The 72,089-nt window shown below is 43.7% G+C and overlaps 1 pseudogene; it reads right to left on the minus strand.

The window, feature by feature from the left end:
- Positions 1–8,615: 8,615 nt before the first annotated feature.
- On the minus strand, positions 8,616–58,916 carry LOC142461546 (large ribosomal subunit protein mL39 pseudogene; annotated as a pseudogene).
- Between the last annotated feature and the right edge of the window lie 13,173 nt (positions 58,917–72,089).

Below are 72,089 nucleotides of genomic sequence, written 5' to 3' on the forward strand. Positions count from 1 at the left end.
CATGACTGATGGAACTTCCTCCCACCTACCTTAGTGCCTCACAAGGCCTAAGGCAGCTCAGCCAACAGTTGTCAACGTTCCAAGATGCTTCAGGAACCTCTGCCCAACCTCTGCAACACCAAAGCAGGCAAATCACCAGTCTCTGGGGCACTCCCCTGAGAGGGAAGCCACAGGAAGATAAAGTGGTAGGTTAATTCCATAGTGAAATTAACTGTAGGCAGTTCGAAGAAGCATTCCTACAAGTCTCCCAGAGAGAGCCAGTGCTCTTTGACTCCCTGGAAAATGGCATCTGGCTCTTCTAAAACAATGCAACACAAACAACCATCAGCCCTAACGACCTCAACAAAAAAACAGGAGAGACAAAAGGCAGTGGCAGAAGATGTCCTGAACTTAACGACATGCATAGAAGAAGCAGACATTGAGCTGCCACAGAAAGAAATTTTCAGAATGCTGCTTGGAGTCATACAGGATATGAGGGAAACTATACAGAAAAAGGATGAAATGATAGAGGAGATAAAGTCCATACACCAAAGGGAAATACAAGAGCTTAGGGAGGAGATAACAAAAACCAGTAGCAGACACATGGACCTTGAGAATTGACTGGAGGAATCAGAGAACCGCATCAATGACTTGGAAGACAGCCAAAAAGACTAACAAACGCAAACAAAAATCTAATAAGATCTTCAGAGAAGCTGAAGAAAACCTAAGAGCTATGTCTGATGCTATGAAGAGGAACAACATTAGAATTATTGGATTACTGGAGGAAGACACAACAAAGAAGTCATCTGCAACAATAGTAAGAGAATTCTTGGAGGAAAACTTCCCCAGCTTAATGAAGCTGAAAGAACACCAGCTAGATTGAATCCCAAGAAAAAGTCACCAAGGCACATAATAGTTAAACTATCCAACTTTGAGGAAAAGGAGAAAATTATGAGAGCAGCTAGGGAAAAACAAGCAGTCACATGTAAAGTTTCCCAAATAAGAATATGCTCAGACCTATCAGAAGAAACTATGAAGAAGTGGAGAGAGTGGAGTAACATATTCCAAAAATTGAAGGAAAACAACGCAAACCCAAGGATCAAGATAGTGTAGAATCAAGAGTCTTCCCAGACAAGGAAAAACTCAAAGAATACGTTAGAAGAAACCCAGCTCTACAAAATATCCTTGCCGACCCAGTATGGGCAAAAGAACAACACTCACCAAGCATAAATAAGAAACCACAACATAGAACAACCTCACCCAGAGGGCAACAAAGAGAAAACAGACCCCAATATAGCATTGGCTTAAGGATAGAAAGAAGTCAAGAATGACACACACACACACACACACACACACACACACACTCACATGCACAACACACTAATAAGAAAGGAAGGTAGGAAAACCCCAACACAAAAGGTATAAGATGAAATCACAGAGTCTGGAGATTGAGATAATAACCCTGAATATCTACTATACACATCGGATAAGACCACAGAAGAGGAGATAAAAAATGTGGTATGCTTCAAAATAGCCAGACACAAATGGGAATATCTAGGGAATATAGCTGACTAAAAAAAAAACAAAAAACACCAAAAGATCTATTTGGTGAAAACTACAGAACAGTATTACAAGAAACCAAGAGTGAAAAAAAAAAAATAATAAAATAAATAAAAAAGAAACCAAGAGTGACTCAACAAATGAAAGAATATCCCATGCTCATGGATTGGAAGACACAATATAGTAAAGATGTCAGTTCTGCCTAAAGCACTGTGTAAGTTTAAAGCAATACTGACACAATTACCCTCATCTTTCCTCAAAGAAATGGAAAAACTGATGACCAACTTCATACGGAGAGGGAAGAAGCCCAGAAGTAGCAGAGAACTCCTCAAGAAGAAGGACACCGTGGGAGGGCTTGCTTTACCTGACTTTAGCACATACTATACAACCACCATTGTCAAAACCGCATGGTATTGGTACAATGACAGATACTCAGACCAATGGAAAAGAACTGAAAACCCACAAATAAAATCATCAGCATACAGACAACTGATTTTTGATAAGGGCCCCAAAACTACCCAATGTGAAGCAGATGCCCTCTTTAACAAATGGTGCTGGAAAAAACTGAATATCTACCAGCTGAAAGATGAAGCAAGACCATTATCTCACTCCATGCGCAAGAATACACTCAAGGTGGATCACAGACCTTGAGGTAAAACCCCAAACTATTAGGGCCATCAATGATGGAATTGGGACCAACTTGAGAACTTTGGCACAGGGAAAACATAGGCTATCAGAAATAGGGAAGGACACAAACACAGAGGAGGCACAAATTGACAGATGGAATATATTGAAGATAAAACACCTGCATAGAATTCACGCAGAGAGTAATAAGAGAGTCCACGGACTGGGAAAATAGCTTTAGCAATGACACATGAGACAAAGGCCTTATTACTAAAATCTACAACACTCTGCTAGCTTCCAGAAAGAAAAAAGCAAATTGCCCACTAAGGAGGTGGGCAAAGGACCTGAACAGAAATTTCACAGGGGCAGAAATCTGAATGGTCAACAAACATATGTGAAAATATTCCCGATTGTTAGCGATTACGAGAAATGCAAATTAAAACAACAATGAGGTACCACCTAACACCTTCAGAGATAGCCCAATTCAAAAAATCAGAAAGAAACAAGTGTCGGAAGGAGACAGGAACTCTCATCCACTGCTGGTGGACATGTAAGTATGAACAGCCACTATGAAAATCGATCTGGCGCTATCTAAAACAGATGGAAATCGAGTTACCATACGACCCAGCAACCCCCTCCTGAGCATATACCCAGAAGAGGCAAGAAACAAAACAAGACCAAACATCTGTGCTCCAGTGTTCATTGCGGCACAGTTCACAATTGCAAGGAGTTGGAAACAACCCAAATTTCCTTCAACTGACGAGTGGATTAGAAAGCTGTGGTACATGCATACAATGGAGTACTATGTATCACTAAAAAAAAAAGATGAATGTATGAAGCACATCGCTGCATAGGAAGAACTGGAAGAAATCATGCTAAGCGAAGTAAGCCAAGCACAAAGGGACAAGTACAATATGAGTCCACTGAGGTAAGCTTAAAACAATGCAAAAGGGGCATAGGGCAAAAGCTACAGTATACAAACATTCCTAGGGTGAGGACCAGGTAGTATGGCAGGGACGGCACCGAATATAGGGATACATATGGTAGCCAACTAAAAAGGAGGTTGGGAAAGGGGAAAAATAAAAAAAAATAATAAAAGAGAAATGGGTAGAGGGGGTACAGGGCACTTACCCACCCAAGGGGAGAGTATTGTTCATATCTCCACAGGGACAGAGGGACCAGATTTCAACCCAGTGCTCTAAGATGTGGATGCAATATGCTGTCGTGGAGTAGAGAACCAGTGGAGAGGTCTGAGGGGCCGGCCCTTATCCCAAATACATGGACAATTGTCCCTCCTCCCAGAATAATTTATTTCAGAGGACAGCACTGAATCTGCAGCTCTCGGAGAGGGACATAACTGATTGGAGCACACAGGAGCAGGTGGAGGGGGAGGAGCAGAGAGTGGAGCACATCCTGGCCCAGCAGGCCTTGAGGACGATGTTCCAGCTCAGAGTAGCCAGTCCACAGAGAAGACCACATGACCGGCCCCACAATGAGGCATGACGACCCTCACTGACTCATAGCCCTACAAGGGACAACACTGGAGACACAGTGTGGGAATTGCGTCCAATCTAATCCCGCCACACCGAGGCAAAACACTTAGGGGGTGCAACAGAACAGCCAGGGAATGGAACAACGAGGTTCCCAGGGAATGCCGAAGGTGGACTTTGGGACCAGGGCTTGGTGCCCCAACAGACTGGACTGGAAAACACTCCTAAAGGCCAATAAACAGTCCTTGAACTAACTACAAGCTTTTCTTTCTTGTTGTGTTCTGTTTTTTGTCATTGGTTTGTTGTATATTGTTTCTTGATTTTGCTCTGTCTTGTTTTTGTGCATGTTATTATCTCCGCAGGTCTGTCTAAATAAGATAGGCTGGATGAACAATTTGGAGGAGAAAACAACAGGACCGACAGTTCCAGAGGAATATTGGAGAGTGGGGGGGTGGGAGGAAAGGTAGTGGTGTTAACAAACCCAGGGACAAAGGAACAACAAGTGATACAAATCGGTGGTGAGGAGGGTGTAGAAGGCCTGGTAGGGCGTGATCAAGGGTAATGTAACCAAGAGGAATTACTGAAACCCAAATGAAGATGGAGCATGATAGTGGGACAAGAGGAAAGTGAAGGAAATAGAGGAAAGAGCTAGGAGGTAAAGGGCATTTATAGAGGTCTAAATAGAGGCATGTACATATGCAAATATATTTATATATGAGGTTGGGGAAATAGATCTATGTGCATATATTTATAGGTTTAGTATTAAGGTAGCAGATGGACATTAGGCCTACATTCAAGTACTCCCTCATTGCAAGAATATTTTGTTCTATTAAACTGGCATTCTATGATGCTCACCACCCCAACACGATCGCTGAAAACAAAGTAGTGCCTAAGCAAATGTGGCAAAGAAAGAGGATGGTGCCCGGCTATCAAAAGATATAGCATTTGGGGTCTTAAAGACTTGAAGGTAAACAAGTGGCCTTCTGCTCAGAAGCAACAAATCCCACATGGAAGAAACACACCAGCCTGTGAGATCAGGAGGTGTCGAAGGGATCAGGTATCAGGCAACATCAGAACAAAAAATTATATCATTGTCAATGAGGAGGGGGAGTGTGGAGTGGAGACCCAAAGCCCATTTGTAGGCCACTGGACATCCCCTTACAGAAAGGTCTTGGGGAAGAGACGAGCTATTCAGGGTCTAATGTAGCAATAATGAAACACACAACTTTTCTTTAGTTCCTAAATGCTTCCTCCCCACCCACTATCATGATGCCAATTCTACTTTACAAATCTGGCTATACCAGAGGGTGTACACTGGTACAGATGGGAACTGGAAACACAGGGAATCCAGGGTAGATGATCCCTTCAGGACCAGTGGTGTGAGTGGCAATACTGGGAGGTTCGAGGAGGGGGAACTGATGACAATACTGGGTGGGTTGGAAAGGGGGAACTGATAACAAGGATCTACATGTGACCTCCTCCTTGGGGGACAGATAACCCAAAAGTAGGTGAAGGGAGATGTCAGATAGTCCAAGATATGACAAAATAATAATTTATAAAATTATCAAGGGTTCCTGAGAGAGGGGAGAGTAGGGAGGGGGGCCAAAAAATGAGGAGCTGATACCAGGAGCTTAAGTAGAGAGCAAATGTTTTGAGAATGATGAGGGCAATGAATGTACAAATGTGCTCTACACAATTCATGTATGTATGGCTTGTGATGAGTTGTATGAGCACCTCATAAAATGATTTTTTAAAGTACTTTTGCATGTCCAAGGAAATACAGGTAAACATCTTTCTGGGTATTTTGTACTTTTAGCCAACATCCTATCTGACATCAACAATGATATTCCTTGCCCGCATGGGACCCAGCTTGAACGTCTGGCACATCCCTGTCTGTGTTCTGCTGTAATTGTTTTTGTATTATCTTCAGCAAAAAGATGAGATAGAGACCAGGAAACAACAATGTGTGTGTGTGTGTGTGTGTGTATTGTTGAATGGAAAACTAATTTGCTCTATAAACTTTCAGGCAGAACACACACACACGCTAGATAGACTTTGAGTTGACGCTCATTACAGAGGAACCACTCAGATAGAGATGGTGAGAACGGCTGCACAACTCGAGAGATGTCATGCATTTGCCACTAGATGTACTTACAGAAACAGCTGGATTGTGTGTGTTTTGCTGTGTGTATTCTCAAAAACAAACTCAATTAAAATTTAAACCAAAAAAAACCTACCTCCAAAAACTGCTGTAAGGGTTAATTGAGATGATGGATCTGAAGTATACGACACAGCACTTGGCACACAGTAGGTGCCTTTTTCTTCTTCATAACTTTATAAAGATCTGGAAGGAAAGTAATTTGAAACAAAGCTGGGCAAAAAGACTTGATGTATTGATTGACCTCTATCTTATTTTCTATCTTTTCACGTGACCTAGAACAGCAAAGCATATGGCGAGCAAGCAAAATTAGCATTCTCATTGACATCACACTATCTAAATTAAACACGCCTTTTTAAAGATAAAAATACATTTCTTTTCCTTAAAATAATACCAGGTTTGACAGATTGAACTACACACAAAAGAATAAATTTCTCAATATTGCAAAACACACCACAAATAAATAGAGGGATTTGGGGACAAGGGGAACTAGTGAATTCCCTTTATTGCAAAATGGCACTAGAAGCAAATAGAATGAGTAGGGAAAATAAATATTAGATTAGAGGAAATTTTTTCAAAAAACAAAAGGTTACTATAAAATGTGACCCTGAGACATAAATAGAAATGAGACAGAGAACCTACTAGAAAATGGCAAAGGACACAAACAATAGAAATGAACTATTAATGGCCGAAAAGCTTATGACAAGATGCTTATTAAACTCCTAAGTAGTCCGGGAAGTACACACTTAAAAAGTGCCATTTTTTCCTCATAGACTGGGAAACACTTAAGCAATCAGTAACATATGGGAAGTATTAGTGAGTCCCCAAATTGTTACAACCTTTCAGAAAATAATCTCGCAATGTTTCCTGAGATGTAAAGCATGCATTCTTCTTAACTCGGGACTTCCACTTCTAGGAGTCTATCTAGGTGGGTAAGAAGGTTCACGGAAGCACTTTTTATAGCAGCTAAGAGCAAAAACTGGACGTGCACTAAACACCCATCAGTGGGAGAGGCTGTATATGTACACCACAGAACACTGTTGCTGTTCGGTGCCATGTAGGCAGCTCGGACCCATCGCGAGCCTGCGCACAACAGAATGAAACACCGCACGGTCCTGCGCCATCCTCACAATTGTTCCTGTGCCTGAGCCCATGGTGCAGCCACCGGGCCAGTCTATTTCACTGAGGGCCTTCCTCTTTATCGCTGCCCTTACACTTTCCCCAAACCGACATCCTTGTCCAGAGACTGGTCTCTCCTGACAATAAATCCAAAGTATATAAAATGAAGTCTTGCTGTCCTTGCCTCTAAGGAGCACTCTGGTCTTACTTCTTCCAACACACATTGGTTTGTCCTTTTTTTTTTTTCAATGGAAATCAGTCACTGTTTTATTAAGACACCAGATTACAAACATAATCATGGCAGATACCTTAGTTCATCCTGCTAATAAGCCTGTTGCTCTGGTCTTCCCTGTTGCCAGCATCTCCACCTTCTACGAAATGGGGGGGTCTTTTTCTTCATCCCACCTCGTGGAGAAGATCACGTGAAGGGCCACAGGAAGTTATTTGCATCTTTGAAGCATTTCCCAACAGCACAGATCTCATGAATCCGCTCCTCCACACAGATGGTGTCATATTGACCAAGAGCCGTGTAGTCAGAGGGTTGTCTGTCAGGGCAATACGCTTCTTACTGATTTTGCCATCACCACGCTTGTACATGAGTCCATTCACCGAAGGCTTGGGTACCCCATGCAATGTATGGTTCCACAGTCCTCAGCATGTTAATTGAAGCCTTGGTAAGCGTAACAAAGGTGCCATTGAAAATCTGGCCAAGGCGAAGAAGCTGCAACACTTTTCTAACCTTTGGGCTCACACCATTGAGACCTCTGATCCGGAGAACAAACGCCAGCGTGCACTCTCCAGGCACACAGAAGTTGCCAGCTTTTCTTGCCATCCAAGTCATTCGGATTTCAGTTCTGTCCATCTGCCTGTAGTCCTTGTGGTCGTGCTCAGCTTTCTCATAGATCAGCCTCCTCCTTGTCTTTTGAAGCATCTTTGGGGCAAACTTCTTTCTTAGGTGCTTGATCTTTAGCTCTGCGAAATTCCTTCGCTTTTTCTAAAGGGTCTCTGGAACAGCAGGGACCTTCTCCGCGACAGCTTCCATAATTCCCGAGGTCAAAAAAAAAGGAAGGCTGGTTTGTCCTGTTAGTAGTCCATGGCCCTTTGATAGTCTTCTCCAGCCCCCAATTCAAATGCATCGATTCTTGTATGGTCTTTCTTGTTCAATGTCCAACTTTCATATGCATATGCTACAGTGGGGAATACCAGGGCTTGGGTCAGGCGCACCGTAGTCCTCAGAGTAACAGCCTTGCTCTTCAGTACTCTAAAGAGGTCTTGGGCAGCAGATGGACCTAATGCAATATATCTTTTGATCTCTTGACTGCTGCTTCTATGAGCATTGTTTATGGAGCCAAGTAGGGAAAAATCCTTGCCAAGTCCAACTTTCCTTCCTTTATCATGCTGTTACCTACTGGTCACATGGTGAGGATGCTGATCTTCTTTACATTCAGTTGCAATCCACACTGAAGGCTACAATCCTCGATCTTCATCAGCAAGGGCTTCAAGTCCTCCTCACTTTGAGCAAGCAAGGTCGTGTCACTTGCATAGAGCAGGTTTTTAATCAGCCTTCCTTCAATCCTGATGCCACATTCTTCTTTATACAGTCCAGCTTCTCTGGCGATTTGTTCCGCATATGAATTGAATACATATGGTGAGAGGCTACAACCCTGTCACTCACTTTCCTGATTTTAAACCGTGCAGTGTGCCCGTGTTCCATTTGCACCCTCCTCCTCCTCCTCCTCCTTCTTTTGCATTAAAAACTTTAATTTTAATGTACTATACGTATTTATGTAAATTGCAGGTAGATCACTTTCCTCTGTAGGCTTGGTCTGATCTCCAGTTACCAATTTCGGAGATCTTTCCAAGCACTGGTCCCAGATTGTAAAGTGTGCGCTTCAGTGAGTAGGTAAAGAGAGAGACCCTGGGACCTTCGTACAAGACCTGACTGTGTGGCTTGAAGATTGCGAGGTGCTGACACTTCATACCGGAAACAGATACTTGTTCTTAGAATAAGAGGGCCCTCGCTCACATCAATGAACTCACCAAATCTGTGTAACTTGACTATTCTCTCGGGGTTCTGAGATGCTTTCTCTTCTATGAAACCTATTTTGTACTTGTTGTGCCGAAATATTTCTAATGCTACTTTTGCATCAGCTTCCAATGTTTCAAGGGGAAGATCGTTGTTGGCATCCATTCATGGAGTTTCTGGTCCAAAACTACATCCTAGCAGAAGGCTCCCGGATTACAGGCACGTCTGGAGCTCTGACCAGACTGACCACAAACTCCTCTAAATGTCTGCTCCATTACACAGCTCATTGGCATGGCACAAGAGCGCCAATAAGCCTTATTCGCTTCTGTTGGATCCCCATCTTGGAAAGTTAGAATTTTAATTTCATAGGATTTGGTCAAAGGCTTATATGGGTCCAAGGCTGTCCGTCCACAGAGCCAACATGGACTTTTTGCAGTGCCACGCACTCAAGTGCAGAGCACAGCCATAAAGGGTGGACAGGTCCCTATTTGTCACGAAGACAGTGCCAGGGTCCATTCCCCACTTGCTTAACTTCAACCTTCTCGATTCGCGGAGTTACTGATAACTGTCTGCTTTTCTCTTTGCTGAACAGTGAATTTCACATTTCTGTCAAATCGCTTGGTGACAGCTGAGAAGCTGGTGATGTTGCTATAAATCTCCATCCGGCTTCACTGCGATGGGCGGCCGCCAAAGTTGCAGACCTTGCCCGGACGCCCCCGCACAACTGCTTCTTGATCCGTGTACAAGTTCTGCATGAGCACAATGAGGTGTTCTGGAATCTCCATTCTTTTCAAGGTGATCCACAGTTTGTTATGGTCCATAATGTTTAAGGTGGTTAACTTATTGTGCCAACCTGGCTGATAAACACATGTGGGGTTAATTGACAGGCGGAGGGATAAATGGCTCAGTGAGCCTCGCCTATCGAGTTCTCCCTTCACTTGCTTTCTGATGGTGGGACCAGGGTGCAGCTGCCTTAGCCAGTTCCCTGCTTTAGCTTGAAAGGCTCACTTCCTGCAAGACATCCCTGAGAAGCCACATGAACCTACCCCGATGCAGCCCTGGGTGCTGGAGCACCTGTGTGGAGACCCCTGCCAGCGCTGAGATGCTTACACATTCACTGACTCGGCTTTCCTCCTGCAGTCAGCATCATTGCATCTGTTTTGAGAGATGGAGGAAGACTTTGTGGATTAATATTGGGCATAAGGAGTAATGTTGGACTTGTGGGCTTGGGCAGCATTGGGTTGGGATGCTTTCTTAATGCGCACATAACATTTATATAAAACTCTGTCTTATACGTGAGTTTCTGTGGATTTGTTTCTCTAAAATCCCCAGACTAGCAGTGTCGAATGCCTTTGCAGAGTCAATGAAACACTAATAAACATTTTTCTGGTATTCTTTGCTTTAAGCCAAGATCCATCTGACATCAGTAGTGATATCTCTTGTTCCATGTCCTCTTCTGAATCCAGATCCTAGAGCAGCGGTTCTCAACCTGTGGGTCTCGACCCCTTTGAGGGTCAAATGACCCTTTCACAGGGCTCGCCCGATTCATAACAGTAGTAAAATTACAGTTATGAAGTATCAATGAAAATAATATTATGGTTAGGTCACCACCACATGAGCAACTGTATGAAAGGGCATTAGGAAGATTGAGAACCACTGTCCTATAGGATTCCTATGATCCTATAGGACAAAATAGAACCATCCCTTTGGGATTCTGAGGCTGTAAAACTTTAAAGGAGCAGACAGCCTCGTCTTTCTCCTGAAGATTTGGCTGGTGGGCTCGAACTACTCTCTGTGGGGTAAGTAGCCCAACACATAACCCACTACACCACCAAGGCTCCTTAGGATGTACAAGGGGGCTTCCAAAAGTTGATGGAAAACATTCCGTTACCTTTCTATTCCTTTCTTCCACTTTTGAAAGTCCCCTCATATTAGATGTACAGTATATATTATGTGCATTAATATGTAAAATGGGAGGGACAATATGCATATGCATTTGCTTAATTTAACACAGCTCTGGGGGACATGCTCGCATGATAAAACTGGTTGCTGCTGGGGGTGATCACCAGATGGTTGGAGGTGAAAGGCAGGAAAGAAGCTCTTTTTTTTTTCTTATCATTTTATTGGGACTCATACAACTCTTATCGCAATCCATACATACATCAATTGTGTAAAGCACATCTGTACATTCTTTGCCCTCATCACTTAAGCCCTTTGCATCAGGTCCTCTTTTTTTCCCCCTCCTTCCCTGATCTCTCCTTCATTTTTGAATCCTTTTTACCACTGGAATTTTGAACCCTGTGAGTGCATTCTTACTAAGAGTTTAGATTAAGCCAATATGGTGGTGGTTCGATTAGTAAGCATGGTGGTGGTTGTTTGGTGCTGCTGAGTTTGCTCTGACTCCCATGCACTACACAGGTCCTTGACATCCCCCGGGCATGGCCTTGTCTTTCCATGTGAACTTGAAAAGATGCACACTATGCGCTGTTGAATAAAAGAACTCGTGTCCAAATCAAGAAAAATCTGGACCAGGCACACATATATTTCTTTAGACATTTAACCAAAAAATATTGTCCATACACATGACCACACACAACTTTTGAAATACAGAAATGGTGTTTTAAAGCATAAGTTACCATGGCTTTTTGGTTGTTTGTTTTAGCGGCAATGCTCAATTCACGGGGGCATGTCATGAGCATTAAAAGAGGTCTCTGCAGGAACTCTCATCCACTGCTGGTGGGCCTGTAAGTATGTACAGCCACTATGGAAATCAATCTGGTGATACCTAAAACAGATGGAAATCGAGTTACCATATGACCCAGCAATCCCCCTACTGGGCATAGACCCAGAAGAGGCAAGAAACAAACCAAGGCCAGACATCTGTGCTCCAATGTTCATTGCGGCACAGTTCACAACTGCAAGGAGCTGGAAGCAACCCAAATTTCCATCAACTGACGATTGGATTAAAAAACTGTGGTATATACATGCAATGGAGTACTACGCATCACTAAAAAGCAGTGATGAACGTATGAGGCACATAGCGGCATGGGAAGAACTGGAGGAAATCATGCTAAGCGAAGTAAGTCAGGCACAAAAGGACAAGTACAACATGAGCCCGCAGAGGTAAGTATTAAAAAAAAATGCGAAAGGGGCATAGGGGAAAAGCTACTGTATACAAACAATTTGGGGGTGAAGACTGTGTAGTATGGCAGAGACCAGATCAAAACCAGGGATGCACATGGTAGACAATGGTGGAGGAGGTGGGGAAAGGAAAACAAAAGGATGAATATAAGGAAGAAAAGGGGAGCAGGGGCATGGGGCATTAATCCACCCAAGGGGAGGGTATTGTTTATATCTCCACAGGGAAAGTGGGACCAGACTTTAACCCAGTGCCGCAAGGTGTGAATGCAATATCCCGGTGTGGAGTAGGGAATCAGTGGAGAGGTCTGGGAGGCTGGCCCCAGCACCAAAAATTAAGTGGATTCCTGCCCCCCCCCCCCATAAGAATTTGTTTCAAAGGACGACATTGATTCTGCAGCTCCGGGAGACATTGATTCTGGAACTCCGGGACATATCTGATCAGAGCACACGGGAGCAGATGAAGGGGGAGGAGGAGAGAATGGATCACAGCCTGGCCCACCAGGCCGTGAGGATGATGTTCCTGATTAGAGCAGCCAGTCCACAGAGAGAACAACATGGCTGGCCCCACTATGAGACATGATGCCTTTCAGTGACCAAGGGCGATACAGGGGACAGCACCGGAAACACAGTGTGTGAATTGCACCTGACTGATCCCACCACACCGAGGCAAGCACTGGGGGAGTGCAGCGGAACAGCAAGGGAATGGAGTGGCAAGGTCCCCAGGGAATGCTGAAAGTGGACTTTGGGGCCAGGGCGTGGTGCCCCAACAGACTGGACTGGGGAACACTCCTAAGGGCCAACAAACGATCCTTGAACTAACTGCAAACTTTTGTTTTGTTTTGTTCTTTGTCAGTGGTTTGTTTTTGTTGTTTTGTTGTCTGGTTGTATACTGTTGCTTTGTTTTCCTCTGTCTTATTTTCGTGCATGTTATTGTCTCCACAGGTCTGTCTGAATAGGACAGGCTAGATGAACTATCTGGAGGAAAAACAATGGAACCGACAGTTCTGGGGGGACTTGGGATAGAGGGAGGTGTGGGGGGTGGGCGGTAAGGAAGTGGTGTTAACAAATACAGGGACAAGGGAACAACATGGGACCCAAAATGGTGGTGAGAGGGGAGTGGCAGACCTGGTAGGGAATGGTCAAGGGTAAGGTTACGTAAAGAAGAGGTATAGCTGTAACCCAGGTGGGGACAGAGCATGGCAGTAGGGCAGGAGGAAAGTCAAGGGAGATGGAGGAAAGAGCTAGAAGTCAAAGGGCATTTATAGAGGTCTAGACAAAGACATGTACGTGCAAATATATATTTGAGGATGGGGAAATAGATCTCTGTGTCTATATTTATAGGTTTAGTATTAAGGTGGCGGAAGGACCTTGGGCCTCTACTCAAACACTCCCTCAATGCTTTCTTTTTTTTAATTGGCACTCTACGATGCTCACCCTCCCGACACAACTGCTGAAGCCAAAGTGGGTGAACAGTAAATGTGGTGAAGAAAGCTGATGGTGCCCGGCTATCAAAAGAGATAGTGTCTGGAGTCTTAAAGGCTTGAAGATAAACAAGCGGCCATCTAGCTCAGAAGCAACAAAGCCCACATGGAAGAACATACCAGCCTGTGTGATCGAGTGGTCCTGAAGGGATCAGTTATCAGGCATCAAAGAACAAAAAATCATATCATTGGCTACACACCTCCATGATATGATCACCGAAGACAAACAGGTGCATAGGCAAATGTGGCGAAGAAAGCTGATGGTGCCCAGCTATTGAAAGAGATAGTGTCTGGGGTCTTAAAGGCTTGAAGGTGAACAAGCGGCCATCTAGCTCAGAAGTAACAAAGCCCACATGGAAGAAGCACACCAGCCTGTGCAATCACGAGGTGCCAAAGGGACCAGGTATAAGGCATCATGCAAAAAAAATGTATATAAGTGTATGTGTGTGTGTGTGTGTGTGTGTGTGTGTGTGTGTGTGTGTGTATACACCATAGTGAATGAAGAGGGAAGTGCAGAGTGGAGACCCAAAGCCCATTTGTCAGCCACTGGAGATCCCCTCATAGACGGGTTTAGGAGAGGAGATGGGTCAGTCAGGGTGCGATGTAGTACCGATGAAGAACACAGCTTTCCCCCAGATCCTGGATGCTTCCTCCTCCCAACTACCATGATCCTAATTCTACCTTGCAGGGCTGGATAGGGCAGAGGTTGTACACTGGTACATATGAGGGCTGGAGGCACAGGGAATCCAGGGTGGATGATACCTTCAGGACCAGGGGTGTGAGGGGCGATGCTGGGAGAGTGGAGGGTGAGTGGGTTGGAAAGGGGGAACCGATTGCAGGGATCCACGTGTGACCTCCTCCCTGGGAGATGGATGGCAGAGAAGGGGGGGAAGGGAGACTCCGGATAGGGCAAGATATGACAAAATAACAATCTGTAAATTATCAAGGGCTCATGAGGGAAGGGGGAGCAGGGAGGGAGGGGAAAAAAAGAGGACCTGATGCAAAGGACTTAAGTGGAGAGCATAATGCTTTGAAAATAATTAGGGCAAAGAATGTATGGATGTGCTTTATACAATTGATGTATGTATATGTATGGATTGTGATAAGAGTTGTATGAGTCCCTAATAAAATGTTTTTTTTTAAAAAGAGGTCTCTGAGCCTCTGCGGTTCAATGGAAGATAGTGACGACTAACAGAATGCTAGGACTCTGGTCTGGAAGATTTCCATGAAAACACTTGGTGTCTTGGCTCTGGTGGGAAGAGATGTCCTGATTCTTGGAAACTTTAGGCGTTGAATTTTCAAATCCAAAAGAGTTGAGTGTGATCAAGTTTCTGTCCTGTGAAGATGTGGTAAGAGGAAATGGTCCTACTGGTGAGCCCGCCACAGTGATGGGTGTGATACCTAAGCCACTGTCCTGTGGAAGGTGGCACCATGGGGTTACAGTGACACTGAGGACCCTATGTTTTTACAGCAATTACTGGGTCTGACTGGAGTGTGACCTCGGCGATGAGGAATGTGTGGGTGTGTACAGTGAAGGTGTCTAGAGGTGCCTCTTCAAAGGACAACACACCTGGTGCTCCAGGCAGACACACCGCAGTCTGTCTGCCATTTTGAAGTCCCCAAGTGGAAGGAGGGGACTGTTTTAGAAAAGGCTCCGAGGCTCAATTATAAAAATAACCCTCCAAGTCCCTTGTGGGATAAAAGTAGCCTCCCTCTCCTGGTCCTCACACCTCAAGTGAGATTAGACAAGCACAATCATTAATTATTTCAGAAATAACCAAGGCGATACTTACCACCCCAACTGCTGAGGCTGCAAATGCCCAGTTGGCTTTAATTATTTTTCAGGGAAATCATTGTATTCATCAATCACAGACCCATCTGTTGAGTGGGAATGGTACCCAGTTCTGGCCCTGGAGGGCGTGTCTCTGAGTGATGGAAATGGGGGAGGAGAAGGTTGTGTGTGAAGTGTCTGATTTAGGGAAACCATATGAGCACACTGGTCCTTCCTTTGAGTCACTGACGAGATGCGGGGTCTATGACGGGTGGGTAAGGAGTCTGGGTTTGCCTTGAGGCTTCTCACTTATTACCCACGTACCCTTGGGCAAGGCCCTACGCTCGTGTCTGATCCCTCGTCCTTGGCTGTTGCTGACTCACAGAAGCCCTGTGTACAGTAGCGCAGGTGCTAATCTGCCAGGGGGCTGTGCTGCGGTGGCTCGTGCTTTCCTGTGGTGCTGGAAGCTGTGCCATCGGTAGTTCAGACGCCACCAGATTCCACGGGAGCTTCCAGACTACGACAAACTAGGACAGCACCCCTGAAATAGCAGCAACAGAAGGAGGCTCAGGAATCTAAGAAGGAACTGGACTGCAGGTCTAGCTGCTTCCATAAACCAATACTTCCTTAGCCATTGACTAGAAGTAGAGTGTGCCTGGCTACCATGACTAAATATTTCCATCAGGAAATCCATAGATGTGTCACAATCAAAAGAGAATGGAGCCCTGGCGGTGCAGTGGTTACACAATAGGCTGAAATCTGAAAGGTCAGAAGTTCAAAGCCACCAGCCGTTCCATGGGAGAAAGACCATGGGCTTTCTACTCCCAGAAACAGATACAGTCCCAGAAACCCACAGGGGGGTTGCTATGAGTCATTATCAACTCAATGGCAGTGAGAGGTGAGTGAGATCAAAAGAGGTAGAATGTGAAACAGAATTTCAAATTCTTCCAGAATCCAGACTTACTGCATCAATGAGACTGGAGTAAGCCCGGAATCTACTGCACTGACAAAATCTTCAAACCACAAGCAAAAATTACTCCCTGAAGACATCTTTAACTAAAGAAATGTCTGAATAAATTAGTAAAAAAAATTTTGTCCTGAGCATTGTGCTCGTTTAAAAATTATCTAAATGAGATCAAATTGTGTATGTTGTTAGGTTCAATCGAGTCCATTCTGACTCACAGCGACCCTGTTATGCATGACAGAAGGAAATGCTGCCTGGTCCCCCACCATCCTCACAATTGTTCTTATGTTTTGTTTTTAATCGTTTTATTAGGGGCTCATACAACTCTTATCACAATCCATACATACATCAATTGTGTAAAGCACATTTGTACATTCATTGCCCTCATCATTTTCAAAACATTTGCTCTTCACTTAAGCCCCTGGCATCAGCTCCTCATTTTCCCCCTCCCTCCCCGTTCCCCCCTCTCTCATGAACCCTAGATATCTTATAAATTATTATTATTCTGTCATATCTTACACTTTCTGACATCTCCCTTCACCCATTTTTCTGTTGTCCATCCCCCAGGGAGGAGGTTATATGTAGATCCTTGTAATCAGTTCCCCCTTTCCAATCCACCCTCTCTCCACCCTCCCAGTATCGCCACTCTCACCACTAGTCCTGAAGGGATCATCTGCCCTGCATTTCCTGTGTTTCCAGTTCCTATCTGTACCAGTGTAGATCCTCTGGTCTAGCCAGATTTGGAAGATAGAATTGGGATCATGATAGTGGCGCGGGGAGGAAGCATTTAGGAACTAGAAGAAAGATTATGTTTCATCATTGCTATACTGCACTCTGACTGGCTCTTCTCCTCCCTGCAACCCTTCCGTAAGGGGATGTCCAATTGCCTACAGATGGGCTTTGAATCTCCACTCCAAACTCCCCCTCATTCACAGTGATATGATGTTTTGTTCTGATGATGCTTGATACCTGATCCTTTCAGCACCTCGTGGTCACGCAGGCTGGTGTGCTTCTTCCATGTGGCTTTATTGTTTCTGAGCTAGATGGCCGCTTGTTTACCTTCAAACTGTTAAGACCCCAGATGCTATAACTTTTGATAGTCAGGCACCATCAGCTTTCTTCACCACATTTGCTTATGCACCCGCTTTGTTTTCAGCAATTTTGTCAGGAAGGTGAGCATCATAGAATGCCAGTTTAATAGAACAAAGTGTTCTTGCATTGAGGGGGTACTTTAGTGGAGGCCCAATATCCATCTGCTACCTTAATACTTGCGATAGTTTATTGTGCCAGTCTGGCCGATAAACATAAGTGGGATTAATTGAAGGGCGGAGAGATAAATGGCTCGGTGAGCCTCGCTTTTCTTGTCTCTCGCTCTTTAATTATCAGACCAGCGTGCAGCTGCCTTGCTTGTTCTGTGCCTCAATTTAAAGGGCACACTACCTGTGGGACGCCTAGCCTGTGGACTGTGTCGCTGTAAGTTGAGGTCCCTTTAAACCCATGATTAGAATCTACATCTCTGGAGCTGAGGACCGACAGTTGGTGACCTGCCTTCCTGTTTGCTGCCTGAGTCTATATAGCCTAGCTCTCTCTACAGAGGAGGAACTGGCGGCCCTCAAGACTTAAAGGACTGCTAGTGTATCACAACTCTCTCAGGGGAGTGAGTTGCACTGAGCCATTTGTATTGCTTTATAATTTAACTGTTCATTTCTTGTATTATATATCTACCTTTATAAATATATATAGAAAATTACTAGCAATCTGGTTTTGTCTCTCTAGAGAACCCTCTCTAACACAATACTAAACATATAAATATATGCACATAGATCTATTTCCACATCCTCATAAAAAAATATATTTCCATATGTACATGCCTTTATTTAGACCTCTATAAATGCCCTCTTTCCTCTATTTCTTTTCTTTTCTTTTTTTTAAATTTTTTTATTTTAACAATTTATTGGGGCTGATACAATTCTTTTCACAGTTCATACATATACATACATCAATTGTATAAAGCACATCTCTACAGTCTTTGCCCTAATCATTTTTTTCTCTTTTCTTCTTTTACATTTTATTAGGGACTCAAACAACTCTTACCACAATCCATACATATACATACATCAATTGTATAAAGCACATCCATACATTCCCTGCCCCAATCATTCTCAAGGCATTTGCTCTCCACTTAAGCCCCTTGCATCAGGTCCTCTTTTTTTTCCCCCCCTCCTTCCCCATTCCCCCCTCCCTCATATGCCCTTGGTAATTTATACCTCGTTATTTGGTCATATCTTGCCCTATCCGGAGTCTCCCTTCCCCCCTTCTCTGCTGTCCCTCTCCCAGGGAAGAGGTCACATGTGGATCCTTGTAATCAGTTCCCCCTTTCCAACCCACTCACCCTCCACTCTCCCAGCATCGTCCCTCACACCCTTGGTCCTGAAGGTATCATCCACCCTGGATTCCCTGTACCTCCAGCCCTCATATGTACCAGTGTACAGCCTCTGTCCTATCCAGGCCTGCAAGGTAGACTTTGGATCATGGTAGTTGGGGGGAGGAAGCATCCAGGATCTGGGGGAAAGCTGTGTTCTTCATCGGTACTACCTCGCACCCTAATTAACCCATCTCCTCTCCTAAACCCCTCTATGAGGGGATCTCCATTGGCTGACACTTGGGCCTTGGGTCTCCACTCTGCACTTCCCCCTTTATTTAATATGATATATATACATATATACACATACATATATACATATACACATATATACACATACATACACACACTTATATCTTTTTTTTTGCATGATGCCTTATATCTGGTCCCTTGGGCACCTCGTGATCGCACTGGCCGGTGTGCTTCTTCCATGTGGGCTTATTTGCTTCTGAGCTAGATGGCCGCTTGTTCACCTTCAAGCCTTTAAGACCCCAGACACTATCTCTTTTGATATCCGGGCACCATCAGCTTTCTTCACCACATTTGCTTATGCACCCATTTGTCTTCAGCGATCCTATCATGGAGGTGTGCAGTCAATGATATGATTTTTTGTTCTTTGATGCCTGGTAACTGATCCCTTTGGGACCACTCGATCACGCAGGCTGGTGTGTTCTTCCATGTGGACTTTGTTGCTTCTGAGCTAGATGGCCGCTTGTTTATCTTCAAGCCTTTAAGACCCCAGTCACTATCTCTTTTGATAGCCGGGCACCATCAGCTCTCTTCACCACATTTACTTGTTCAATCTTTTTTTTTTAATTTTAACAATTTATTAGGGGCTCATACAATTCTTGTCACAGTTCATACATATACATACATCAATTGTATAAAGCACATCTGTACAGTTTCTTTGCCCTAATCATTTTTTTCTCCTCTTTTCTTCTTTTACATTTTATTAGGGACTCAAACAACTCTTACCACAATCCATACATATACATACATCAATTGTATAAAGCACATCCATACATTCCCTGCCCCAATCATTCTCAAGGCATTTACTCTCCACTTAAGCCCCTTGCATCAGGTCCTCTTTTTTTTTCCCCCTCCCTCCCCTTTTCCCCCTCCCTCATGTGCCCTTGGTAATTTATACCTCGTTATTTTGTCATATCTTGCCCTATCCGGAGACTCTCTTCCCCCCTTCTCTGCTGTCCCTCTCCCAGGGAAGAGGTCACATGTGGATCCTTGTAATCAGTTCCCCCTTTCCAACCCACTTACCCTCCACTCTCCCAGCATCGTCCCTCACACCCTTGGTCCTGAAGGTATCATCCACCCTGGATTCCCTGTACCTCCAGCCCTCATATGTACCAGTGTACAGCCTCTGTCCTATCCAGGCCTGCAAGGTAGAATTTGGATCATGGTAGTTGGGGGGAGGAAGCATCCAGGATCTGGGGGAAAGCTGTGTTCTTCATCGGTACTACCTCGCACCCTAATTAACCCATCTCCTCTCCTAAATGCCTCTATGAGGGGATCTCCATTGGCCGACACTTGGGCCTTGGGTCTCCACTCTGCACTTCCCCCTTCATTTAATATGGTATATATATACATATACACATATATACACATACATACACACACTTATATCTTTTTTTTGCATGATGCCTTATACCTGGTCCCTTTGGCACCTCGTGATTGCACAGGCTGGTGTGCTTCTTCCATGTGGGCTTTGTTACTTCTGAGCTAGATGGCCGCTTGTTCACCTTCAAGCCTTTAAGACCCCAGACACTATCTCTTTTGATAGCCGGGCACCATCAGCTTTCTTCACCACATTTGCTTAAGCACCCATTTGTCTTTAGCGATCCTATCATGGAGGTGTGCAGTCAATGATATGATTTTTTGTTCTTTGATGCCTGGTAACTGATCCCTTTGGGACCACTCGATCACACAGGCTGGTGTGTTCTTCCATGTGGACTTTGTTGCTTCTGAGCTAGATGGCCGCTTGTTTATCTTCAAGCCTTTAAGACCCCAGTCACTATCTGTTTTGATAGCCGGGCACCATCAGCTTTCTTCACCACATTTGCTTATGCACCCATTTGTCTTCAGCGATCCTATCATGGAGGTGTGCAGTCAATGATATGATTTTTTGTTCTTTGATGCCTGGTAACTGATCCCTTTGGGACCACTCGATCACGCAGGCTGGTGTGTTCTTCCATGTGGACTTTGTTGCTTCTGAGCTAGATGGCCGCTTGTTTATCTTCAAGCCTTTAAGACCCCAGTCACTATCTCTTTTGATAGCCGGGCACCATCAGCTCTCTTCACCACATTTACTTGTTCAATCTTTTTTTTTTAATTTTAACAATTTATTAGGGGCTCATACAATTCTTGTCACAGTTCATACATATACATACATCAATTGTATAAAGCACATCTGTACAGTTTCTTTGCCCTAATCATTTTTTTCTCCTCTTTTCTTCTTTTACATTTTATTAGGGACTCAAACAACTCTTACCACAATCCATACATATACATACATCAATTGTATAAAGCACATCCATACATTCCCTGCCCCAATCATTCTCAAGGCATTTACTCTCCACTTAAGCCCCTTGCATCAGGTCCTCTTTTTTTTTCCCCCTCCCTCCCCTTTCCCCCCTCCCTCATGTGCCCTTGGTAATTTATACCTCGTTATTTTGTTATATCTTGCCCTATCCGGAGTCTCTCTTCCCCCCTTCTCTGCTGTCCCTCTCCCAGGGAAGAGGTCACATGTGGATCCTTGTAATCAGTTCCCCCTTTCCAACCCACTTACCCTCCACTCTCCCAGCATCGTCCCTCACACCCTTGGTCCTGAAGGTATCATCCACCCTGGATTCCCTGTACCTCCAGCCCTCATATGTACCAGTGTACAGCCTCTGTCCTATCCAGGCCTGCAAGGTAGAATTTGGATCATGGTAGTTGGGGGGAGGAAGCATCCAGGATCTGGGGGAAAGCTGTGCTCTTCATCGGTACTACCTCGCACCCTAATTAACCCATCTCCTCTCCTAAATGCCTCTATGAGGGGATCTCCATTGGCCGACACTTGGGCCTTGGGTCTCCACTCTGCACTTCCCCCTTCATTTAATATGGTATATATATACATATACACATATATACACATACATACACACACTTATATCTTTTTTTTGCATGATGCCTTATACCTGGTCCCTTTGGCACCTCGTGATTGCACAGGCTGGTGTGCTTCTTCCATGTGGGCTTTGTTACTTCTGGGCTAGATGGCCGCTTGTTCACCTTCAAGCCTTTAAGACCCCAGACACTATCTCTTTTGATAGCCGGGCACCATCAGCTTTCTTCACCACATTTGCTTAAGCACCCATTTGTCTTTAGCGATCCTATCATGGAGGTGTGCAGTCAATGATATGATTTTTTGTTCTTTGATGCCTGGTAACTGATCCCTTTGGGACCACTCGATCACACAGGCTGGTGTGTTCTTCCATGTGGACTTTGTTGCTTCTGAGCTAGATGGCCGCTTGTTTATCTTCAAGCCTTTAAGACCCCAGTCACTATCTGTTTTGATAGCCGGGCACCATCAGCTTTCTTCACCACATTTACTTGTTCACCCCCTTTGGCTCCAGCCGTTGTGTCGGGAGAGTGAGCATCATAGAGTTCCAATTTAGTAAAAGAAAGTATTCTTGCATTGAGGGAGTGTTTGAGTAGAGGCCCAAGGTCCTTCCGCCACTTTAATACTTGACCTATAAATATAGACACATAGATCTATTTCCCCATCTTCCTATATATATTTGCATGTACATGTCTTTGTCTAGACCTCCATGAATGCCCTTTGACTCCTAGCTCTTTCCTCCATCTCCCTTGACTTTCCTCCTGCCCTACTACCATGCTTCATCGCCACCTGGGCTAGAGTATACCTCTTCTCTAAGCAACCTTACCCTTGATCATTTCCCACCATGCCTGCCACTCCCCCTTCTCTACCATTTGGGGTCCCATGTTTTTCCCTTGTGCCTGTGTTTGTTAACACCACTTCCTTACCCCCCCCCTACCCCCCACCCCAAGTCCCCCCGGAACTGTCGGTCCCGTTGTTTTTCCTCCAGATAGTTCATCCAGCCTGTCCTATTCAGACAGACCTGTGGAGTCACTAACATGCACGAAAACAAGACAGCGGAAAACAAAGCAACAGTATACAACCAGACAACAAAACAACAACAACAAACCACTGACAAAGAACAGAACAAAACAGTTCACAAGAGAAAAGCTTGTAGTTAGTTCAGGGATCGTTTGCTGGCCCTTAGGAGCGTTTTCCAGTCCAGTCTGTTGGGGCACCACGCCCTGGCCCCAAAGTCCACTTTCAGCATTCCCTGGGGACCTTGCCACTCCATTCCCTTGCTGTTCCGCTGCACTCCCCCAGTGATTTGCCTCGGTGTGGTGGGATCAGGTCAGGTGCAATTCCCACACTGTGTCTCCGGTGCTGTCCCCTGTATCGCCCTTAGTCACTGAGGGGCCTCTATTTCTTTTGACAGTCCTCTTGTCTCACTATCATGCTCAGTCTTCATTAGGGTTTCAGTTATTCCTCTCGGTAATATTACCCTTGATCACGCCCTATGAGGCCACCTACACCTTCCTCACCACTGATTTGGATCACTTGTTGTTCTCTTGCCCCTGGGTTTGTTAACACCACTACCTTTTCCCCTACCTCCCCCTCTCCCATATCCCCCAGGAACTGTCAGTCCTGTTGATTTCTCCTCCAGATTATTCATCTAGCCTATTTTATTTAGACAAACATGCGGAGATAATAACATGCACAAAAACAAGACAAAGCAAAACCAAGCAACAAAAGAAAACAAAACAACAACAATAAGCCAATGACAAAACAAAACAACAAGAAAGAAAAGCTTGTAGTTAGTTCAAGGACTGTTTGTTGGCCTCTAGGAGTGTTTTCCAGTCGAGTCTGTTGGGGAACCAAGTCCTGGCCCCAAAGTCTATTTTTGGTTTTCCCTGGGGACTTCGTTGCTCTGCTCCCCTTGATGTTCTGTTCCACATCCTTAGTGTTTTGCCTCAGTGTGATTGGATCCGATCAGGCGGAATTCCCACACTGTGTCTCCAGTGTTGTCCCTTGTAGGGCTATGGGTCATTGATGGATGTCATGTGTCATAGTGGAGCCGGCCATGTGGTCTTCTCTGTGGACTGGCTGCTCTGAGTGGGAATATCATCCTCACAACCTGGTGGGCCAGGATTTGCTCCACTCTCTCTTCCTTCCCCTTCATCTGCTCCCATGTGTTCTGACCAGACATGTCCTCTCCCGGAGCTGCAGATTCAGTGCTGTCCTCTGAAATAAATTCTTCTGGGAGGAAATTGTTCTTATGTTTGATCCCATTGTTGCAATCACTATGTCAGTCTGTCTCATTGGGGGTCTTCCTTTTTTTATTTTTCCATTGCCCCCCTACTTTACAAAGAACGCTGTCTTTTTCCTGGAACCAGTCCCTTCTCCTAACATGTCCAAAATACGTGAGACCAAGTCCATAGTAACCCTAAAGCCTAGATGAGAAGTTTAGGGTTCGTGAATCTAAGTCAATGATGAAACAATGTGGATGTAGATAGTGAGAGTGATAACACGACATGAATAATGTCATCAATGTTATTGTAGTAGATATGCAGAACTGGTGAATGGGTGTATGTGCTGTATGTAAATTTTTACCAATTTTTTCAAAAACAACCAAACCATAGGAACCCACAGTTCTACACATGGGGTCGCTGTGGATTAGAATTGACTTAACAGCACCTTTGTTGTTGTTTTTAAATAACAAAACTACCATAGGTTATTTACAAATCTCTCTGTTTTTCATATAATTTTTGTAGATGGCAGGAATTATGTTTCTTATGCCTTGCACATAATAAATTTTAAAGTTTTAAAATAAGATAATTTAATTAAAGTTGACTTGAATTCAAAAGGATGTGAATAGTATTCCACTTCTTGATTCATACTTCGGGCCTCTGGTACTCATGTTCTGAATGAGTGACCGAATGATCGTTCATTTTAGGATCAAGCTTCTCATGCCGAACTGCACATCACTGGACTTTTACTCTTTAGCACGTGGAGTTTGTCCCTTTCTGATGACTTATTTCACTCAGCCAGAATGCTCCTTCATGCCCGGGAATGGGAGGCTTCATCTCCAGTACTTTATACACACGATCGGGAGACATCATGTGTGGTAAAGTAGAAGGACAGAGGAAAGAGGAAGGCCGTCAGCATGATGGAGTGACCCAGTGACTGCACAAGGGAAGATGGTGCAGAAGTGGGCAGTGTTTCCTTCATCTCATGGAGGGTCACTTTGGGGCAGAGCCCTCTTGATGGTACTTGGGAATGAGGCAAGGATGACTCAACACTGAAAAGGGCATCCATGTAATCCAGCACATCAACAAAACAGAGGGAAAAACCACGTTGTCGTATAAATTAATTGGAGAAAATGAATTTGACAAAATTCAATATTCTTTCATGATAAAAGAAGCACACAACAGAAGAGGAATAGACAGGAAGTTTCTCGATACAATAAGGGGCATATATCTCAAACTGACAGCTGACATCACTCTCGTTGGAGAGAAGGTGAAAGCGTTCCCCTCGCAAAGGGACAGCAGACAAGCATGTCCTTTATCACCTTCCTATTTAATATTGTGCTGGAAGTCTTAACCAGAGCTACAAGGCAAGAAAGGGAAATCGAAGGCCTCCAAAATGACATAGAAGAAGAAAAACTTTCTGCATTGGCACACTTAAATTATTTTATACATAGAAACTCTCAAAAATTCAGCAAGAAAATTGTTGGAACTTATTGAAAGACTCAGTCAAGTGGAAAGGTTTAATAAGATCAGCACACAACTATCGCATTCCTTTATGCTAGCTAACACAGAGAGCTCTGAAAAGGAGATCCAGAAAATTATACCTTTACAGCGTTGTTGTGTTAGGTGCCTATCCTAGTTACATAATCTGGTGTCAATTTGAGATGATTATGAGTCAAGGGGTGGAGTCTGGTCTGTCAATCAAGATATAACCAATGAGATCTCTTGGGTGAGCATGGCCTTCTCCTAAGAATTCTGGGAACTCCCAGATTTCCTTCTTGGAGGCGGGAGACACTATGTCTCTCTGGGCTAACTCCCTGGGAGACTTGGCAGCTGAGAAGACACACGAACCTATGCTAGTGTCCTGAGCTGGAGAAGCCACATGGACCTACCCTGATGCAGCCAGAGCCCCGGACCTGGAGAACCACACACAGACCCCTGCCAGTGTTGAGATGCTTACAACACCACTGGATCCAAAGACTTTCTACCCACTGACCTGTGATCGCCCTGCACTCGGCGTCATTGCATGTGTTTCGTGAGTCTGAAGAGGACTGTATAGATTAGTATCGGACATATGGACCAATATCGGGTTTAAGGGCTTGATCTGGACTGGGCTGGGATGTTTTCTCAATATTAAATTGCTCTTGTATATAAACCTCTTTCTTATATACATATGCATGTTTATGAATTTGTTTCTCTGGTTGACCTAGACTAACACAGTGCCACCATGGAGTCTACTCTGACGCACAGCGACTGCACAAGAAGGAGACACTGCGAGCCCTGCGCCTTCCCCACCATTGTTCTTATGCTTGAGCCACTGTTGCAGCACTGAGTCCATCTGTCTCATGGAAGGTCTTCCTCTGTCCCCTCCACTTACCAAGCGTGCTGTCCTTCTGCAGGGACTGTTGTCTCCTGACAACACATCAAAAATGTGTAAGATGAAGTCTTGCCCTCCTTGTGTCCAAGGAGAACTCTGGCCATACTTCTTTCAAGACAGACTTGTTTGGCCTTTTAGCAGCACGTGGTATGTTCAATAGTCTTCTCCAGCACCACAATTCAAACGCATTGATTCTTCTGTGGACTTCCTTACTCAATGTCCAACCTCACATGCATAGGAGGCAACTGAAAGTATTATGACTCGGGTCAGGCACACCTTAGCGCTTAAAATAGCATCCTTGTGCAAATTTTCCTAGTGCAACCGTCTTTTGATCTCTTTTTCCCCCTAGTTTTATATGATTTGTTAATTTTTTACATATGTATTCAATTCTGATTCATTCACAATAGCAAATAAATGGAAACAACTGAGGCATCCACAACAATATATATAAGGACAAGTCATAAAGTATTGTTATCAAATCATAAAAACCTGTATTTTAAAAATCAGAATATGAAGCTGGTCTTTGTCAATATACCTTCCATCTAAACCTGCCTACTTCTTTTTAAATCATTTTATTTTAAAATGCTCGCACAGCTCTTATCACAACCCACACATCCATCCATCCACTGTGTCGAGCACACTTGTACCTTTGTTGCCATCATTATTCTCAAAACATTTGCTTTCTACTCGAGCCCTTGGTCTAGGCTCCTCATTTCCCCCCTCCCTTTCCCACCCTCCCTCTCTCATGAACCCTTGATAATTTATAAATTATTATTTTTCATGTCTTACACTGACCCGATTTCTCCCTTCACCCACTTTTCTGTTCTCCATCCCCCCAGGGAGGGGGTTATATGTAGATCATTGTGATTGGGTCTCCATTTCTCCTCCCACCTTCCCTTTCCCCTCCTGGTATCGCAAATAGCAATTGGTCCTGAGGGGTTTATCTGTCCTGGATTCCCTGTGTTTCCAGCTCTTATCTGTGCCAGTGTACATGCTCTGGTCTACCCAGATTTGTAATGTAAAATTGAGATCATGATAGTGGGGAGGAGGAAGCATTAAAGAACTAGAGGAAAATTATATGTTTCATCGGTGCTACACTGCACCCTGACTGGCTCGTCTCTTCCTTGTGACCTTCTGAAAGGGGATGTCCAGTTGTCTACAGATGGGCTTTGGGTCTCCACTCCTCCCTCCACCTCATTCACATCGATATGATGTTCTGGGTCTTTGATGCCTGATACTGATCCCACTGACACCTCATGATTACACAGGTTGGTGTGTTTCTTCCATGTGCACATGACCACTAGTTTATCTTCAAGCCTTAAAGACCCCAGATGCTATATCTTTTGATAGCCAGGCACCATCAACTTTCTTCACCACATTTGTTTATGCACCCACTTTGTCTTCAGCAATTGTGTCAGGGAAGCCGAGCATCACAGAATGCCAGGTTACTAGAACAAAGTGTTCTTGCATTGAAGGAGTACTTGAGTAGATGCCCAATGTCTGTCTGCTACCTTGATACTTAACATATAAATATAAGTACATAGATTTATTTCCCTGTTGTTATATATAAATATATTTACATGTACATGCCTGTATTTAGACCTCTATAAAATGCCCATTTTCCCTCTAGTTCTTTCCTCTATTTCCTTTTACTTTCCTCTTGTTCCACTATCATGTTCGGCCTTCATTCAGGTTTCAGTAATTCCTCCCAATTACATTGCCCTTGATCAAGCCCTACCACCCTCCTCCTCATCGATTTTAGATCACTTGTTATTTCCTTGTCCCTGGGTTTGTTAACACTCACTTCCTCCCCACCCCCCCGCCCCCCGCCCACCTCCTCCTCTTCCTGGTCCTCCCAGAACCATGAGTCCAGCTGTTTTCTCCTCTGGATTGTTTATCCTGCCTATCTTATCTAGATAGACATGCAGAGACAGTAATAAGCACAAAAACAAGACAGAACAAACCAAACAAAAAGATAAAACAAGCAAAACAAAACAACAACAACCAAAAAAACCCAACGACAAAAAAAAAGAGAGAAAGAAATGAAAAGCCTATAAATAGTTCCAGGTCTGTTTGTTGACCTTTAGGAGTGTTTTCCAGTCGAATCTGATGGGGTGCCACGCCCTGGCCCCAAAGTCTATTTTCGGTATTCCCCAGGGACTTCATTGCTTTGCTCCCCTTGCTGCTCTGTTGCACACTCTTAGCATTTTGCCCTGGTTGTCTTTTGCTCTCTTGCCTGCTGCTTCCATGAGCATTGACTGTGGATACAAGTGAGACAAAATCCTTGACAACTTCAACTTTTCTTCATTTATTATGATGTCACCTATTGGTCCAGTTGTGAGGGTTTTGGTCTTCTTTACATTCAGTTGTAATCCAGACTGAAGGCTACAATCCTTGATCTTCATCGGCAAGTGCTTCAAGTCCTCCTCACTCTCAGCAAGCAAGGTTGTGTAATCTGCATGTTGCAGGTTGCTAACAAGTCTTCCTCTAATCCTGATGTCACGTTCTTCTTCATATAAACCAGTTTCTCTGATTACTAGATCAGCATACAGATTGAATAAGTATGGTGAAAGGATACAACCCTGACACATACCATCCTGATTTTAAACCATGCAATATGCCTTGGTTCTGTTAGCACAGCTGCCTCTTATTAATCGTTTTGAAATCATTTACAATAGCCAACCCAAAGAAAATACTTAAGAGTAAATCTATCCAGAGAAACTAAAGTCATGTATAAAGAAAACTACAAAACATCACTACAAGAAAGCTAAAGAGACCTACGTAAATGGAAGAATATACAATGTTCATGGTTAGGAAGACTTAACATTGTGAAAATGTCAATACTACCGCAAAGTGATCTACAGATGTAATGTAATTCCAAACCAGATCCCAGAATCATTACCATACTTAAAGAGACGTAAAAATCCACCAACAACTTTATATTGAGAGAAAGGAGACCCTGAAGAAGAAAAGCATTCCTAGAGAAGGTCAACATAGAGCCCCCTCACTTCCAGCTCTCAAAACTTGCTACACATCCACAGGAGTCAAAACATCCTGTACTCTTACAATGATAAATACACAAACCAATGGAACAGAATTGTGAACCCAAAAGGAAATTCATTCATCTATGAAAAGCTATCCAATAAACAAATAAATAAATAAATAAAATTTGAAAAAAAAGAAAAGAAAAGCTATCTTTGACAAGGGCTGAAACACATGAAATTTGGAAGAAAAAGTCTCTTTCACAAATGATACTGGATACCAATTTGCCTAAGAATTAAACAGGATTCATATCTCACACCATGTATAAAAATGAACTCAATAGGGATTAAGGCTAAACGTAAAATCTAGAACTATTAAGATCATCAATGAAAAAAATAGGGTCTATCAAGAAACTGGAAGCAGCCCAAATGCCCAACAGTGGAAAGGATAAAGAAACAATGATATATATAAACAATTAGATACTATGCATCCCTATAAAACAGTGATAAAAGCATGAACTACCACATGACATGGAAAGACCTGGAAAACATTATGCTGAGTAATGTTAATCAAGCACAAAAGGACAAATATTGTATGAGTCCACCACTATAGGGAGAAATACCAACTAAACAATTCATAGAGACTAATTCCCAAACAAAAGGGTAGAAAGTTTGCCACCAGTCATGAACCACACATCCTCCTCCTTATGTGCACTGTAGAAGAATTACCTCAAAAGAGGAGACCTCACATTAGCTGGGATCCCTCCTTCAAGAAGAAGTAAAAGGGAGAAGACCATCCACTTGATGCTGTGCAACATTGAGACGAGGCTGCGACAAGTCAACAGGCCCTCCCTCCACAGGAACAAGAGGAGAAGCTTACTGGAAAATCATGTGAAGACCAGGGCAGGGAGCGTCTATATTTCAGAGAAGGCTCTGATATTTCTGTTGGTGAATATGGTGGGTAAATGGAGAGGAGCAACCTCACATCAGGAAGGGATGCTAAACAATAATTTCAGGGAACTTAAGGGGACCCCCCCCATTTTATGTTCATGGTAGACACTATGAATATGTTTCTACCCAGCCCTTGGTGAACCATGTCATAAACTAAGTATGCACTATGATGACCTTAGATGCTGGCCTTACAGGTAACATAATATCCCCAAGGGCCACACCAGAAGGACTCAACATAAAAGCCCAACTGAAGGAACTGAGCCCTGTCTCAAAACGACCTGTACCCTTGGACTTAAGACTTCAATACTCTGAGAGGAGAGGAAGCCAAGGGTGGCCACCCCAAGACTGTGGTAATGGCAGTCATTGGACCTGGTTTGGGACTCCTGGCTTAGTGGATGCCCAATGAAAAGGGACCCAGAACCACCGTATATTTAATACCTCAATGTTCCCCTTGCATTCATATGACAGGCTTTAATCTGTTAGGCAAGGATCTGCACTTGTAAGAATTGATACAGGAAATTCCCCAATCCCTATGCTTAGTGCAAACAGAGCTCCCTCATTAAGAAACCAATCTGTGGAAAGCGGCAACTTGGGGACAGCAGCTCACGATTGGACTGTACTCACATCCACCCCTCCTACCAAACGTATCTTCAATTCTGTGGCATCGGTAACACCAATACTTTTTCAATGACACTAATGTTTTTTTGGTTTTCTGCCTTTTATTTGTTTTTGTTGTTATTCTTGGTAGTTTTTGTCTTTGTCATAATATGACCGCCAAAGTAAACCAGAGTCGTTCATAACCTGGGGACCAGCAAATGAATCCTGGGCTCCCACTGAACTCTAGCCGCAATCCAAGAACAGGTAATTCGTATAACGTGGTTCTGCTCCATACGCGCATTCAGGAAACGATCACTGAAGACAGGGTGTTACAGCAAAGTGTAGCGAAGAAAGCAGATGGTGCCTGGTTATCGACTGGAATAGGGTCCGGGGCCTTAAAGGCTTGTATTCAAACAAGCAGCCATGTAAGGGAGGTGTCAAACAAGCAGCCATGTAAGGGAGGTGTCAAACAAGCAGCCATGTAAGGGAGGTGTCAAACAAACAAGCAGCCATATAAGGGAGGTGTCAAACAAGCAGCCATGTAAGGGAGGTGTCAAACAAATAAGCAGCCATGTAAGGGAGGTGTCAAACAAGCGCCATGTAAGGGAGGTGTCAACTAAATCCATATGGAAGAAGCACAAAAGCCGGTGTGATCCAAAGATGACAAGAACACAATCCAAATCCGATGAAGGGACAAGTATCAGAGTTTAAAAGGTGAACACCCCATGTGTGGAAGGCTGTGGAGGACAGTAGGACCCCCAAATCCACCTGCAGACTCTCTAGTCAGAGCAAGCCTCTGGCAGATCCCTCTAGCCACAAGCAGGGGACTCACGCAGACAGAGTATTGTAAACTTGATTATAGTGGACCAAACCGTGGTATAATATGATTCTTGGTGAATTGACTTCTCTCTGGAGCCAACTTGAATTTGCTCTAGGTTCAAGTATTTCTTGCTTTTCCCTCCAACAGAAATTTCTTCTCTGGCTTTTAAAATATTGATGGTAGTGTTTTCTTTCTTACTCTTTATTTTCATTTTTTTTATATCACTATTAATTTCTCCATGCCTTTTGTTTGGTTGGTTGTTTCTGCTGGGTTTCCCAGTTTGTGAAGCACATACAGAGTAGATGCATAGAGACAATATCTGATGCAACAGTTTATCAGGGATGTGGAGGGAATGGAGGAAAGGGGGGGGGATAGGGGGAGATTAGAGGAGCAAACAATGAATGCAGGAGGAGTGAGGGAGCACTAGAACTTGATTGTGATGGTGTATCTGCAAGTCACTTTAAAAGCAATGTAACCTTGGTGTGATAAGTGAATACTATATTAAGAAAATTACTTAAAAATAAAGAAATCAAACTTGACCAGTGGTTGCCATGGGTGAAGGAGAAAGAGTTGTTGCTTAGGGGCACTGAGTTTCTGTTAATGGTGGAGGAAGAATTTGGAAAAGCCTATCAATAATGGTTGCACAACACAAAGGGTATAATCAATGGCGCTGAATTATACACGTAGAAGTTGCGTGTACTAGTTCAGGTTGACTAGAGAAACAAATCCAGTAAACTATTGATTTCCATCAAGTTAGGACTGATTGGCAGTCTAAACTCCACCCCTTCCCTCTTAATACCCTCAACTTCACAGGGGATTATGTCACGATCACATTGCAGCATTGGAGAATGTTTTGTTGTATATATTTTTGCCACAATTAGAAAAAATTACATGAATAACAATGAGTACAAAGGAGACAAAAATATTCAAGGTTTGAATGTGGTGGTAATTATACAACTCTTCTTGATATGATTGAATTATTGAATTGTATGACATGTGGATGAAGTGCTAATAAAATTGTTTAAAAAATTGGGTCAAATTTAGAAAACCAAACACATGGCATAAATACATTATCAACTATAAGGAAAAACACACAAACAGGAGAAGATAAACTAGAACCCTAGGACAACCTAGGGATTAGACACTTATATCCATCAAAGGTTTCACTAAGAGAGGAAACAGGCAACCCACAGACTGGGTTGGGTAGGGTGGTAATAGCAGTGACGTATCAGGCATGTAACTAATCTCAAGATCATACAGAAAATTTAGGAACTGATTAAAAATGATCTACATATAACCCCCTCCCAGGGGGACGGACATCAGAAAAGTGGGTGAAGGGAAACATTGGTCAGTGAAAAAAATTATAAATTATCAAGGGTTCATGAGAGAGGGAGGGGTAAAAATGAGGAGCCTATACCAAGGGCTCAAGTGGAAAGAAAATGTTTTGAGAATGATGATGGCAACAAAGGTACAAATGTGCTTGACACAATGGATGTATGTGTGGACTGTGATACGAGTTGTATGAGCCTCCAATAAAATGATTTTTAAAATAATTTTTAAAAATCTCATAGAAAATTTCAACACCTCAACACAAAAAAACAGAAACATTCCAATTAAAATATGGACAGAGGACAGGAACCAACACTTCGCCAAACAGGATTTTTCAGGCAGCCAACAAACACGAAGAAATGCTCATCAGTCATTCAAGAAGTCAAAACAACAATGCAATATCACCTCATCCCAGCATTAACAGCAAAGTTTAAAAACATCAGAAAACAACCAATGCTGGCGCTGTTGGCGGGACTGTGAAATGGTGCGACCTTTGGGGAAAGAGGGACGTCCCTTGCTCCAAATGTTGGGAATAGAAATTCCATGTGACGCAGCACGTCCTCTCCTTGGCGTATGCCCTAGGGAAATAGGAGCTCCAGCACACATCGATGCATGCACACTCGTGTCCACTGTGGCACTGTTCAGAAGAGCAAAAAGAGGGAGACAACTTAAATTTCCAGCTGTGGAAGAAGCGATAAATGAACTTTGGTACAGATACACAATGGAATCCGACAGTGCACTGTGAAGGAGTAATAATGAATCTGTGAAACACGTCATAACATGGATGACTCTGGAGGAAATGATAAAGAGTGGAATTCCAAACCCAAACCAACTTGCTGCCATTGAGTCAATTCCAACTCATCGTAACCTTATAGGACAACATAGAAGCCCCTGCGGGTTTCTTAAATCTTTCTGGGAGTAGAAAGCTTTATCTTTCTGAAGAGCAGCTAGTAGCTTTGAACTTTTGACTTTGCAGTGCACAGCCTAACTCATTACACCCCAGGGCTCCTTTGAGTGAAATTAGTCAATTATAAAAGGGCAAAAGTTTGATGAAGCCACTTATAAAAAGTAAAGAAAAGTTCTTCACATGAAAAGAAACAGTCTTCTATTGTTACCAGCGGCAGGAAGCAGGGGGAGAGAAGGGAAATCATAGATTAAAGGGTAGACAAATGTTAACAAGGGTTCCCTTGGCGAAGGCAATGCACAGTAACAGAGAGCTTGGGGAAATAGTAATCATGGAGGCTGGTGAAGACACCGGGAGATTTGTAAGTGTTTCAGGCAACACAGGCAATTGCTCCCTGCAGTCGTGGTGGTCTGTTAGCAGATGCTTGGACAGACAGGCAAACTGCACAAGCATGGGAGGGAGACTGCAGCCTACCCACGGACACATAGAGGTCTATCTGTGTGTGTGTATTCGCTGCAAGTATATCTATGACTGTGCTATGGAGCACAGTCAGGACAGCTTCTCAGCCATACCGAACCCGCGAGGGAATGAGTCGGTGGACTCAGGACCAGCCTCTGGGACAGCAGGCCACCTGCACAACACAGCTCACAAAGGCAATGTTCTACATCCTACTTTGGTGAGGCACACTTACCCAAGGACAAGGTCAGGAGAGGAAGAGGAAGGGAAACAGGAAACAAGGAGAGAGTGGGATAAATGAGGGCGTGTGGAAGGGAAGGCGGTGAAAGCGCGGGAACAGAATGAGCATGAACTGCTGAGAGGAAAACTGATGGTCTGCTCTGTACGTTTTCACTTAATTCACAGTAGAAAACTTTTAAATTAAAATTATTGTGTCAAAAATAGACATTGCAAAACCTATTTCTCCTCAACAATTTCTGCATGTAAGATTCAGTGACATGGACTATATTCTTCAAGTTGGGAAACCGTCCTTAAATGCCCTTCCAAGTCATTCTAGCACCACCAACACAGTGTTCCCCAAGCAAAACCTTCCCTTCGCACCAATAACTACTAGTGATCTTTGCTTTTTTATATCTGCTTGCTTCATATAGGTGAGATCATACACTTTTTGTCCTTTTTAAAATATCTTATTGGCAGCCCTTACATAGATCATCACATTCATCATCATCATTCCATCAATCACATAAAACAGTATTGTACAATTGCTACCACAGTCGGTTTCAAAACATTTTCTTTCTTGCTTTCTTTCTTTTTTACATAGATGACATATAATATTTTTTAAATACCATTAAAGAATGTATTGTTTAAGGTTAAGTATAATATGAGGGGATTTTTTTTAAGTGTAGGAAAAAATTAATTAAAATATAATGGCATCTTCCCACTTTCCCCCACTTCTTTTTTTTAAATCATTTTATTAGGGACTCATACACCACCCATCTCGATCCATACATACATCAATTGTGTAAAGCACATGTGTACATTCGTTGCCCTCATCATTCTCAAAACTTTTGCTCTCCACCCAAGCCCCTAGAATCAGGTCTTCATTTTTCCCCTCCCTCCCCACACCCCCCCTCATGAACCCCTAATAATTTATAAATTATTATTTTGTCATATCTTGCTCTGTCCCATGTCTCCCTTCCCCCACTTTTCTGTTGTATGTCCCCCAGGGAGAAAGTCAAATGCAGGTCCTTGAAATAGGTTCCCCCTTTCCAACCCACCCTCCCTATGCCCTCCCAGTATCGCCACTCACTCCACTGGTCCTGAGGGGATCATCCGCCCTGGCTTCCCTGTGTTTCCAGTTCTCATCTGTACCAGTGTACCTCCTCTTGCCTAGTCAGGCTTGCAAGGTAGGATTCGGATCATGACAGGGGGGTGGGGGGGAAGAAGTCATTTAGGAACTAGAGTAAAGTTGTATTTTTCATCATTGCTATGTTGCACCCTGTCTTGTCTCCTCCCCAAGACCCTTCTGTAAGGGGATGTCCAGTGGCCTACAAAAGGGTTTGGGTCTCCACTCCGCACTCCCTGCTCATTCACTATGGTAAGATTTTTGTTCTGATGATGCCTGACACCTGATCCCTTGACACCTTGTGATCGCACAGGCTGGTATGCTTCTTCCATGTGGGCTTTGTTGTTTCTGAGTTAGATGGCTGCTTGTTTACCTTCAAGCCTTTAAGACCCCAGAAGCTATATCTTTTGATAGCTGGGCACCATCAGCTTTCTTCGCCACATTTGCTTATGGACCCATTTGTCTTCAGCGATCATATCAGGGAGGTGAGCACAAAATGGTAGGGTTTTTTGTTCTTTGATGCCTGATAAATGATCCCTTCAGCACCTCTTGGCCACACAGGCTGGTGTGCTTCTTCCATGTGGGCTTTATTGCTTCTGTGCCAGATGGCTGCTTGTTTACCTTCAAGCCTTTAATACTCCAGACGCTATCTCTTTTGATAGCTGGGCACCATCAGCTAGCTTTTTGTCCTTTTTCAATAAAATTGGATCATTGAGTATGATGTAGCTATCTATTATGGCTGTATCAGGACTTTACTACTCGTTATGGAGGCTAGTTTATTTTCAAATGTTTGCAGCAGTATATCAAAAGCAAAATACCAGACATTCTAATCAGGTTCAGAAGAGGATATAGAACAAAAGAGATCATGGTTGATGTCAGATAAATCATGGCTGACAGCAGAGTATGCCAGAAATATGTTTACCTGTGTTTCATTGATCAAAGGCATTCAATTGCATGGATCATAAAAAATTATGCAAAAATGGGAACACTTTAATTGTGTTCATGCAGAATCTGTACATAAATCAAGGGGCAATTGTGGGAACGGACTAAGGGATAGTGCATCATTTAAAATCGGGAAAGGTGTGCATCGGGGTTGTATCCTTTCACCAAACTTATGCAGTCTGTATTCTGAGACAATAATTCGAAAAACTGTCCAATATGAAGGGGAACGTGGCATCAGGATTCGAGGAAGACAATCTGTACTACGAAGATGACACAGTCATGCTGGAAAGCGAAGCGAGCTTGGAGCATTCACTGATGAAGATCAAGGACAGACAAGCTCACAACTTGACCTTATTGCAACATCATGTTAACAGAGGGGGGGGGGTTGATTTGCCAAAAGGATTTACCTTTCCTTGGATCCACAATCAACACCCATGGCCGCTGCCGTGAAGAAAGCAAATAGCACACTGAGTTGGATGAATGTGCTGTGACATATTTCTTTGACATGTTCAAACACAAAGACGCAACTTGAGGAAATTAGGCGTACGTGACTAAGTCATAGTGTTTTGAATCCCCTCGTCTGAGTGAGAAAGCTAAACAATGACCAAGAAAGACTGACCGAATGCCTTCAAATGATGATGTCAGTGGAAAATATTGACACTTCTATGGACTGCCAGAACAAAGAGAAAGGTCTTGGAAAAAGTACAGCCAGAATGCTCCTCAGGAGGGAGGGTGAGGAGACCTCCTCTCTTCTACTTGGGACACGGTATCCGAAGGGATCGGGCTCTGGAGAAGGACAGCATAGTTGGCTGAGTAGAAGGGCAGTGTAGAAAGAGGAAGACCTTCCATAGGGAGTACTGATCCAGTGGCCCAGACGTACCGGTGAGGGTGGGCACAGGGTAGGGCAGGGATTCATTCTGTCATCCACACGGTTGCTTTGCATCTGACAGTCTGGTCGGTCCCCAACAAGGACCGTCTTCCACCGAGTGTATATGCTCTTCGTTTACAGTCCACCTGTTGGTGGGCATTCCCTTGTTTCCACTTTGGGGCTATTGTGAAAGGTGTTTTGATCACCACTGTCTAAAATCTAGGATATATATATAACTTCAAAATTTCATGGAAAACTTCCACACACCTTTGGAAGCTCATGGATATCCTTCACTGTGTGGGGGGTTGCAAACACCTGAACAACAAACGCCTTGCAAGTGACTTTTTCTTACTGGCCAGTGGAATCCTTCAGGGCGACATGCTCTTTAGACTGAAGTACTCACTAAAGCTGTTTCCCCTGCTTTCGTGTTCTCTGGTCCCTAAGCCCCGGCTCTGTACCTTAATCCGTAGGAGGAAAATCCACAGAGGAAACAAGGGAAAGACTCCAAGTCAGGCATCCTCTGCTCTTACCAGAAGCACGAACCTTTTCATTGTCTTTTCCAAGAGATTTCTCTTCATCTGTCAGCCTTGCCCCAGGTCTCCCCCACCCCCGCCCTTTTTCAGAGGAAAGTGCTTTTAGCGTCTCCCCATCCCTACCAGCCAATTACTTAGCTGGGAGTCCTGTAAAATAAAGTTTACATTACATCATTCCCATAGCAACCTCACACACCTCGGTGCTATCAGGGTTTTGAGCACGCCGATCCCTTTTCCAGTTACAAAGGCAAGCTTGTCGCAAAGTAACATTTGTCTAGCGTGCACAGAGAGAACCCCGAAGTGACTGCACAAGATAGGGGAGCCTGGGATACATTCCTGATGGAGAAAAGGCAAACCTCTAAGGATGCTGTGCCCAAGCCATCTGGCGTTTGCATGAGAAGGCCTGTGGAATTGCAAATATCGGGGAGCCGCTCTCATTTTCGGAGCGCCACCCGCTCCGTGCCAGACTCTGGGCTAAGTAAGCACTTGGCATTGAATTCAACCCTCTTTGCGTCCTGCAGAGATGTTTGGCCCCCAGTTGTCAATACAGCCACCGGGCGTCTGCTTCCATGGGAAACGGCTCGGCCCCCAGATGAACCCATGCTCACACATGTACTCCTCAGCGCTGTAACATTTCCTGCACCTGCCCGTCGCGTCAGTAAATCGTGTGTGTCCTTGTGGCTGTTGGCTGTGGCTGTTGGCTGCCCGTGGGTGGGCCCTGCCTCACAGTGCCCTCTGCCAAAGGGGAACAGATGGGTGTGATTGTAAGGTTTTCATTGGCTGCTGCTTCTCAAGGGGATGGCAAACCTTTCTTCCTAGTCCGTCTTAGTCTAGACAGCAGCCCAGTGAAGCCTGCCCAGTGTCACGGCCACACCAGGCCTCCTAGCTCCACTGACAAAGAGCGGGTGGCTGCTCGTGAGGAGCGCTGACTGGGAGTCAAACCCCAATCTGTCACATGGAAGGTGAGAATTCTACCACTAGCTGCCTCCTGAATTGTTTTGTGCTGTGAAGTCAATTCTGTGGCCCTTAGTGACCGTATGGGACAGACAGAGCTGCTTCCATGGCTGCCACATCTCTCTCTCTCAGCGTGGGTGATATATTCCAACTGCTCACCTTGAACCCACCGTCATCGGATGGATTCTATCTCATCGCGAGCATGTACGAACAGCAACCTTGCGGGACAGGGCAGAACTGCCCCTTGGGGTTTCCAGAGCTGGACATCTTCATGGGAATAGATGGTTCTGCTTCTTCTGAGGAGCAGCGGCTTTGTGATTAGCAACCAAACAGGTAACCAAGAACGCCACCAGGGCTCCCGACAGAACAAGCTGCTGAAGTGGCATGTCATCTTTCTGTTACAATGGGGAAGGAGCCCCGGGGGCTCGTGAAAGGGTGTTATGTTGTTCTTGCTGTCGGGCGCCACTGTGTCCGTTCTGACCCAAGGCCCCCCCATGGACAACAGAAGGAAGCACGGCCGGCCCTGTGCCATGCTCACACCTGTTATGCCCTGTTATGGCAATCCCTCTTACCGGGCATCTTCCTCTTTTTACTGCCCCTCCACTTTGCCGCGGATGATGTCCGGAAGGCGTACAGCCTTGGAAACAGATGAGATAGTTCAACTCTGTCCCACAGGGTCACTGTGAGTCATAACCAACACAACAACACCCTGTTCGGTTGAGTAGACATGGGGAAACTGAGGTTCAAGGAGGGAAAGTGACTTGCTCACACAGCTGGGAAGTTGTAAGAGTGGGATCTGACAGAGCACACGGGAGCAGATGAAGGGGCAGGAGGAGAGAGTGGAGCACAGCCTGGCCCACCAGGCTGTGAGGATGATGTTCCTGAGTAGAGCAGCCAGTCCACAGAGAGAACAACATGGCTGGCCCCACTATGAGACATGATGCCCCTCAGTGGCTAAGGGCGATACAGGGGACAGCACCGGAGACACAGTGTGGGAATTGCACCTGACCTGATCCCACCACACCGAGGCAAATCACTGGGGGAGTGCAGCGGAACAGCAAGGGAATGGAGTGGCAAGGTCCCCAGGGAATGCTGAACGTGGACTTTGGGGCCAGGGCTTGGTGCCCCAACAGACTGGATTGGAAAACGCTCCGAAGGGCCAGCAAACGATCCCTGAACTAACTACAAACTTTTCTCTTGGAAAGTGTTTTGTTTTGTTCTTTGTCAGTGGTTTACTGTTGTTGTTTTGTTGTCTGGTTGTATACTGTTGCTTTGTTTTCCGCTGTCTTCTTTTCGTGCATGTTAGTTTAGTGTCTCTACAGGTCTGTCTGAATAGGACAGGCTGGATTAACTATCTGGAGGAAAAACAACGGGACCGACAGTTCCGGGGGGACTTGGGGTGGGGGGCAGAGGGGGTAAGGAAGTGGTGTTAACAAACACAGGCACAAGGGAACAACATGGGACCCCAAATGGTAGAGAAGGGGAGTGGCAGGTCTGGTGGGGAATGATCAAGGGTAAGGTTATATAGAGAAGAGGTATACTCTAGCCCAGGTGGCAACGAAGCATGGTAGTAGGGCAGGAGGAAAGTCAAGGGAGATGGAGGAAAGAGCTAGGAGTCAAAGGGCATTCATGGAGGTCTAGACAAAGACATGTACATGCAAATATATATAGGAGGATGGGGAAGTAGATCGATGTGTCTATATTTATAGGTTAAGTATTAAGGTGGCGGAAGGACCTTGGGCCTCTACTCAAACACTCCCTCAATGCAAGAATACTTTCTTTTATTAAATTGGAACTCTATGATGCTCACTCTCCCGACACAACGGCTGGAGCCAAAAGGGGTGAACAAGTAAATGTGGTGAAGAAAGCTGATGGTGCCCGGCTATCAAAACAGATAGTGACTGGGGTCTTAAAGGCTTGAAGATAAACAAGCGGCCATCTAGCTCAGAAGCAACAAAGTCCACATGGAAGAACACAGCAGCCTGTGTGATCAAGTGGTCCCAAAGGGATCAGTTATCAGGCATCAAAGAACAAAAAAATCATACCATTGACTGCACACCTCCATGATAGGATCGCTGAAGACAAATGGGTGCATAAGCAAATGTGGTGAAGAAAGCTGATGGTGCCCAGCTATCAAAAGAGATAGTGTCTGGGGTCTTAAAGGCTTGAAGGTGAACAAGCGGCCATCTAGCTCAGAAGCAAAAAAGTCCACATGGAAGAAGCACACCGGCCAGTGCGATCACGAGGTGCCAACAAGACCAGTTATAAAGGCATCATGCAAAAAAAAAAAAAGATATATGTGTGTATATGTATATATGTGTGTGTGTATATATATATATATATATATATATATATATATATATATATATATATATATATATATATATATATATATATATATATACCATATTGAATGAAGGGGGAAGTGCAGAGTGGAGACCCAAGGCCCAAGTGTCGGCCAATGGAGATCCCCTCACAGAGGGGTTCAGGAGAGGAGATGGGTCAATGAGGGTGCGAGGTAGTACCGATGAAGAACACAGCTTTCCTCCAGATCCTGGGCGCTTCCTCCCTCCAACTACCATGATCCAAATTCTACCTTGCAGGGCTGGATAGGGCAGAGGTTGTACACTGGTACATATGAGGGCTGGAGGTACAGGGAATCCAGTGTGGATGATACCTTCAGGACCAAGGGTGTGAGGGACGATGCTGGGAGAGTGGAGGGCGAGTGTGTTGGAAAGGGGGAACTGATTACAAGGATCCACATGTGACCTCCCCATTGGGAGATGGACGCAGAGAAGGTGGGTGAGGGAGACTCCGGATAGGGCAAGATATGACAAAATAATGATGTATAAATTACCAAGGGCACATGAGGGAGGGGGGAGCGGGGAGGGAGGGGGAAATAAAAGAGGACCTGATGCAAAGGGCTTAAGTGGAGAGCAAATGCTTTGAGAATGATTGGGGCAGGGAATGTATGGATGTGATTTATACAATTGATATATTTATATATATGGATTGTGATAAGAGTTGTATGAGTCCCTAATAAAATATAAAAAAAGAAAAGAGGAAGAAAAAAAAGGAAAATGATTAGGGCAAAGAATGTACAGATGTGCTTTATACAATTGATGTATGTATACGTATGGACAGTGATTATGAGCCCCTAATAAATTGTTTAAAAAAAAAAGAGTGGGATCTGAACCCAGTGGGGTCTAAGCCCAAATCACATGCCCTTGTCACTCTGCTCCCTGCACATCTTCCAGCCAGAGTCTAGGGAAAGAGTAGCATCGCTCCTCAGAGGACCCAGGGGTCCAGGTGTGGGTGTGATTCCCTGGAGGATCCGTACTGAGAAACCACTGGGTGGGGAGAGAGAAAGACTGGGCAGTCCCTCCTCAGCCTTCCTTGAAGCCCCTAAGCTGCGCTCACTAAACGGAAATACCAAACTCATTCCTCCTGCCCCTTGGCTTTTTATCTGGACACTTCCTGCTCTCCTTCCAATACCAGTTTAAAAGCTACCTCCTCTCTGAAGCCTCCTTGGTTTTGCACACTGATTTCTGATCCCTCTGGCTGTTCCTGCGCTGTGGGCCCAGTTGATAGATTCCCTTACTTCTCTGTGCCTCGGTTTGCTATTCTACAGCAGGAAATAAATATCTCCCTGTGGACTCAGAATATGGACTCAGAATGGACTCAGAATATGAGGAGCTCTCGGCCAAGGGAGCTGCTCAGTAAATGGGCCCTGAGGGGCCCTCTGTCCCACGCCCCCAAATGAGTGGTACTGTATCACAGCGCCCACAGGAAACTACCCACTCCCATGCTCTCTTTTCCTGGCTCTTCTACCCTGGGAAGCAATGAGACAACTAGGATAGGGGGCTTTTCTGATTGAAGTTACAGGGCGTCTTAGGCCTGAAGTTCATCTGTCTCCTGGCAACTGGGAAGCAGCGTTCCTTTGGTCTCCTTTCCAAGCGCTTACGCTCTTATTCCACGTCACTACAGATGTCACTGAACAACCTGGGAGATGGGACTCAAAAGGCCCAGAGACACACCAGGAATGAGTCCAGGGAAAAGACAGCTGTGTCCTCCCTCCCAGGACTTGTACAACCTCTGTCTCCGAGCCCATGTCTCCGTCCGCACTGGCGCGTACCAAAGAAGGCAGTGTGGGTGTTGGTGAAAAGCATGGGCTTCCGAAACACACCGACCTGAGGTTGAATTCTGGCTCTGCCACTTCCGTGCCGTACAAGCTTAGAGAAATCACTGCGTGCCTTTGAGCTTCAGTGTTCCATCCATGACATGGAAATAACAGCACCTCCCTCAGAACTGTCCTGAAAGACAGTCGAGAGGGGAAGTACCTGGGGAATGGGGCCAGATGCTTGGTTCCGAACTCTGCTCCACGTTACACTAGGTAGGCAACTGTGCCTCAGCATCTCCATGGGGTGCAAAGAGAAACATGGGGGTAATAATATTACTGACCTCACAGAATGGTGAGGATAGGAGGAAATATGTTATACAAAATGCTGTGGATAGAGTTTGGCACTTATTAAGCCCTCAATAAACGATAACCATCATTAGGTGTGCCAGTTGTCAGGGACAGGGCATGGGGTGAAGCAATTTGCACATACCTGGGATACAGTCAGTGTCCTAGGAAGGGCACCTTTTGTCTTTTCTGTCACTTCCTGCTGAAGGGCTGCAGATGATCAGGCTGCCGTTGCAGGGCTCCCAGGCTCCCTGGCCACGCTGGCTTTCTTCCCATCACCTGTAGACCTCCCTCATTCATGCCAGAAAGCCTAACTTCCCATCACCTGTAGACCTCCCTCATTCATGCCAGAAAGCCTAGAGCAGCTTTGAATGGCCAGACTTAGTTCCTCTAATCCACCCCAAACACAGTTTCCAGTTGTCAGCCACTTCTCAGCAATTATGCTTCCATTTTCCATGTCAAGACAGAAATACACCCTGCTGCTGTGTGGGGAGGCATTCAGATGGGTTGTCAGACTCAGGTTCTTAATGTTCTTTTTGATCTGGCTAAGATTTTCTTAGACTTGCTGACTGTCAAGCCCAGCAGGGGTTCTGGAGTGACCCATTTGACATAAGTGGAAGCTGAAGATCAGCATTGGTTTTGTTTTAAGCTTAGAAAGATGACAACATGTACCCTGTGCACAAAGGAAGTATAGATAACATGTTTTGATTCGTCAAAGATGAGCTCAGATGATGCAGCGATTAAATGCTCAATTGCTAACTGGCCAGTCAGCCCTTCAAAGCCACCAGGTGCTCTGTGCGGGGAAAATATGGCAATTTGCTTCCATAAAGATGGACAATCTTGAAAGGCCTCCTCTGGCCCATAACGCCACTATGAGTTGGAGTCAACTCGATGGAAGTGGATTGAGTCATTGTTTAGAGAATGATGATCAATGGACATCCCTGCACCCAGCGCCCAGTTTAAAGAAGAGACTGTCAATACCTATGAAATCCCTACTGTGGTTCCCATTTAAACAGGTGGTGTGCACACGAGTTGTGCTAGTCTGGGAAGACCAGGGAAACTCATATGTTTAAAGAGAGAGTTTTATATAAATAGTAAGTGGACATTAAGAAGGCATCCCAATCCAGTGCTGTTCAGGCCTTAAGTCCAACATTAGCCCATATGTCTGACACCGATCTACAAAGTCCTCTTCCATCTCACAAAACACACGCAAGAATGCCGACTGCAGGAGGAAAGCTGAATCAGTGAGCGTGTAAGCATCTCAGCGTTGGCAGGGGTCTCCACACGGCTACTCCAGCACCCAGGGCTGCATCAGGATAGGCCCATGTGGCTTCTCCTCGGGGATGTCTTGCAGGAAGTGAGCCTTGTCAGCTAAAGCAGGGAACTTTAGCAGCTGCACCCTGGTCCGACCATCAGAAAGCAAGAGACCCGAGAACTAGAAAGGTGAGGCTCACCGAGCCATTTATCTCTCTACTCTTCAATTAACCCCACGTGTGTTATCAGCCAGGTTGGCACAATAAACCTTAACTATCTCAGGAGTCAACAGACTACAGAATATGAAAGAAAAAACAAACAATAAAACCAAACCAGCTACCATTGAGTCGATTCCAGCTCATGGCAACGTAAGAGAGTCAGAACAGAGCTGCACGCCATTGGGACTTCAATGGCTGCTTTATCAGAAGCAGATTGCCAACCCTTCCTACCACCAAACTTTCCACGAGTAACTGAATGCCTAACTGTTTGTACTACTCAGGCACCCATTAAAAAGGGAAATCCTCTTAGTAAGAGATCTGAAAGATCGTTTTGGGTCCTCTGTTCTTTGTAAACATGTTGATTGCGTCGTATCTATAATAAGGCTTGATTGCAAAATGGGCTATGTGTTGGGTTGCTAACTGGAAGGTCAGAAGTTCAAAACCACCAGCCACTCCACAGGAGAAAGGGGAGCCTTTCTACTGCCATAAAGATTTACAGTCTCGGAAACCCACAGAGGCAGTTCTGCTCTGTCCTATTGGGTCAGTAGGAGTTGGAATTGACTCAATGGCAGTGAATTTCGTTCTGTTTTGTTCTTTGTAATTCTCTGTGATGGAGCCCAGACTATAAGCTTAACTATGCCATCATTGTTTTCAAAACCTGTCATTTCCCTTGGTGGTGGTTCTAGTCAAATGTTTTGGCCCCTCAGTATCACCGAGTCTAGCACCTACAGGTGGTCCTGCATCAGCTCACGTAGTCACCACATTTGAATTCCACTAATTGGGAGGGAAAAACATCTCCATCTTCATAAGGACTATGATTTATTTGCTAAGCATCATTTGTCCTGGGCAGGAGGTTGCGCAGTTTGTATATGTATCTTCCCAGTGAGTCCTGGAAGGACACATAGGAACACTCACCATAATAAACCCATTTTTCAAATGAAGAAACCGGGCCCTGAAGAAACTTGCTTTTATTTGTTTGTTTAAACAGTTTTATTGGCACATTATCCACATATCATACAATTGAATAGTTCAATCTTAGCAAAAAGAGTTGTCCAATCATCACCACAATCAATTTTAGAACATTTTCTTCATTCTTGTATCCTCATTTTTCCTCAACCTCCTCCCCCGCCACACCCCCAATAAACCATTACTCCAGTTGTTTTCTCTAAGGATTTACCTGGGTGTAGTGGTTCCAGTGCAGTCTCAGAAACTCACAGGAGCAGTTCTGTCCTGCCCACAGGGCTCGCTATGAGTCAGCATCAAAACAATGTCAGTAAGCGTGGTTGAGTTTGGTATTTCATATACAGAAAAACATACAAAAAAACTACTACATTCTAATAGCAATTAAGATGCCATATCCTACTTTGGGATCACACTTAATTCTAGCCATAATCTAATAACACTCAGTTCTTATGACACGTCATGCTTGATGCTCACCCCCAGGAGGAGATCACAGACAATATAGGTGTTATAACAAAATGTGGCGAAAAACCAGCTATCAGATGGTGCCCAGCTATCAGATGGTGCCCAGCTATCAGATGGTGCCCAGCTATCAGAAAGAGTAGTGTCTGGGGCCGGAAGGCTTGTCTTAAAACAAGCAGCCATCTAAGTGAGGCATCAACTAAGTCTACATGGAAGAAGCACACAAGCCTGTGTGATCCAAAGATTATAAGTAATAAAACCATAATCCAAAAGAGGGAATGGTATCAGAACGTAAATTGTGAACACCTACTCTGGAGAAGGCTGCAGATGACAGTGAAGTTCCTTCTCCAGTGAATCCCCTCTGAGCATCGGCCCAGGTGTGAACACCGGGCTCTCAGACAGAGAGCCTTATACAGCTGATTGTGGCAGATGCAGTTAAGTTAAAATGTAATACCTTATCATTTTATCTCTCTACTGACCCATCTTAAAGTTGTTTCAGTGTTTAATATTTTCTTCTTCCTTTTCTTTTATTTTTTACTTCTTCCTTTTCTACTGAGGTTTTTCTCTGCTTTATTTTGATATTGTTTGTCTCTTGGTTTTGTTTTGTATAATTTTATGTGTATGCAATCCAGGACAGACAAATCTATAGAGGCATAACTGGATTGATAATTGCCTCGGGGCATGACAGGGAAGCATGGGGGGGACATGGGGGACTAATTACAATGAATATAAGTAGAACATGTTCTGAAATTGATTGTGGTGATGATTACACAAATCTTTTCTTTTTGTAAGGACATGTTTTTTAAATTAAAAGATAATTTTATTGGGAGCTCTTATAGCTCTTATAACAATCCATACTGGAGACTCAGTGTTGGAACTGGCCCGGACTGACCCCATGACACTAAGGCAAAACACTAAAGGCATGCGGCAGAGCAACAGGGGGAGCAGAGCAGGTAGCTCCTGAGGGATAGACTCCGGGGCCAGAGCATGGCACCCCATCACAGTTGACTGGAGGACATGCCTAGAGGTAAAAAATCAGACCTGGATTTTTTACAGATTTTTCTTTCTTTAAAATTTTTTTTTCTTTTAATTAATTTATGCTCTTATGGGTCATTGGTTTTCTTTTTTGTTGTCATTGCTGTGTTCTCATTCATCACCTGTCTTGCTATGCCATGTTTTGGGGTGCATATTATTATCTCTACAGATCTATCTAGATAAGATAGGCTGGATGAACAGTCTGGAGGTGAAAATGACAGGACAAATGATTTCAGGGGGACATGGGAGAGGGGGAGGGAGGGGTAAGGAGGTGGTGTTGACCAACCCAGGGACAGGAGAGCAATAAGTGATCCAAAATTAGTGGCAAGGAGGGTATGAGAGGCCTTGTAGGGATTCAGCAAGGGCAATGTAATTGAGAGGAATTACTGAAACACAAATGGAGACTGAGGATGATAGTGGGACAAGAGGAAAGTAAAAGGAAATAGAGCAAAGAACTAGGTGACAAAGGGTATTTATAGAGGTCTAAATACAGGCATGTACATATATAAATATATTTAAAGAGAATGGTGGGGAAATAGATCTGTGTGCATGTATTTATAGGTTTAGTATTAAGGCAGCAGATGGACATTGGACCTCCACTCAAGTTCTTACTCAGTGTAAGAACATGTTCTTCTATTAAATTGGCTTCCATGATGCACACCTTCCTGACACGATCGCTGAAGACAGATGTGTGCATAGCAAATGTGTTGAAGAAAGCTGATGGTGCCCGGCTATCAAAAGATATAGCATCTGGGGTCTTAAAGGCTTGCAGATCAACAAGCGGCCATCTAACTCAGAAGCATCAAAGCCCACATTGAAGAAGCACACCAGCCTGTGTGACCTCGAGGTATAGAAGAGACCAGGTATCAGACATCAAAGAACAAAAAAATCATATCAGTGGGTGCCCACCTTCCCGATATGATCACTGAAGATAAATGTGTGCATAAGCAAATGTGATAAAGAAAGCTGATGGTGCTCGGTTATCAAAAGATATAGTGTCTGGGGTCTTCAAGGCTTGAAGATAAAGAGGGGCTATCTAGCTCAGAAGCAACAAAGCCCACATGGAAGAAGCACATGAACAGATTCCAATGCATTGTGATCCTGCAGGACAGAGTAAGAGAGGGTACCCCCAAACCAGAATCCCTCTCCCAAAGTTATGTATTTTTTTAACAAAACAACCTTATCACCTTCAAAGTATTCTCCATTATACCTAATACATTTGTCAAATCTGTGATTCCATTCTTGGAAACATTTTTCAAACTCATCTGTTTGGATGGCTGACAACACTCCCTTGGTTTGTTTATTTGTTTTCTTCACCTCTTCTATATTGTCAAATTCATGTCCCTCTGCATTCATGGAAACAAAAAGAAGTAGCACAGTGTGAGGTCAGGTGAGTAAGGTGTGTGGGGCAAGAGAGGCATGCTGTTTTTTGCCCCAAACTGGAGCACTTAGATGGCTGTGTGAGCAGGTCCATTGTTGTGGTGGCAAAACCAGTCCGTTGTCTTCCACAAATCAGGCCTTTTGGGTTGCAATCTTTTCAGAACCTCTAACTAGAAAGCTTGATTAACAGTTTGACCTGGTGGAATGAACTCCAAATACATACCCCCCCACATCAAAAGATTAGAGATGGCATCATGAGATAGACAACCAACCATTGACAAGTTTGAAGGTGGAAGGGAGCCACAAGGCAAGGGATTCAGTCCACCTGCACCCATCATCCTACCACTTGTCTATTAGTTTGTCACTCTGTGGTGACTTGTGTGTTGCTGCGATGCTGGAAGCGATGTCACTGGTATTTCAAATGCCAGCAGGTTTACCCAAAGTGAACAGGTTTCAGCAGTGCTTCCAGATTAAAAATAGACACAAAGAAGGATTTGGCTGCGCAGTTGAAGGAAGCAGCCTCTGGAAGCTTCTGCATAGCTTCCAAACCGTGTCAGACACTGAAGGTCTACTCAATGGAAGCCGAACGTTCTTGGAGATAGTGCCAGAGGCTGGGCCTCTTGGGCTCAACAGTGCTTGAATATGACTGAGGAGAAGCTGCTTTCTCAGAGGGGAGTCGGCCATGATGCTATGAATGGAGTAAAGTCTCTAGGAGGGGAGACTTTGGGATCTTCATTTCTGATGGGGCACACCTGAAGATAAGAAGAAAGAGCTGGGGGCTTTAGCGCCATCTTGTTAGAAACCTCCGAGCTATGAGAGCCAAGTGGAGGAAGGAGAGAATGCACAGACTGAAGCGCAAGAGAAGAAAGATAAGGCAGAGGTCCAAGTAAAGCAACCGGATGCCCCCTCCGAAGCCACAGCTGCAGGACTGGAGTGCCTGAGGCCGGGACACTGCTACAAGCTGTTGACTGCGCGCTACCCACCGGCTCCGCATCTGGAACTCCCGTCGCCATTCGATCACCGAGAGACCCGCCACCTCGCTCTCACCTAACCAATCTGGCTTTGAGCCTTTGCCCCGGACCTAAGACATTCCGGACTCATTCTGTCCTCTGTTGTAGTGCGATGTAATGTGCACAATAAGTCATCTCTTCTGCGGTCTTGGCTGAAGAATTTTTTTAAAAGAGCTGAAAAGATCTACTAATAATCAGAACTTGGAATGTACAAAATAAGAATCTAGGAAAATTAGAAGTCATCAAAAATGAGATGAAACGCACAAAGACCAATATCTTAAGCTTTAGTGAGCTGAAGTGGACTGGTAATCTAAAAATCATATGGTTTATTATGCCAGGAGTGACAAAATCAAGAGGAATGGCATTTCGTTCATTGTCAGAAAGTACATTTCAAAGTCTATCTTGAAACAGAATGCTGTCTGTGGCAGGATAATATCTCTCCACCTTTAAGGAAATTCAATCAATACAACTATTATTCAAATTTATGAACTAACCACAAAAGCTAAGGATGAAGAAATTGAAAATTTTTACCAGAGTGTTCCGTGTGAATTTGGTCAAACATGCAATCAAGATGTATTCATAATTATTGGTGATTAAAAACAAAAAGGAAAGAACCGTAGTGAGAATATATGGTCTAGTGATAGAAGCAACCCTGGAGAGTGCATGATAGAATTTTCAAGACCAACAATTTGTTCAAAGCAAACACGTGTTTTCAACAACACAAAAGACACATGGGCTTCCCCAGATGGAAAACACGGGAATAAAATTGACTACATCTGTGGGAAGAGATGATGAAGAAGCTTGATAGCAGCACCTAAAACCAGTTCAGGGGCTGACTGTGGAACAGACCATGAACTGCTCATATGAAAGTTTAGGTTAAGCTGAAGACAAAGCCCACAAGGTGAACAGGGCACTAACCCACCCAAGGGGAGGGTATTGTTCATATCTCCACAGGAGAGGGAGAGAGGGACCAGACTTCATCTGTTTGCTGAGACATGAATGCATGGTGTTGGCATGGAGCAGTGAACCACCCCAGAGGTCTGCAGGGCCAGCCCCAATCCCAGCTACAGGACCACCCACCCTCCCCACCTCCAGGGGAATGCATTTCAGAGGACAGCACTGAAGCTACAGCTCAGGGGGAGGGGGGTGTCTGATCAGAGCACACAGGAGCAAACGAAGAGGGAAGCAGAGTGGGGGAAATCCTAGCCCACCAATCCCTGAAGATGATGTTCCTGCTCAGAGCACCCAATGCACAGAGAAGACCATAGGGCTGGCCCCACCACAAGACACTACTTCCCTGACTGACCCATAGAGCTATGAGGGACAACACTGGAGGCACAGTGTAGGAACTGTACCCGATCTGACCCCACCACTCTGGGGCAAAACACTAAGGGAATGCAACAGAGCAGCAAGGGGAGCAAAGCAATAAAGTTCCCAGGGAATACCAAAAATAGCCTTTGGGGCCAGGGCATGGCACCCTATCAGAATCGACTGGAAAACACTCCTAAAGGTCAACAAACAGACCTGGAACTATTTATAGGCTTTTCTTTTTTTGTTGGTGGTTTTTTTTTGGGGGGGGTGGGGGGATACTATTTTGTTTTCATTTGTATTGCTTTTTCTTGTTTTTGTGCTTATTATTGTTTCTGCATGCCTATCTAGATAAGATAGGTGGGATAAACAATCTGGAGGAGAAAACAATTGGACCAATGGTTCAGGGGAACACAGGAGATGGGGAGGGGGCAGAATGGAAGAGAAGGGGTGCCAACAAACTCAGGGACAAGGAAACAACAAGTGATCTAAAATTGATGGTGAGGAGAGCATAGGATGCTTGGTGGGGCTTGATCAAGAGCAATGTAACTGAGGAATTACTGAAATCCAAATGAGGGCCAAACATGATAGTGGGACAAGATGAAAGTAAAAGGAACTAGAGGAAAGAACTAAGAGGCCAAGGCCATTTATAGAGGTCTAAATACAGGTATGTACATATATTTATATATGTAACACTAGGGAAATAGATCTATGCACATATATTTATTTGTTAAGTATTAAGGCAGCAGATGGCCATTGGGCCTCCACTCAAGTACTCCCTCAATGCAAGAACACTTTGTTCTAATAATCTGGCATTCTTGATGCTCACCTTCCCTGACACAATTGCTGAAGACAAAATGGGCGCATTAGTAAATGTGGTAAGGAAGGCTGATGGTGCACAGCTATAAAAAAATATAGCATCTGGAGTCTTAAAAGCTTCTAGATAAACAAGGAACCATCTAGCTGATAAGCAACAAAACCCACATGCTAAAAGCACACGAGCCTGTGTGATCATTAGGTGTCCATAGGATCAGGTATCAGGCATCAAAGACCCAGAACCAAAAATCATATTGATATGAACGAGGGGTAGTGTGTAGAGGAGACTCAAAGCCCATCTATAGACAATTGGACATCCCCTTACAAAAGGGTCACAAGGAAGAGATGAGCCAGTCAGGGAGCGGTATAGCACCAACGAAACATACAACTTTCCTCTAGTTCTTTAATGTTTCCTTCCTAGCACTATCATGACCCCAATTCTACCTTACAAATCCGGCTAGACCAGAGAATGTACACTGGTACAAATAAGAGCTCGAAACACAGGGAATCCAGGACAGAACCCCTCAGGACCAATAGTGAGAACAGGCTGGTAATGGGAACCGATTACAATGATCGGCATATAACCCCCTCCCACTGGGACAGACAACAGAAAAGAAGGGAAACAGTGGTCATTGTAAGATTTGAAAAAGCAATAATTTATAAATTACCAAGGGTTCATGAGGGAGGGTGGGGGAGGGGAGGAAATGAGTTGATACCAAGGGCTCAAGTAGAAAGAAAATGTCTTTAAAATGATAATGGCCCCCCCAACTATCATGATCCCAATTCTACCTTACAAATGTGATTAGACCAGAGGATGTACACTGGTACAGATAGGAGCTGGAAACACAGGGAATCCAGGACGAATGGTCCCTTCAGGACCAGTGGTGAGAGTGGCGATACCAGAAGGGTGGAGGGTGGATGGGGTGGAAAGGGGGAACCAGATACAAGGATCTACATATAACCTCCTCCCTGGGGGATGGACAACAGAAAAGTGAGTGAAGGGAGACGCCAGACAGTGTAAGATGTGACAAAATAATAATTTATAAATTATCAAGGATTCATGAGGGAGGGGGTAGCAGGGAGGAAGGGGGGAAAATGAGGAGCTGATGCCAGGGGCTTACGTAGAGAGAAAATGTTTTGAGAATGATGAGGGCAATGATTGTACAAATGTGCTTTACACAATTGATGTATGTATGGATTGTGATAAGAGTTTGAGTCCCTAATAAAATGATTTTTTTTTAAAAAAGAACCAGCTTCTTGTCTTGTTGATTTTCTCCCATTATTTTCGGCTTTTTTCCCCATATTGTTTATTTCTACTTTGATTCTTATGATCTCTTTCCTTCCTTTATTGGAGGGATTGTGTTGTCCTTGTTCAAGTTCTTGGAGGTGTTCTGTTAGGGTGTTGATTTTAGATTTCTCCTCTTTGTATGTGTATGCTTATAACTATAAATTTGCCTCTGATTATTGCTTTTGCTTTGTCCCAAAGGTTTTGATATGTTGTTATCATTCTCATATGTCTCAAGGAATTTTGAAATATCCTCCTTTATTTGCTTTATTACCCAGTCATTTTTTAGTAGTATGCTGTTCACCCTTCATGTGTTTGTCTTTATGTTTCTGCTTGTTTGATTGTTGATTTCTAACTATAGTTTTGTGGTCTGAGAAAATTGATCTCAATTTTTTAAAATTTCTTCAGGCATGATCCATGGCCTAGTGCTTGGTCTATTCTTGAGAATGTTCCACGTGTGTTGGAGAAGAACATATACTATTGTTTTGTTGGATGGAACATTCTGAATATATCCATAAGGTTGTTTTAATTTATTGTTATTGACCTTTTTGTGTCGTTGTTGGGTGTTTTTCTTGATGTTCTGTCTTTCCTTGAAAGTGGTGTATAAATGATCCCTTTATTGTTGTTGATGAGTCTGTATCCTTTTTCAGTTCTGTAAGAATTTGATTGCCGTATTTTAAGGGTCTTTCATGGGGTGCACATGTTTATTATAGTTAGGGGTTCCTGAGCTACTGTTCCCTTTATCATCATGTAGTGACTGCTCCTATCTTTTATTATGTTGTTTGCCTTGAAGACTATCTTCTCAAAGATTAATATTGCCACTGCTTTCATTGGGTTGGTGTTTGGCTTGGTATGCTTTTGTCGAGCCTCTGATTTTTTTAATCTGTTCATGTCTTTGTGAGGTGATAGATTTTGTTTTCTTATCCAGTCTGCTACTCTCTCTTTGGTGGTGCATTTAGTCCATTAACATTCAGTGAAATTATTGATATGTATATATTTGTTACTGCTATTTTGCTTTAAATAAGTGTGCATTTTGTGTTTTTGTATGTGTTTTGTTTAGTTTCTTTTACTGTTATTTCCTTGCTCTGGATGTTGTTCTGTGTATGTTGGTTTTTGTGAGGAATTGTCTTGTATGTTGGTTTTAGGTTTGTGTGTCTGTCGTTGCTGTTTGTATTTTGGCCATATCACTTCACGGAGCATTTTTTGTAGTAATGGTCTTGTTTTTGTGAATTCTTTTAGTTTCTCTTTGTCTTGGAATACTTTTATTTCTCCATCATATTTGATTGATAATTTTTCTGGAGACAGAATTCTAGGTTGATGCTTTTATTTCCTCCACTACGCTGTATACATCACTCCACTGTCTTCTTCCCTTCATGGTTTCTGCTGGGAAATGTGAGGTTTTACTCCTTGCTGGCCCTTTGTGTATAATTGATCTTTTTCTCTGGCTTTTATAATTTTTTTCCTTGTCACTGATGTTAGTTATCTTGACTACAATAGAGGGGGTACCACCCCCAAAATGGATTTTTTTTCCCCAAAGTTATGTATATAAAAAAATTTTAACAAAAAATCCTTATCACCTTTAAAGTATTCTCCATTACACTTAATACAGTTATCAAATCTGTGATTCCATTCTTAGAAACTCATCTGTTTGGACGACTGACAACACTCCCCATTTTTTACTTCACTTCTACATCATCAAATTGCTGTCCTTTCATGTCCCTCTGCATTTACAGAAACAAAAACAAGTCACACAGAGCAAGACCAGGTGAGTAGGGTGTGTGGGGCAAGAGAAGCATACTGTTTTGTGTCCCAAACTGGTGCACTGAGATGGCTGCATGAGCAGGTGCATTGTTGTAGTGGCAAAACCAATCCCCCGTCTGCCACAAATCAGGCCTTTTTTGTCATATACTGTTACGGAATCTTTTCCGAACATCTAAATAGAAAAATGGATTAACAGTGTGACCTGGTAGAATGAGCTCCAAATGCACTACAAGTTGACATTTTCATCTGTTCTGGAGTTGATGGATGTCCAGAATGAGGTTTGTCATCAATCAGTATTTCACCTTTTTTGAAGCAAGAAAACCACTCATACACTTGAGTTTTTCCCATAGTACTATCCTTGTAAGCTGTGTTCAACATCCAACAGTTTATGCAGCATTTTTCCTGAGCAGGAAACAAAATTTCATAGCCACTTCCTATTTTCTTAAATTGGCCGTCACAAAAACACAAGGTTTGAGCACAACTGCTTTTATGAAAAAAATTCACTGTGACCAGAGAGAACCTTTGAAGGTGGCACCAGTAGGTGCACTAACTCAGAGCAAGTTGTTTGATGCTTGCCTAGCACGAAAATGCATACTACAATAGCTCCTCAGAGCAATGCCAGGGTTTTGGGGGGCTATGCTAGAGAGTTTCTTTTTTGGAATCTTTCCTGGCTGGAGTCTTTTGGCTTCCTGAATAACTATCTTTTCCTCCTTCGGGTCCTGAGGAAAGTTCTCTTGCAGCTCTGTGTGGATTTGTTTCTTTCTCTTTTGGAATCCCTAGAAGATGCAGGCTGCTCCTCTTCATTGAGTCCCACAATCTTCTCAGGTTTTTCTCAATCTCAGTTGCATTTTTTGTTACCTGTTCTTCTTTTAGGTTGGAATCTATAGATTTATCTTCTAGCTCACTAATTGGGTTTCCATCTCTTCAGTTCTGTTTCTCTATTATTTTATACTATCATTCTATTCCGTTATGGTGTTGTTTAATTTTGCAATTGTAGTGTTTGATTTTTTGTGTTTCTGTTTGGAGTTTCTCTAGTGAGGTTACTAGCTTTTCTATCGTTTCACGTTTTCTCTCAGACTCTTCCTTCGGCTGGTGCATGAGTGCCGTCATCATTCTTCTAAATTCCTTTTCTGTAAATCCATCACCTGTGGAATTTCAGGTCTGGCTGGCATTCAGTTGTTTGTTTGTTTCTCTTATTTTTGTGTGTGTGCCAATACATTCTGTTGTTTCCTTAACATGTGGGAGTCAGTATTAAGGATGTTAGGTAGGCACCATTATGTGGGAGAGTTTAACTTTGATGGGTGGGACTGTAGGTGGGTGATGGATGGTTTGTATTAAGTATCTGGGGACAGTGTGAGTTTAGGGAAGAGTTCAGAGAGTGGAGGAGGAAGTGTTAGGGGCTGAGAGCAAAAGGCACAGTAAGTAAAGTTAAAAATGGGAGGGATTGGGTAGTGTCATTTGGTAGGTTAGAGGAAGGGATTAAAGGCCCAAGAGTGCCTGCTTTGTAGGGCTAAAGGAATGGGTACTAATATTTGGTAGACAAAAGATTTTTACACATGTAAGATTCATATCAGGTTTTGGTTCTATGGGTATGGAAAAGACAGAAGATATTTGATGCTAAGAAAGGTGAAACTACTGGTTGGGATAAGAGCTGGAAACATGGGGAATTCAGGACAGATAAACCCCTCAGGACCAATAATGACAGTAGCAATACCAAGAGAGTAAGAGGAAGGTGGGGGGAGAAAGGGGTAACTGATCACAATGATCTACATATAACCCCCTCCCAGGGGAACAGGCAACAGAAAAGTGGGTGAAGGGAGACACTGGTCAGTGTAAGACATGAAAAAAATAATAATTCCTAAATTATCAAGGGTTCATAAAGTTAGGGGGGGTAGAAATGAGGAGCTGACACCAAGGGCTTAAGTAGAAAGATGTTTTGAAAATGATGATGGCAACATATGTACAAATGTGCTGGACACAATGGATGTGTGTATGAATTGTGATAAGATCTGTATGAGCCAATAAAATGATTTTTTAAAAAGAAAAAGAAAGGTGAAACTAAAGGATAGGTCAATAGTGTTACAAAGTAGAACTTCAGAACTTCAGATTAAAGAAAGGAAAGTTAAAGAAAAGGGCAAGAGACTAACGTTTTCAGAATACTAATGAGAAAAATAATACCAGAGTAAGACACAGGAGAGTTAATATCTGTGTGTTTGGCTGTAGACTCTGCCCAGTAGCTTATTGTGGTTGCTTACTTCCGGGTAGATGATATGTTAAAGGAATAGAAAGTAAACAAGTTAATTTGGAAGAAAAAAGATAAAGCTATATGTATATGTATTTTCTCCCTGTCCTTACATATACCCACAAATGGGAAAGTCCTGATTGAGGATGTATTTTAAGAATAATGCACAACTTTGTAAAGGGGGTATAGGGGAGTCCAGGAGTATTACAACACAGAGCAACGACAATGTCAGCACAAAAAGCCATTGGTCCCACACCTTGCCCTGGCATGGGGCTTGGGGGTGGGGAGCAGCAGAAATGTTTGGAGCAAAGGTCTCTTATGCGGTTGGGGACAGTGTGTTTGGTGATATGTTGTTTTACTATCTTGTGATCTTGTAGGGTGTCGGAGTCGAGTTTAGATTAAGGCTAAGAGAGGGGTTTTGATGTCTGGTATTATTAGGCTTTTCAAGTGGGGAATACCTCGGTTCTTAGCACCAGAAAGAATTCATGCTGAAGCCTGTTTTGTGATCCAAGTGGGTTTTTAGAAAGGACAGAAGTTTCAGGTTTTACAGTCCTGAACACGGGCAACCTGGGCAACCTTGTGGGACTGCACACCCACACGTGGTAGCCTAAGGCCAGAGAGACCTCTGAACAGCTGAGCAGAAGGGCAAGGAAGAAGAGGGTGCAGCAGTCTCATGGTCTTGGTAGTTGAGGCCTTTTGATGGGAGGTGTGGTCGAAGGTATTGGTTGACCCCCACTGGCTGAATTAAGCCCACTTGAGCCTAGTTGGGCCGCCCAGTTAGTCTTTAGGGCTGGCTAAGGGTTCACCTAATTCTCAGCAGCAACCTCCTGTAGGGGGCCTTCAGGCATAGAGGGACATTCCCTGTCCCTATCCTGCTACCTAACGGTATGGCTGCAAGTACTGTATTCTTGTGATTCAAATTAATTACCTTGAGAAAATAGATCTGTTGAATCAAGTCACAGGGGATGGATTTTGCTCTTTTCGGATGGTGGAGGTAGCCAAGTGGGGTTGGGGGAATGGGGTCTATTTCTATCATCTACCTTGGTAGCCAAGGAGGGTGGAATAAAGCAATAACCTACTCAGAGGGCCAGTGTCTTGTAAAAGAGGCTTGATATGCTAACTAGGTATGTGGGCTGTGAGAGGCCTCTGGCAGCCTAGGACTGTCTCCAGCCTAAACTTATAAAACCTGCTGCTGTGCTTGTTTAAGATTTCTCCCTGACTCGTTATGTTAAAACTTTGTTGATGAACCAGGTGTATGATGGCAGCAATCTAGGGGAGTTTTAAAAGTAAACCAAGAAAAGCCCCAGAGTGACCATGTGTTTTAAGGTCTCAAGTTTTTGGGGTGTCTTGGTAGTTGGGGATGGAGAGGACTGTACTGCCCTATACCTCAGGGAAGAGGGATTAGATTTGCCAAGTGGGGCTCGAGTTCACTGGGCTAGTGTTCTCCACTTACGCCTGTTCTTTGTTGCCCTGTTGACTTACCTCTGTGTAGCTCAGTAGGCTGTGTTGTCCTAATGGGGATCCAGGTCTTTGGGGTCTCCACCTGGTTTCCTCTCATCTGGGCAAAGGCCAAAGCTATTTCTATTTTCATCTGCTCAGGGCTGATCCTTTGAACTATGTCCCTGTTGCTCTGCCTCCCCTCACCTCAATAGCTCCTCTCAACAGACCTAGCAATCTGTGCCCTGCCAGCTGAATGCCAGAAAGTGGCCCAGATGGTTCTAATAGACATCGCTGCTCTCTAGTCTTAGTAAACTCGTATCTCCTTATCTTTATGCTGAGAAACCTGTGGTCTGGAGTGTAGAATAGCCCAGTCAGTGAGCCTTTTGCGCTGTTCCCTGCGGAGCCCCTGCCATACTTGCTACTTGGTGGCCTTCTTGTCGAGACTCTCCTGGAATACTTATTCTTCTTAAAGCTATCAATGGTTTGTTATGATCCACATAATCAAACGCCTTGGTATAGTCGATAAAACACAAGGAAACACCTTTCTGGTACTCTCTGCTTTGAGCAAGACTAATCTGACATCATGACTGCCTTGTTCCGTGTGTTCTGTTCAATCCCGCTTGAACCGCTGGCTCCCTGTCAACATACTGTTGCAACTGTTGTTGGATGATCTTCAGCAAAATTTTACTAAAATTTTGTGAATCTACCTTCTTGGTTTATTAATCAGTCTGTTAGGAACACAACTCAACTTTACTAAAATAAGTCTATGAGTTCTCCAAGATTTTTGGTAAGCATTTACTCGACCTCAATTGGAAACAATTTACTAAATTTAATTTTTATTGTAGTCAAAACTTAATTCCTTTTAGTCTTTCTTCCAGAATTTTGTGTCTGCTATACAAGAGTTCTTTTTAAAATTTTCATGGGAAAATGCGTATTATTTTAAAACTGCATGGGTTTATTTATTTTTATCAAAATACACTTGTACACGCTTGTTATAACACGTCTGAACAGGATCGATTTCAGGCACTAAGGAGGCTGACATCAGTTTCAAAAGAACTATCAGAGCAACATGAATTCTGCTCAAAGTAAAGAAAGAACAAACAGGAAATCTATTGTGAGTTCGACTTGTTCAAAAGAGTGGTGTAATTTCCTGGGGTACCAGAGCCCTGCCCACCAGCAGAGCCTGAACCCCTTCAATCCAGCCTCCAAGGGAAGGCTCCAGTCCCTGAACCCCACCTTAGGGTAGAGCCTGCCTCGGCAGAGGCCAACCCCGTGGGACCTTGCAGTGCCCAATCCCTGCAACAGTCCTGCAGTAAACGGTGTATTCCAGTGCCCCCCAACCTGATCCCTTCCCAACACCTACCCTGTGCCAACCCTCCTATCCACTCGCTCCAGTGTTTGAGGCCCCCATCTGGGCCGGCCAGGCCCCGTAGTCTGACCCCTCAAACCCTGGCCCTGAGGCAGCGGCTCAGAACATGTCTGAGTGCCATCCACTGCTTCCACTAAACCCGCCTGGATGACAACTGTGCCTCCTATGCCAGTCGAGCGCCTCCCTCAGGCCCCCCGAGGGACTGCACCAACCCTGTGGCTCCATTACTGGAGTGGCAGGACACCCTGTGTTTGATTCCAGTTGGTTGGACTGCCTCTCCAGGCACTCCAGCATAAGAGTGGTGAAATTACTGAGACTTTAGGAAAGTCTATGGAGAAAGTTTATGGAGATTAGCCCCTCCAAAATTCAGCCATTTACAAAGGGACTGTTTATTCTAAGGACTCAGAGGAAGTTGACGAGGAAACCTGCAGCAGAGATGTCCCACGTGAATTCGCAAGGAAACAATTCGTCTCATTCAGGCCATAATTGAAGAGGATCTAGAATGAACAGCAGAAGCAGCAACCAACATCATACTGTAAACATCTCAGTTTGTTCCATTTACACAAATCTAAAGGAAAACTTAAAAGTTGAGCAACCTTTCTGTGGCCAGATTAGCAAACTATTGTGCCCAGATCAGCTGCAGACAGGAACAGCACTTGCCTTCTCTCTTTTCTAATGTTCTCTTTGTGAATCTGACAAACGTTTACAGATCAGATCAATTTCCCATTCAACGTCTGCTACAAATTTGGTTTTGTCTCATGGATTGCAATTCTGACAGTGACATATGACTCATCCACTCCCTCCGTTTCCTGTTTCCATTCCTCCTTTGTTTCTAACCCTTCTAGACTTTTTCCCTCCGGTAAATTCTGCCCTTTTGGTCTCAAGTTATTACCTATTCTGAGGAATACATACATTAGTAATGTAGAGGTTCCCCTTAGAAACCTGTCTATTGTTCGGCTGAAAATTGAGCCACAGGGTTGAGTTCATTTCCAGGACTTTCTAAAGTGATCATTTTGAAAGCCGTTGCCAGTGGTGGCTGGGCACTACTTAGTTTCTCTGGTCTCAGTTTGTGGGGATCATTGCTGTGACCCATTAGTCCACTGGTCCAACTGCTCCTTTGCGTGTTCGGTTTCATCACCCTTCTTTCCTCCAGACAGAGAGAGGCTAATCGTTCTACCTGAGATCCCTGAAAAGCCGGACTCTCAAAGGAAATTTTAAACTAGCCGAATCAAAACCCTGAAGCATTTCTTGAAAGAAGTGTAACAAGAGATGAGATAGCTTTCCCAGGACAGTGCTGAAGACAAAGCAATGGCGGGGGTGGTCCAGTGAGAGCAAACATAAACTAGTCCAGAGGGAAGGCCAGGATCAAGGAATGTGGCTTATTGACTTTCTGGAGGGCCAAAGAATTGTACCATCTGCTTATTCTGAGGGTGGTTTAAGAAAGTTAGCTGAATCTTTAGCAGAAAAGGCAACAACGAGGAAAGCTTCATCGGAGAGTCTTGCTCCGCCATGCTGTTCATCTTCCTCACTGAGCAGGGCTATTTTGTGAAAGTTCCTGCGGTAAGTCACTCAGCATCCACCTTACAGTCCTGACCACTCTGCCTTCCTTTTGTTTCTGATCTTAAAGGGAATCCTTGTTTCTTCCTCTTCAGTTAGTAATGTAAAAGAGACTGCATTGACATGACTAAATTCCCAGGATCCTCGGGTCTTTAGGGATGGATTAAATGGTTATTATTGCTTACAAAATTACCTTGAACTTCATGGATCTTATGTTGAGAAATAGTTCATTTTTTAAAACTATATCTTTACAAAAGAAAATAACCTATATCTTTTAATTCCATTTTCCATACTCTCTTGAAGTCTGTATACAGACTTTCTCCTTCATTGTTGGTTTCTCTCTTATAGAATTTTCCCAAACAAAATGGTGGGTTTCAACTGTTTGAGAGACTCTCACAACTTCATATTATCTCCAAGGTCCTTTCGGTTCTAGACTGACACCTCACTTCCCAGAAGAGGAAATTGGGGCTCAGAACGAATAAGTGACTTACCCATGGAATACTAAGAGTCCTGGCAGCCCAGCGGTTATATGATGGGCTTCTAACCGCAAAGTCATCAGTTTGAAACCACTAAGTGCTCCTAGGGAAAAGCTTTCTCTAGCTGTAAAGAGTTACAGTCTTGAAAACCTACAGAGGCAGGTCTATCCTGTCCAATAGGGTCACTATGAGTCATAATCCACTCGATGGCAGTGAGTTTTTTAAGGGACACTAGTCTCTTGGGCCCCCAAAGCCACCTTCTCCCGACCCCCACTTTCTCACTCAGTAGCGCATCACTGTTTCCCAGAGCTCTCCAGAGGACAAAAGCACAGACGTTTCCTCATCTAAGAATAAAACACTTTACCTTATTATTCTCCAGGGCCAATTATGGAGTGTTTCGAGTTGTGTCACCGATTATTCGCTATCATTTTGCAACTCCAAATAACTTTAGGTTCCCATAGCAACCCTCTGCTCTGGAAACTGACATTGTTCCCTAATCCATGTGGGAAGGAACACGAGCTTCTCCTAGAAAAGTTGCAGCAGGTAGAAGAGACCATACCACGGAGTGTGAAGTGTGGGGATGATTATTAAGAACTTTGTCCAGGTAAAGGCAGTGGACATGCCTTAGTCCCAACTGGTTGATGGAGCAATCCTTGACCATTCTAGATGGGACTCAAGAAGGAGCCTGTCAAGAAAGAGTTGTGGGACTGCAAGGAGTGTTGTGAGGCTTGGCAGGACCCCGACACACCCGCGATGCTTCAATAAGAGCACATAGTGTTTTTCAAAGAGAAAAATCATTGCAAACCCAGGCTTATGTTGAGAGAGAAATTTAAAGGCCTACCACATCCTGGATTATTTGAAGGGTTGTTTACCAATATATGCAACTTACTTTGAAATGGACTGCAGAAATAGAATGCACCGATTGATGTTAAGATGGGTTGGTGTTGCTGTGTTAGGTGCTGCTGCGTCAGTCCTGACCCATAGCAACCTATGTACAGTCTAAGGAGACACTGCCAATTTGATAGAGCAAGTATTTTAAGATACCAGTTGTAGAAGCTAGGTCATTAGTACATGTAAATTCTTCCACCTTTTCAATAAGTTTGGAATGTTGTTGGAATATGTTGGAATCAACTTAAAGACACGCCACATAATGGCAAAATGGGCAAGAGTAAAAATAAAGTAAATGTGAGATAGAAAATCATAGAAGGGAGCTTTATGGAAAATTAAAAACAAACTAACAAACAAAATAGATCCAGGAATGGGTTTGGGGCCTGCACTAAATCCTAGCTCCAATTCAAAAACAATTAGGTCTTACATCATGGCCCTGCTCGCTATTCACCCCCAGTCAGGGAACACAAACGATATGGGGGCTATAGCAAAGTATGATGAAGAAATTAGATGGTGCCTGGCTCTTGGATAAAATAGCATCTGAAGTCTTAAAGGCTGAAACAAGCAGCCATCTAAGTGAGAGGCCAACTAAGTCCGCATGAAAGAAGCACACAAACATCAGTGACCAAAGGATTGTGAATCATATAACCCAAAGCCAAAGGAGGGACTAGTCTCAAAGCATAAATTGAGATTCTGGTTTGCAGAAGCCTATGGATGACAGAGGAAGCCCAAGATACATTTGTGAGATCTACACAGGGAATAAGCCTCGGGTAATGTCCTTGAATCCATACTAGAGGGATGGGAAGAAACCGTTTGCCAAGCAGTACATTTGAGAGATGACTACCAGAGGTCAAAGTGATAACCCTGATTTGAATGTTTAAAACCTTGTCAGTTGATACCTCCCTCAGATGCACCTTGGGCCTGATTTGGTTTTCAACATTTTCTGTGTTTTGTTTTTGTTTTTTCATATTAGGGTGTATCTCAGATGTATTTTGTCATTGGGGGTAACACTCTGGACTTTTTGTTATATGTTTCTCTGTTTTCAGTATATGAAACCCAGGATTGATGGACCTATATAGACAGCAAGTAGAATAAGGGTTCCTGGGAGGTACCAGGGGCGGGGGAAGGGGGGCGGTAAAGGGGAGATGATGTCAAGGAGCTCAAGAAAGAAAAGAATGTTTTGCAACTGACTGTGGTCGCAATTGTACAATAAAGCTTGATGCGAGTGAACTATGGAACAACCTGATGTCTGTATTAACTCCCACTAAAATGGTTTTGAAAATAAAAGAAAATCATAGATGAGACTAGGCGTACTGGTCAAATATCGACAGGTGAAAGACTACGGCCCTTAGTCACCCTTCAAGTCTGGAAGGGAATTCAAGCATATGGTAATCGCATCTTTACGACCAGAAGGGCAGCATTTATTCAACAACACAGTTCAGAGAGTTAAGAAAGGAGGATGAGTGGATACAGACAAAACTCCAAATAAATGACGGGCGTCGAGGGGATTGCAACTAGTGAGCGGAGACAAAATGGGTACGAGTTGCTGAATATGAGACTGATGGTCTGCTCTGCAAACCTGCACCCCCTTCACAATGAAGAGTGGAAGCAGCAGCAGCGCGAGCTGAATGGCGACAGGTGAAGAAAAGGGAAAGGAAGAATCGTGGGCCTTCAGTGTCCTCCCTCGGCTGGCTCCCTGCCTTTCACTTCTGTGCTTGAGAGCTGCTTACAGCATACATTTGTAATACACATTTTCATAATCCTGTACAAAATAAAAAGGAGCCCCAGTGGTGTAGTGGGTTACATGTTGAACTGATACCCCAAGGTTGGCAGTTTGAACCAACCAGCTGCTCCATGGGAGAAAGATGAGGCTCTGCTCCTGTAAAGATTGACAGCCTGCAAAACCCACAAGGCAGTTCTACTTTCCCCTACCGAGCCACTGTGAGTCAGAAAGAACTTGATGGCAGTGAGTTTGTATTCGCTTTATGTAAAATAAAATGAGCACATATAACAGGCAAATATATGTATTAGCCAGAAAGTCCACTATCCCAAATACAGAAGTAAAAGATGACAACTGTTGAATGTTGTTGTTAGCCTATCAATAAAGTTCTAGGGCTAGTGGAATATATCATACTCACATGGTTAGGAAACTTCTTCAGTCTTAGCATTCCTTTTACACACAGAATTCAAAACAGCAGGCTCCTAGTGAAAATAAAACTTTAAAAAATATTTATAATTTGAACATAATTTCTGTGAGCCATTATGCACACCTACAGGCATAACACTGGAAAACAACCCAAGCCTTTCTCTTGTGGAATAGTGTCACCTAGTGGTCAGAATGAGCAGAAACAACTAAGGGGATAAAAATGGTTTAAAATCCGAAAAATTGTAATAGGGTTGTATCCTATCACCTTATTTATTCAACCTGTATGCTGAGAAAATATCCCCCAAGAAGCTGGACAATATGAAGAATGTTGCATCGGGACTGGAAAAGGCTCATTAACAACTTTCGATATATAGACTGCACAGCCTTCCTTGCTACAAGAGGACTCGGAGCACTTAGGGATGCAGATGAAAGACTACAGCCACCAGTATAGATTGCAACTCAATGTAAAGAAAACAATAAAAGGATAAAAGATTGACATAGCCAAGGTCTCGCTTTTACTTGGATAAATAATCAGTGTTCTTGGAAACTGCAACAAAAGCAAACATTGCCATCAAGTAGATTCCAATTCATACCAAACTATAAGGACAGAAGGGAACTGCCCCTATGGGTTTCTGAGGCTGCAATTCTTATTTTTAATCTCCGTTTTTCCCCTGTGGATTTTAATGGCAAGTAATTTACATATCATATAATCCAGGAGTTCAATTATATCATGGAGAATTGTACAATCACCAGCACTTAAATTTTAGATCACTCCCCTCACATAGTTAAATAGCCTTTAAGATGATTTATGTAATCACAATCTGTTCTAGTGCCCCTCCCATCTTCATGAGTTACTCCTGAAATTGAGGCTGTAATTCTTCTTCATCATTCTATTGGGGGTTCATAAAACTCTTATCACAATCCATACATCCATGAATTGTATAAAGCACATCTGTATATTTACCTTCATTAGTCTCAAAACATTTGCTCTCCACATAAGCCCCTGGCTTCAGCTCATTTTCCCCCTCCCTCCCTGCTCCCGTGTCTCTCATGAACACTTGATAATTTATAAATTATTATTTTGTCATATCTTACACTGTCTGATGTCTCCCTTAACCCACTTCTCTGTTGTCCATCCCCCAGGGAGGAGGTTATATGTAGACCCTTGTAATCGATTCCCGTTTCAACCCCACCCTCCCTCCATCCTCCCAGTATCACCACTTTCACAACTGGTCTTGAAGGGATCATCCGTCCTGGATTCCCTATTTCTAGTTCCTATATGTACCAGCGTACATCCTCTGGTCTACCCAGATTTGTAAGACAGAATTGGGATCATGATACTAGGTGGGGAAGAAGCGTTTAGGAACTAGAGGAAAGTTGTATGTTTTATTATTGCTACACTGCACCCTGACTGACTCATCTCCTCCTCTTGACCCTTTAAGGGGATGTCCAGTTGCCTACAGATGGGCTTTGGGTCCCCATTCCGCACTCCACCAATTCACAATGATAGGATTTTTTGTTCTTTGATGACTGATACCTGATCCCTTCGACCCAGGTTGGTGTGTTTCTTCCATGTGGGTTTTGTTGCTTCTGAGCTAGATGGCCCCTTCTTTACCTTCAAGCCTTTAAGACCCCAGATGCCATATCTTTTGATAACCGGGCACCATCAGCTTTCTTCACATTTGTTTATGCACCTCCTTTGTCTTCAGGCATTGTGTCGGGAAGGTGAGCATCATGGAATGCCAATTTAATAGAACAAAGTATTCTTGCATTTAGGGAGTACTTGAGTGGAGGCCCAATGTACATCTGCTACCTTAATGCTAAACCTATAAATATATGCACATAAAGATATTTCCCCATCCCCATATACATATATTTACATATGGAGATGCCTTTATTTAGACCTCTATAAATGCCCTTTACCTCCTAGCTCTTTCCTCTATTTCCTTTAGTCCCACTATCATGTTCAGTCTTCATTTGGGTTACAGTAATTCCTCTCAGTTATATTACCCTTGGTGATGCCCTACCAGGCATCCTACACCCTCCTCACCACCGATTTGTATCACTTGTTGTTCCCTTGTCCCTGGGTTTGTTAACACCACTTCCTTTCTCCCTACCTCCCCCTCTCCCATGTGCCCCCAGAACTGTGGGTCCCATTGTTTTCTCCAGATTGTTCATCCACCCTATCTTATTTAGACAGACCTGTGGAGATAATAACATGCCCCAAAACAAGACAGAGCAAAACCAAGCAACAAGAGAAAACAAAACAACAACAAAAAGCCAATGACAAAAAAAGAAAAGCTTGTCGTTAGTTCAAGGACTGTTTGTTGGCCTTTAGGAGTGTTTTCCGGTTGTCTGATGGGTGCAGAGACCTGGCCCCAAAGTATTTTTGGTATTCCCTGGAGACTTCGTTGCTCTGTTCCCCTTGCTGTTCTGTTCCATGCCCTTAGTGTTTTGTCTCAGTGTGGTGGGATCAGATCAGGCAGAACTCCCACGCTGTGTCTCCAGTGTTGTCCCCTGTAGGGCTATGGGTCAGTGAGGGTTGTGTCTCATAGTGGGGCTGGCCATATGATCTTCTCTGTGGATTGGCTGCTCGGAGCAGGAATATCATTGTCAAGGCTTGGTGGGCCAGGATGTGCTCCACTCTCTCTTCCTCACCCTCCATTTGCTCCTGTGTGCTCTGATCAGACATGTCCCTCTCCCTAAGCTGCAGCTTCAGTGCTGTTCTCTGAAATGGGCAGCTGTCCACGTAGTTGGGGTTGGGGAGACTGTAATTCTTGACAGTAGAAGAAAACTTCATCTTTCTCCCATGGAATCGCTGGGGGTTTTTGAATTGCTGATCTTGTAGTTAGAAGTCCAACAAGTAGGCCAGTACACCACCAGGGTTTCTCTTTGGAAGCAGTGACCAAGAAATCAAATGTTTTTCACTGGGCAAATCTGTTGCACAAGACCCTTTTAAAGTATTAAAGAACAAATATGTCACTTTGAAGACTAAGGTGTTCCTACCCCAAACCATGGTATTTTCAGTTGCCTCATATGCATGTAAACGATAGGCAATGAATAAAAAAGACAGCAAATTTGGGGCATTTGAAATATAGTGTGGTTGAAAAATATGCTAAGTACTATGGACTACCAGAAGTACAAAAACCATCTGTCTTACAGGAATTACCACCAGAATGTTTCTTAGAAGCAAAGACGATGAGAGTTAGATGACAACACTTCACCTCATGACGTTGGACAAGTGACCAGGAGAGATCAGCCCTTGGAAAAGGACATTATGCTTGGTAAATAAAAAAAGATGAAGACCTTTAACAAGATGGGCTGACACGGGGGCGGCAACAATGGGCTCAAACATAACAATTGTGAGGATGGCGCAGAACCAGGCAGTGTCTTGTTCTTTCATACAGAGTGGCTGTGATGCTTGAGCTTTGTGTCAAGTCGGCTGGGAGAGAAGTCTCAAATCTCTTTGAGTTTGCTTTGCTTAGCTTTCACCTGTCCAATTTACTTCATGGGGCTTGTGTTGAGATCTTTTAAATGTCTGTCATCTAGTCACTTCCATTTCTGAGATTAGCAGTATAGAACTTCATATGAATGTCCCTGGCTACAGTGGCTACAAGGAAGGTCCTTTTATGATATGCTGATGATCTAGCCTTTTGCCCAGTTTTCTATTAAATTTTGTCAGGATAAACCTCCCACTCTGCCTCATAAGAGGTTCTAGATCCAAACAGCATAGAACTATGTGCAAAATATAACTCGCCACAGGGTAGGGCTTCATAATTACTTGCTGATTAACACAGGTTCATGTGCATATATGATTCAAAATCCCCCAAAGTTCTAAGAACCAAAGACATCTTTAATTTGGTACTAAATTCATTTGGAAGCAAAAATATAAACTGCTGAGTTGATTCAAACACATAGTAACACTGTATTACAGGGTATAACTGCCCCTTGGGTTTGAGTCGGTAAATCTTTATAAGATCAGTGAATGGAAATGCCACACATTGCAGATTTCAGCATACCTGACATTCAAAAGTAGTGAGCCAGATGGCATTCCCAGAGCACCCCATTGAAGAGTGACTGAGACGGTCTGACAGTGAGCTCACAGGGCGGCTGTGTGGGTTTTTGTTGTGGTTGTTATTAGGTGCCATCGAGTGAGTTCTGGCTCATAGTCACCCTGAGGACAACAGAGGGAAACATTGCCCAGCTTGGCTTCATCTTCACAATGTTTTGTTTGAGCCCATCGTGGCAGCCACTGTATCAATCCATCTTGTCAAAGGTCTTCCTCTTCTTTGCTTCCCTTGTACTATACCAAACATGAAGTCCTTTTCCTGGGATTAGTCTCTCCTGACATGTACAAAATACATGGATGAAGTCTGGTCATCCTCACTTCTCAAGAGGTTATGCTTTTTTAAAGACAGATTTATTTGTTCTTTTGACAGCCCATAGTACTTCCAATATTCACCACCAAAATTCAAATGCAATGATTCCTCCATATGCATATGGGATGACTGAAAATACCATCGCTTGGGTCAGGAATACCTTAGTATAAAAAAATGCCATCCTTGCTCTTCAACACTTGAAATAGGTCTTGTGTAGCAAATTTATGCAATACAATGTCTCATTTAACCTCTTTACTGCTGCTTCCAGAAACATTGTGAGACCAAATAAGATAAAGTTCTTCACAACTTCAACTTTTCTTCATTTATCATGATGCTACCCATTGGTCTGTTCTTGCTGCTGTTGCTAGTACCATAGAATCTGCTCCCACCAACAGAAACAAACACTGGCTGGTCCTGAGCTGTCCTCACAATGGTCCTTACACATGTTTGAGTCCAATGTTGCAGCCAGGTTTGTGATCTCTTTCAGGGCCTTCCTCTCCTTCACTGCTCTTCTACTTGACTAAGCACGATGTCATTCTCCTGGGTTTGTCTCTCTTGAAAACATGTCCAAGGTGCATAAGATGAAGTCTTGCCATCCTTATCTCTGAGGACGACTCTGGCCATATTGCTCCCAAGAAAGATGTTTGTCCTGTTAGCAGTCTTCCTTATTCAATGTCCAACTTTCACATGTATATGAGGCAATTGGAAATATGGCTTGGTTCAGGCACACCTTAATCCCCAAAGTAGCATCCTTGTTCTCAATACTCTAAGGAGGACTTGTTCGGCACATTTACCTAATGCAACTCATCTCTTGACTGCGGCTTCCATGAGCATTGATTGTGGATTCAACCTTGACTTCAACATTTTCATTATGATAATTATCTATTGGTCCAGTTGTGAGGATTTTGATCTTCTTTACATTGAGCTGTAATATATACTTAATAAGGATGGTGAGATGATTCAACCTTGACTTGAACCTTTCCTGATTTTAAACCATGAAGTATTCCCTTTCTCTGTTTACACAACTACCATATGCAGGTTCTGCATGAGAATGGAATGTTCTGGAATTTTCATTTTTTCTCAAGACTAACCATAGTGTGCTTTGAGTCATAAGCACAGGTAAACATCTTACTGGTATTCTCTGCTTTAAGCCAAGATCCATCCAACATTAGCAATGATCTCCCTTGTTCCACCATCCTCTTCTGAATGCAGCTTCAATTTCTGGCAGCTTCCTGTAGGTGTACTTCTGCAACAATTGTTCTTCAGCAAAATTTAACTTGCATGTGATATTAATGATATTCTATATTTTGAGCATTCTTTTGGGTCATCTTTCTTTGGAATAGGTACAAACATGGATCTCTTCCAGTCAGCTAGCCAGGTATTCCAAATTTCCTAGCTTAGGTGAGGGCTTCCAATGCTTTGTCAACTCTTGAAACATTTCTATTGGTATTTCATCAATTCTTGGATCCGTATTTTTTGCTAATGTTTTCAATGATGCTTGGACTTCTTCCTTCAGTACCATTGGTTCTTGATCATATAGTACTTCTTGCAATGGTTGAATGTCAACTAGTTCTTTTTGCTTCACTGACTCTGTGTATTCCATTTGTTTATGCTTCCTGCATTGTTTGATATCTTGCCCAGAGAATCTTTCAATATTGCAATGCAACTGAGGCTTGAATTTTGTCTTCAGTGCTTTCACCTTGAGATATGCTGTGTGCCATTTAAATTTTTTCTAACTCTAGGTCTTTGACATTATAGTACTTTTGTTTTCTCAAGTTACCCTCTAAATGTTTTATTTTAGCCCTCTGTAATTTTTTTTATTAATTTTTTTATTTTAACAATTTATTGGGGCTGATACAATTCTTTTCACAGTTCATACATATACATACATCAATTGTATAAAGCACATCTGTACAGTCTTTGCCCTAATCATTTTTTTCTCTTTTCTTCTTTTACATTTTATTAGGGACTCAAACAACTCTTACCACAATCCATACATATACATACATCAATTGTATAAAGCACATCCATACATTCCCTGCCCAATCATTCTCAAAGCATTTGCTCTCCACTTAAGCCCCTTGCATCAGGTCCTCTTTTCCCCCCCCCCTCTCTCCCCATTCCCCCCTCCCTCATATGCCCTTGGTAATTTATACATTGTTATTTTGTCATATCTTGCCCTATCCGGAGTCTCCCTTCCCCCCTTCTCTGCTGTCCCTCTCCCAGGGAAGAGGTCACATGTGGATCCTTGTAATCAGTTCCCCCTTTCCAACCCACTCACCCTCCACTCTCCCAGCATCGTCCCTCACACCCTTGGTCCTGAAGGTATCATCCACCCTGGATTCCCTGTACCTCCAACCCTCATATGTACCAGTGTACAGCCTCTGTCCTATCCAGCCCTGCAAGGTAGAATTCGGATCATGGTAGTTGGGGGGAGGAAGCATCCAGGATCTGGGGGAAAGCTGTGTTCTTCATCGATACTACCTCACACCCTAATTAACCCATCTCC

This window comes from Tenrec ecaudatus, chromosome 1 (assembly GCF_050624435.1).
Source record: "Tenrec ecaudatus isolate mTenEca1 chromosome 1, mTenEca1.hap1, whole genome shotgun sequence".
Classification (NCBI taxonomy): domain Eukaryota; kingdom Metazoa; phylum Chordata; class Mammalia; order Afrosoricida; family Tenrecidae; genus Tenrec; species Tenrec ecaudatus.